This window comes from Vigna angularis, chromosome 7 (genome assembly GCF_016808095.1).
Source record: "Vigna angularis cultivar LongXiaoDou No.4 chromosome 7, ASM1680809v1, whole genome shotgun sequence".
In the NCBI taxonomy this organism is placed as follows: Eukaryota; Viridiplantae; Streptophyta; class Magnoliopsida; order Fabales; family Fabaceae; genus Vigna; species Vigna angularis.
In genome coordinates this window covers 35,246,297-35,318,385 of record NC_068976.1, presented here as the reverse complement: position 1 = coordinate 35,318,385, position 72,089 = coordinate 35,246,297, and the positions used below count along the sequence as shown (strand labels likewise).

The 72,089-nt window shown below is 36.4% G+C and overlaps 4 protein-coding genes and 1 long non-coding RNA gene across 10 annotated transcripts; 2 read left to right on the top strand and 3 right to left on the bottom strand.

The window, feature by feature from the left end:
• Positions 1–3,068: 3,068 nt before the first annotated feature.
• Positions 3,069–6,370, bottom strand: LOC108337250 (uncharacterized). 6 transcript variants are annotated; one of them, XR_008250469.1, is made up of 6 exons: positions 5,826–6,370; positions 5,200–5,375; positions 4,442–4,725; positions 3,784–3,870; positions 3,508–3,616; positions 3,069–3,309 (listed from the first exon to the last, which is right to left on the bottom strand). It is a non-coding gene; the product is annotated as an uncharacterized LOC108337250 (long non-coding RNA). The 6 variants fall into 6 exon arrangements; XR_008250470.1 differs by lacking the exon at positions 3,508–3,616 and having other exon boundaries at positions 5,826–6,369; XR_008250466.1 differs by lacking the exons at positions 3,508–3,616; positions 3,784–3,870 and having other exon boundaries at positions 4,442–4,467; positions 4,557–4,725; positions 5,826–6,366.
• An 18,070-nt stretch (positions 6,371–24,440) lies between these two features.
• On the top strand, positions 24,441–31,603 carry LOC128197905 (uncharacterized). The gene is made up of 2 exons (XM_052880755.1): positions 24,441–27,970; positions 28,159–31,603. The coding sequence occupies exons 1-2, from the start codon at positions 24,441–24,443 to the stop codon at positions 31,601–31,603; spliced, it is 6,975 nt and encodes a 2,324-aa protein (XP_052736715.1).
• An 11,483-nt stretch (positions 31,604–43,086) lies between these two features.
• On the top strand, positions 43,087–43,581 carry LOC108336710 (uncharacterized). The gene has a single exon (XM_017573175.1). It carries the CDS (start codon positions 43,087–43,089, stop codon positions 43,579–43,581), a length of 495 nt encoding a protein of 164 aa, XP_017428664.1.
• An 11,800-nt stretch (positions 43,582–55,381) lies between these two features.
• Positions 55,382–56,297, bottom strand: LOC108336711 (uncharacterized). The gene has a single exon (XM_017573176.2). It carries the CDS (start codon positions 56,203–56,205, stop codon positions 55,543–55,545), a length of 663 nt encoding a protein of 220 aa, XP_017428665.1. The 5' UTR covers positions 56,206–56,297; the 3' UTR covers positions 55,382–55,542.
• A 12,569-nt stretch (positions 56,298–68,866) lies between these two features.
• LOC128197904 (uncharacterized) lies at positions 68,867–69,689 on the bottom strand. Its single transcript, XM_052880754.1, has 4 exons — positions 69,411–69,689; positions 69,210–69,329; positions 69,074–69,128; positions 68,867–68,991 (listed from the first exon to the last, which is right to left on the bottom strand). The coding sequence occupies exons 1-4, from the start codon at positions 69,573–69,575 to the stop codon at positions 68,867–68,869; spliced, it is 465 nt and encodes a 154-aa protein (XP_052736714.1). The 5' UTR covers positions 69,576–69,689.
• Positions 69,690–72,089: the final 2,400 nt, after the last annotated feature.

Genomic DNA, 72,089 nt, shown 5'->3' with positions numbered 1-72,089 from the left:
CTATGTAATGAAAAGTTACTTAAGGGATTGAAAAAACAAAGGTCACTAAATTTTCAAAGTAAATGTCAAATTCTCTAACTTGTATTAAAAAATTGTCTTTGCGGCTTCATGTAGGTTAATTCGAAAGCTTCAATGCCAAATAAAATTGGGTTTGATTATATAACAAAGCATTTTTTAGTATTTTGGGTATTTTATGAATTAAGAAAAATCTCAAACACATTCAAGAATACAATAAAAGTTCTATTTGTATACATTATCCATTATTGATTTAGCTTATAGAATAAAAAAACTAATAACAGATACTTATTTTTGTCATACATAATGTCACAAATATATCTAAAGAATGTTTATTGAATTTAAGTTTAACTTGTCGATGACAGTAAACATTTAGAGGGTGTTAGGACTTCCATTGGTAACTAAAAGTGACATATTTGGCCATTTTTACTTGTGGTGCATCGAGAAACATCTTTCCCTTTGAATATTTTTTTCCATTATAGTTAGTTTCACATCTCATCATTACAATGTGCATTCGTGACTGTTTTTGGGGAACTCAATCATTATTTTGCATTAATGTTCTCCTTGGTTTTGTAGAATGTGACTTTATGATTTTTGGTTGTGTAGAATGTGAGTTATGTTTGATTAATATTAGATGTTTTATGTTTATATAATTTTAGATTTATTATATTTTTGATTAATTTATAATTTGATTAAATTATAAATTATTATTAGGTGTATTGTTAGTTTATATTTAGGTGCATTGTTAGTTTATATTGAGATTTATAATAATTTTAGATGTAAACATTAGTGAACCTTAGTTCCATTTAAGATTTAGTCATTAAACTTTAATCATTTGTATTAAATTTTGAATTGTTTGATCGAACAGTTTAGAAGAATTATTTTTCATAATTTGTTAATATGTGTACATTGTAAGTTTATGCATAAATTTGAAAACAAATTGGTTCAGACCATTTTGTGTTGTTTTCTTGATGCATACTTGATTGTGGTCATGAGTAACCATTTTCATTTCGTGTACTTTGAAAATTAATGTGAAATGCTACCGAAATTTTATCAAATTAATGATGATAGACTTCTCCGTGTAGATATTAGCGAGTTATGAAAAATATTTTTTTCGAATCAGTATGGTCTCGCATTGTGAGAATTAAAAATTTGAGAATGATGAAGTTTGTTACCAATGTAGCATGGATTGAAGTTGGATGAATGCACCTCATAATGAAGAGTATGAAAAAAGAGTTTATGAGTTCTTGCAATATGCTCAAGAACACGTCATTTTTGTGAACGAGACATATTATTATCCTTGTGTTTGTTGTTTAAATCAAATATGTTAGGATTTTGGTGAAATGCGTGATCACCTGCTCATCTTTAGTATGTAAGGAGATATACAAATTGGACTTGACATAGAGAAGTATTAGACAACCTTACAACGTCATGAACATCACAATATGTGGAAGAATGAATGAATGGTCATTTAGAGGACATGGTACTTGATTTTAATGAAGAAAATTTTGGAATAGCTCATTTATATGATACATTGAAGTCTGATTCAAAGAAACATCATGCATTAACTTTATATGATTGTTAACAATTTTAAAATTGTTCAATTTAAAAGAAAAAAATGAATGAACCGATAAAAGTTTCACAAAACTGTTGGATTACAAGAAAATTCTATGTCCAATGGATTTGGAGTATAAGAAAATACATGCATACTTTAATGATTGTGTATTGTACATAAACGAGTTTGTTGCATTGAAGAGGTGCCCAACATATAGGTTATCACATCTTAAAAAGAAAGTTACTGGAAATAATGTTGATGAAAAAAGTGGATGGTCCCCCACTACGATGTTGTGGTACCTTCTCATAATGAAAACATAGGAAAAACACTAGAGGGGGGAGGGGGCTAAATAGTGTTTTCAAAATTTTTTCCCAAAGTAGTTTATAATGATTTGTAGCAGATATATAATTTAAATAAAATGATTAGATGTTGGTTTTTATGAAGAGCGTATATGGAAAACATTTCAAAAATCAAAACAATAAAACACAAATTTTATACTAGTTTACTCAACCTGAGCTACGTCTAGTTCTCTCTTAAGAACTCTTAAGGGGTTCCACTAATCTTCAAGAAGATCATACAAGTTTTACCTCTCCAAGTTTACAACAAGTATTCCACCACTACTGGTTCACCTAGTCAACACGACTAATTTGAGTTTCACTACTCTTGGTGTGCAATATTCTAACTACTTCTAGTTCAACCCTAGACAACATGTCTAGACTGTTTAACTCAATTGAGCTAAACACCAAGTGTTTTAATTCTCTTCAGAATCTACAACACAATCAATGTTATGGACAAATACATATTGATAACTGTCGAAGAGAGGATAGAGACAATACAAATAAATATGAGATATTATTAAGGTTTTTGTTTTTCTCTCTTAGAAAATTTAGTTTCAGACAATCTATGAGCACAATAAGCTTGTTTGAGCATTCACGAGTTCACTATCTTATCTTCTTCTTCTTTTCTTTAAACTTCTTCAAGCATCCATCTATATGTAGATTTTTTTTGAGAGATGATCATTATACAAAGAACACTACAAAAAAAATCACAATTACATACGGTCAAAATCCGTATATAACATCCAAAATCCGTATATAAAATTATATTATATACGAATTATATACGGACAAAAATCCATATATAAAATAAGCATAGCTAAATTACATACGAAAAAATCCATATATAAATTACATACGGAAAAATCCGTATATAAAATCTGTATGTAACTTACATATAGAAAAATCCGTATATAATATCTGTATATATGAATCCGTATGTAATTATTTATTTTCAAAAAAAAAAATTTAAAAATTATTTATATATTATCATAAAATTTACACATTAAAAAAATGTTTGAATAACTAATTTAATATAAAATATCTTTTTATAGCATTAGTATCTTTATACTTGAAACCAAAGTGGAACTAAAAAGAATCCAGTGTCAAATATATAACTAATACAAATTTTAGATTTATAACGTGTAACTAAATTTTTCAACTAACTCGAAATCATAACCTATTATATTCTAACATTAAATTTCAACTTTACAGTATGTCAAGCCATTATGGACTACACTGTTAAAACCAGAATAAAATTATAAAAACTAATTCCAACAACTATTTATTTACAAAACAAGATTCCCAGTCATATCTAAGATATCCTTACGCTTAGAGCTCGCTCCTTGGCTTGTCTTATCTGACCATCCATGTTTTGAAGCAAATGAGACAGATCAACATTACCTGCAAAGCAATCAAAAGTAATCAAGGAAAATTTAGAACCAATACCAAACACTATGGACAAACACAACAATAATTTTTGAAAGTATTTAAGTGAAAATAGTTTTGAAAAATAGAAACAGAGTTTTAAAAACTATATAAAGGAGATAATATGACAGGTTTTGTAGCACATTCAATGAGACTAGTCAAAATCTGTCTTACAGATTCACTATCGACATCCATGTGAACTCCTCTGTAAATTTCTTTAAGCTCATTCTGCCTCTTAAACACCAAATTTTCATCTTACTAGCTTTGACAACATTTTAGAACCCTTTTAAGAAATGTTTATCCATCCCATGAAAGGTTAAAAAAAACTAAATAAGAATGAAGATATTCCTGCATAAATGGCCTTTCCAAGATAATAAATCATATTAAACATTTCATGGTTAATTAGGAAGGAAGCAAGATGAACATATAATTTAACCAATGAAATGCTACCTATTTAGATGGATTAATACTCTTAAATGATGGTAACAACAATGGTCGATGTTAATCATATCATTTCCATAACTCCTTAAAAAGGTGCTGCAAAGGATTTCATATTGAAATTAGAACACTAGTGTCAACATTGTGGATATTGTAATATTAAAATTTGTGGTAAGAATGCATTTCAACAAAAATAACTTTAAACATAAAGTGCATATTAAAAGGAAATTAATGGGGTACATTTTGCAATAATGATTCAACCAATAGACAATTGTAAGAAATTCCAACAAATGAGTAGGGAAGGCTTTAACATCCCCTTTTATCCACTTCTAACGTGAGCTCTTAGAATTTTAAATATCCAACGTGAGCTTAAACATTTATATATTTATGATTTCAAAAGACACTAAGATAATTAAACAAACTATAGGAAACTATAGCTCTTGCGAAATACCTCCCCATCCATCTTCAACAGTGATAACATGAGGTGAAAATGTAAATTTTAGAATAAGTGACTAAATTTCAAAGCAATAACTACATAGAAAATGGAGATTCAAAAATATGGAATCTAGAAAACATGAAATATGAGTTGTCTTGATGGCATCTCTTTAGTATGTAAGGAGACAAAATAAGCAAACTCAAGAGTTTAGAGAATTACATGGGAAATCCTTACCAGTAGTTGCTGCCTAACCTCAAGCCCTGCACAATATCAAAGAAGTGTTGAATCAATGGATACTCTGAGGTTGAATCCTTATAGCCCCTCTAACAATACAAGCAAAGATAAGAACCTGAAACAAGAAACTTTATGTGATGAAATTGAAATCCAGCATTGCAGCACTTTTAGACATCAAGACTTTTTCACTTTTTGGAAGCTACAAGTCACGTGTTTTTATTGACAAAACTTCCTCCTTCCTCCATTTGCTTTCCCACCTTATTTTCCCTTCACCCATTCAATAGCTGCAAAGAGTCCAAAAAAAACATAAGGTGTAAGTCCTTGTAAAAACCTTTTTCTCAATTAAAACATTGAATATATATATAAATATATATATATATATATAAATATATACAAATATATATATATATATATATATATATATATAAATATATACAAATATATATATATATATATATATATATATATTAGATATTATAAAGAATTGGTTATGACACGTCTATCCTGCTTACATCAACAAGAATATGTGGCTAGAATCTGCTTGATGTGAACCAAATAGATAATAAGAACAGAGCTTCAGAATGAGAAAAAAGTGAAAAATAATTGAAGGAAGGAAAGTTGCAATCTCATAACACGAGAATCTTGATGAGCATCTTCAGTAATCAAGAGAAAGTTCAACTTAGATTTTGATGAAAAGCAAGTTTCTAAAGGATAGAACAGATACATAGAGTTCATGATTCTGGAGATAAGAAGATTACAGAATCCTTGCGAATGCAATTCGATTCTCTACCAAAGTCCACTGATTCTCTGCCCCTGATGCATAGTAGTCATAAACCATCTTTGGCAATTTTTCCTTTGCAATTGCTTCATACTCAGTAACATTAGTTATCATCTCCATTTTCACAAGAATGACTTACGAAGTCCGCAAGATAAGCTGAAAGTGAGATCAAATTACATTAAATGAGATCAAATGCATTTCGACGCAAAGATGGTATGCAAGCATGAAATACGAATATTTCAAACTTAATCTTTTGGGTTCATCAATGGTATTTCAATTAATCGCCATCAAATAAAAGATTGATTTGAAAACACATGAAAGCAGGATCTTCTGAAATTTTCATATCAAAACTTTAGTTTCATGATTTGTTGTGTGTTCACTCTAGAGGAAACAAATCCCATTTTACGGGGACCATTTTACTTTATTTGATATTGACGAGCAATTCCACTAAAAGGATCACTTTATTTTACACTTTGATGAGCCAAGATCAGATTCAGAAGAAAACGATGACAAAAGAACAAACCGGTATCTTAAAGATCAAAACCTTCAAACTACTTAAACCTAAAACAGTACCTAAAACAATGAATTGCAAACATTAGCACAAACCTAACCGTTTGTAGGAGGTGAGAAAACCCAATGGTGGTTATGGAACAATAGCTCAGTCACGCAGCGACAACGGTTTGAGCTTTCACGAGTCCAACAACCTAACCCTAGCTTCTTCTCGAGCTCGTGAATCTCCTTACCTCATCACTCTCACAGAGCCCTCATCGTCGTGATTCACATCACCAAATCACACTTTGCGACTTGATTTGTGCTTGCTATAATCTTTTCCACCAATTACATCCTCATTTTGGCACCTTTTCACCGATTCAACTCTTGAATCTTCCTTTTCCACCAAACACGCGACCTAATTCACATTTATCACCGAAAAATCTTCCTATTTTTCACTCTACGTCGAATCCTTTCCGCTCCTGGAGTATTATCGCGAACCTAGGGTTTTGTAGGTGCGTTCCTCCTCTTTCGAGTTCTCTTATTAACTTCCTTCATCAAGAGTTTAAACTATATTCGATTCGATCCACTCGGTCTTCTTCGCGTCTTCCATCAAGAAGGTTCGAGAGAGCAGAGGAAAAGAAGTTATTAAAATGGGGAAAAGGGTTTCGTAAGAAATACCTCGTTATTAAATTTTTTTAATAAAATATTTTTCCGGTATGTAATTTCGGTAAAAAACATTCACTTTTAATTATATACAGATTAGATCTCATTACATATGGATTTAATATTTAGATAACTTTCCCATCACAACGTGCTTTATTTACATACGGATATTATATACGGATTATCGGTAGATACAAATCCGTATGTAACTTATTTTTTTGAATCCCTATGTAAAATCTGTATGTAATATTAATATTATATACAGATTAAAATCCGTATGTAAATATCAATAGATAATTCCAGCTTTTTTTGTAGTGGAAGTTAACTTCATGTAGAGCATGTAGCCTTTTTGTGAGAAGTCGGACTCAAGTCTACTTTGTAGAGGTACAGAGCTTAGCATAGCCTTTTAGAAAAATGTAGCTTGTACGATGTGTTAGAGCAAAAGTATTTAAGGGAAACATTCCCAAAATATTATTCATATCTCTCAATGTTTTTTTCTTGGGTGTAGTGATTCTGATCAAGTCTTTATGCTTTTGTGATCTGCACAAATATCAAGAATAAGATATACAAGTATTAAAGCACTTTATCGTACATGCATTAAATATTTTGAACATTGATAAGCTTTAGGTCACGTGTTCAAAACATTTTATCATTTGTCATTTCATTAATAAAAGCATCGTTTGGTAAAACATTCAACATATATGATCATCAAATGGTGTAAAACATTAGATGCTTTATCAAAAAAATTGTTTGAACTATGCAACATTTAGCGGTCTTTTGTTAGACGGTACATTTTATAAGACGCTTTATTTGAATTAAAATTGTTTTGAATAAAACATTTTTTAAGCTTTAGTTTTATCATGAGATAGACGTTTTTGTTCATAACACGCTAGCTTGTTAAGACACTGTTTGTTAAGACGTTTATATGTTGTTGGTAAAACATTGTTTGTTACCCATTTCATTTATAAGATGATTAATTAAGAGAGACGTTTCCTTTTATTAGAAATTGTTCATTCATCAAACAATATAGTTTAGAAAATGTTATTATGAACTTGTTTTTGTCTATAAAAGATGTTTTAAAATATTTTTCTCTTGTACGTTATTTCTTTAAAACAACATTTCATACAGACAATATTTCATCTAATGTTTTTGTTAAACTTCAAAACCTAAGTTGCTTAGACGATCTAGTCTCTAAACGATCTTGTCTCAGCACATAATACCTAAGTTCAAATGATTGTTTGTCATTAAGGAATATGTAAAGGACTTGACATGCAAATGGAAGAAAATGTGACAACATGATAAAAGGTGCAAGACCCCTGCTATTGATGAAGATGACGACATGACAAAAATAGAGGATGATCCTCTTTCAAACCTTGTCAACATATTGTCGAAGTTAAATAGAAAACCAATAAAGATACAATAAAATACTATCGAATATTTGGAATCAAATGTTATGTCCCATTTTATATTTCCCTTTTTGATACATTAGAGGTGGTTGGTGGAGACTATATTTTAAACATTTCTATCATCCAACTGTGCATGTAAGTAGTAATGCGTCTTCTATATTTACTATATTAAAATTATTGAACTTAGAGTATAATTCATTGTCTTAGGTATATGGGCACAATGAGTGTGGAGCTAAGTCAGTCAATGGAGTATGGATTTTTTTTAGCCCTAAAGCGTTCAAGGATCTTATAACCTAGGCTCAAGCTACATAGTATATGATATCATGGATTACCACCTCACTAAGACATGTTTACTTCACTCCATACATTAAAGCGTTAGTCATACTTATTGAGTTTGTTTTAAGTTAATGTAATTATTCAACTAACAATTTCTCATTCATTGTAGGTTTCATTAACAATTATGTGATTTGTTGATTAAATTAGACTTGCAAGCAAAATCTTGTAGGTTTAGATGCAAATACTGAAAAATAAATATGAATGCATGTGTTGATCAATTGGATCGAAAGAAGCAAAAGTGATTGATGTAAAATATGGAATGATGATGTTGTTGGGGTTTCCGATTCATCCTATCCACTCTCATGTATTCAAGAATTCATCTTTCTTCATTAATGTTAATGCCACTTTCTAATTTACCTTAAACCCGATGTCTCGGTGAAGAAAGCCTACTCCTAATCACTAATTTACAATGTCTTGTCTCCCTAGCAATTATTCATGCATTACATTCGCACAGAAGCTTAAAACAACCAATCTTCCTATCCCTATGTCTAGGCAATATTGCTCTTGGGAGAATTTCTTCAGTTCTAGATTTACTTATATGTGTCCATACAAATAACATCAATGATCATGCAATTGAATGAGTTAAACAAAGCATGCATAGAGTATAGAAGAAAAACCCTAACAATTAATGAAAGAAAGCATATAGAATATAGAACCAATTCAATACATGAGAGTTTCAAAGGATTACATCGGTTCTCCAACAACAATGAAGGTTTAGTTCACCATAGACATGGTGAAACTAGATGAAAAACAATGAAAGAATGAAAGATAGAACCCTAGAAGTTGAAGAATAGAGCTTGAGTATCCAAAATCCTCCTCCAAGGGGTGAAGAAAGTGTGATTTCGCCTCTTTCTGTCCAAAGATACTAACCCTAATTCGGCTAAAACCTTATATAGTTTCCTAAAAATTACAGAAAATAGGCCCAAGCCCAAATAAATGGCTCTCAGCGGCACTTTTGCCGCTCAGCGGTAAGTGCGGGTCTTCAGAATTAACGCTCAGCTGCAGTTTTGGCCCTTAGCGGTGATTGCGGCTCTTCTTTTGTGCACTTTCACTTCCTTTCCTGAGTCCAGCTCCTTACTACTTCAACTTCTTTCATCTAATTCATCTTAATTCCTGCGAAAACAAGGAAAACCAAGCATAAAACCCATCCAACTCTCTTATTTCCAAAACTTAAGCAGAAGCATGATTCCAAGCTAATTTCTAAGTCATAAAGGTTGTCTTTAAGGTCAAAATTAAGTATAAAAATAACAGTTTTTCAACTGTTATCAGTACTATATCCCTTTCACTCTTCTTATCGATTCCTGATGTTTTATTTGTTCTTACATGGTACAATAATCTTATCTTCATCAGCAAGCTAATCAAATCACATTTTTGTGTTGCCTTGTTTTACCCAACCCATTGTCCTTTCCAAAACATTCATTCGAAGCAGAAGATTGCTAGTGGTAGGGAGAGTGAAAAGGACGGTTGATAAATCATTATTTTGTACTATTCACTTAACTTTCCATACCAAATTATATTAGTGAATTGTGTTTAATTCTCCATTATTGTCTTATTTTCACTAATTGGGCTTAATTTGATCAGTAATTCATATTTTTAATTAATTTGGATGATTTGAATCTAATTATTCTAATTATTAATTCCAGGACAATTTTGGAATTATGGTTAGGACTTCAAGAGGGCTGCAACACCATTTAATTTCGTTTTGTAATTTTATTTGTTAGTTTTTGACCAGATTTGACTTTTGGGCCTATTTTTGGTCAATATTTTGTAAGAAGTCCATATAGAGGGCATTTTCGTCTTTTCCCCTTTTAAAACCCCAAATCAGATTTGGGAAATACTCTCCCTCCCTCATTTTCGTTTTTCTTCTTAGGGTTTCAAGGTCTTGGTGCGTTTTCTACCCCCCCCTCCCCCGCTTTTGGGGGTTTTAGGTTTTCTTTCAATTCACTATTTATGTATTGAATCCTCTTTTTAATTGCAATTACATTTTCGTTTTGTGTTCTTCTTTCATTCTTGTTTTTCAATTTCGTTTTCCCCCAATTTCATTGCTGCCCATTTATGTTTCCCACTTGCATTTACGTTTTCTAGTTTTAATTTAAGTTGCGTTTTAGTTTGAATTATGTTTTGGTGCTTGTTGTTGTTACGTTTTTGGTGCATTGCTGTTACGTTTTTGCTGCTATTATGGTCTCAATTGCAATTCTGTTTTACTGATTTGAATTCGCTTTAATGGTAGCTTAAGTGTGCTTGCTTGGTCATTAACGAAATTGCATCGTTTCCTTGAAATTTCTGAGTTGGAATTATGATTTTGCTGCTCTGATTTGGCTCAACATTCAATCTATTTTGTGCTTGTGATTGTGTATACGCTTACTTGCCTAATTGGTGTTTAATATTCACTTAGTTGATTGGACTTCATGGTGCAAAATTGATTGAACTTATGCATTGCATTCGCTTAGTTTGTAATTATGAAAGCATAGTTAGTCTTCGCTTAGTTGGTTAACTTGTGTTGGATTAGGAGTTATAGTAGTGTGGTGTTGGTTAATCTATGATTGGGAACATTGCATTTGAGTTAATGATCAACCGTTTTAATTCTGTGTTTAATTTCGTGCATTAATTAGTTCATTTCCTTAAACAAAACCGTCCACAAAACCCCCCACCAAGTGTTCGACTTAATTCCTGAACCATAGTTGGTCCTTGAGAGACGACCTAGGAGTCACTTCCTAGTATTATACTGCACTTAATTAAGCATTTAATTTGTATCGGGTGCAGCCTCGATCAATTGTATTATCTTAAAAATGTCTCACAACAAACCCATAAAGGAGTGTTGGCTTGTCTTGCGAATGATCACATACAAAATAAAAACAAAAAGGAAATTTGGTTATGGTATAGACGGTTAGAACATCTTTCTTTTGGTTATTTAAAAAAATTATTTCCATCATTATTTCATAAACTCAATATTTTTGATTTTCTTTGTGAAACTTATGTTAAGGCAAAAAGTCATCGTGGTGCGTTTCCTTCAACCAATAAAAAAATTGATTTTCCTTTTTCATTAATTCACACATATGTTTAGGGATCTGCCCCACAATCTAAACATAATGGAAAAAAATGGTTTATCATTTTTGTTGATGATTATACTAGGATAACCTGGTGTTTCTTCTTAAACATAAAAGTGATGTGTGTGATGTGGTTCGTTCCTTCTATCATATGATCATTACACAATTTAACACATTTATTAAGGTCATTCGATCAGACAATGGAAGACAATATTTTAAGACTGGATTAATAGAGTTCATGAATTATAAAGGCATCTTGCATCAAACTACATATTCTTGTTCACCACAACAAAATGGAGTGGCCGAGAGAAAAATAGACATATATTAGAAGTGACAAGATCACTTTTGATAGATGGTAATGTCCAGTCTCATTTATGGGGTGAGGCTGTAAGCTGTGTCGTTTATTTAATTAATCGAACCCTTTCTAGTGTGCTTAACTTTCGAAGGCCTTCCGATATGTTGTATGATAATTGTATCCTTCCTCCCATAGTTTATTTACCACCTCATGTTTTTGGATGTGTTATATATGATCACTTACACCCACATCAATGTACAAAGCTTGAAGAACAAGAGATCAAATGTGTTTTTGTTGGGTATGGATCAACTCAAAAAGGTTATTGTGCTTACCATCCACCATCAAAGAAATTTTATATCTCTATGGATGTGACATTTAATGAGCATGAATTTTTTATGTTGATTCTCCACTTCAGGGAGGCAATGAAAGTGAAGTGCATAATCATGATGTTAGTATGTTTAATATCTTAGATATAAAGTTATATTATTGTTGATAGAGGGAGCATAGTGTCAGCTAAATACAATCCCTGTGATGTTTGTTTTTTATGATGACAACACATTGTTAATAAAATCACATGTATGTGTACTGTGTTATGTGTTTATGCTTATTGTAAAATATGCACATATTGTGATTGTCACATTTGACATATTGTGTTGATTGATGCATACTACTGTGTTTGTAAAGTGATCATATCTGTGTATGCACAATATATATTTTGAAAATAGAAAAACCACATGCACAAAAGCATATCTGCATGACTTACTCAATTACAGTGTTGTGATAATCAATTAAGGTCATCAGACAACTTGAGTTTTAAACTGTGACAAAACAACCAGTTTTGAATCGATTACATTAGTTGGTAAATCGATTAAAACTTGTGAGTTTGCACATATCTTTTTTCAAATGTGTTGTGATGAATTTTGGAAAGAAAAGTTTTCAAAAATTTGCTAAGTGTTGAAACTTAATCGATTACATGGATTATGTATTCAATTAAGTCTGTTAAGATTTGAAAGCTAACTTATGTTTGTCTAACGGCTATAACGGTCATATTTTTAAATATGTTTGACTAAGCATTTAATGGAAATCGATTGTATTAATTGCGTATTCAATTAAGGAGCCAAGTTGGTTGGAATTCTGTTACACCTGTTTAATGTAACTGATTACATAAGTTGGCTAATCGATTTATTGCGTCAGGATTGACTTAAACTATATATTGACACATTGATTGTTTTCTGTAAGAAGAATTGATTCTAACATTTTCATATCTGATTGTTATTGAGTTTAGAAAGCTTACAGATTACTCAGAAGCTCCAAGAATCAAGAACGTGAAAGATTAAAGGATCTTGAAGAATTCTTGTGAAGTAGACTATTGTATTGAAGAGACTGATCATTCTACACAATTGAGGTGCTTGATGTTTGATCAGGAGAAGAAGATTAGCAAACTTTGTGTTATTGTTCCCTGTGTGTTAGGTTAGGAAGAAGAACGAGGAGTTCTTTGTACTTTGAGGGGTTCTCAAAGGGGTGACTACAGGAGAGGATTGTTCTTGTTGCAGGTTTTTGTATTGGCTATATTAGATTAGTGAAACCGGCATTGATACAATTGGTAAAGAGCAATCAATTTAATGGACTGTCTAATGAAAGTCCATATGAGCATTTGACTACATTCAACGAGATTTGCAACACTGTAAAGATCAATGGTGTGCCGGATGAAGCTATAAAGCTTAGTTTGTTTCCTTTCTCATTGGGAGGCAATGCTAAGCTATGGTTGAATTCTTTCCTAGAGGATAGCTTTACTGAATGGGAAGCTATGGTTTCAAAGTTTCTGAACAAGTACTTCCCACAGTCCAAAATCAAAAAAGGGAAGTAAGAAATTTCCTCTTTCAGGCAAGGTATGGAGGAGACGTTAGGTCAAGCGTGGGATAGATACAAAAGCTTGTTGAGAAAGACACCCACTCATGGTTTTGATGAAGCAACAATAGTCATTCTTTTCCTTGGAGGTCTTGGTTCACAAACCAAATTGATGTTAGATGCCTCAGCTGGAGGTAATATCAAGTGTAAAACTCTAGAGGAAGCATTTGAATTGATTGCCAACATGACTACTAATGACAACGAGACACATAGCGAAGGAGGAGCTCCACCTCAACAGAAGGGAGTCCTATAATTGCAATCTCAAGATGCCTTGCTTGCACAAAATAAAATTATCACTCAATAGTAGGAAGAAGTGACAAAGAAACTTTCTTTATTACCACAAGAAATATATAATGTTTCATTGGTTCAGTGGCAGCAGAAATAATGGCAGCAACAACCTACTCCATGTGAGAAGACAACGAAGCTTGAGGAAACCTTCCTGCAATTCATGAAAATGAGCTTATCTTATTGTAAGAATATAGAGGCTGCATTTAAAAGCATGAAGACGCACATTAGGCAATTGGTTAACAAGATGGAGTGTTGTGAGAGGAATGCAAAAATTAATCTTAGGGAAGAGTGTAAGACCATTGTTACTAGAAGTGGTATAGTGTTAGATGAGAGAAAAATAGAGAGAAAAGAGAAAGAAAATGTGAGTTAGAAAGAAGTAATTGAGCGGAAAGAGAGAATTGAGGGAGAAAAAAAGAAAGAAGAGTTAGATGAGAGAAAAAAAGATGTTGAAAAACCACTTCCTTATCCAAAGACTTATTCAAGGAAGGAGAAAGAAAGACAACTTGAGCGGTTCATGGAAATTTTTAAGAAGCTAGAGATTACCATACCTTTCTCTGAAGCATTGCAACAAATGCCTTCGTATGCAAAGTTTTTGAAGGAGCTCCTCACGAAGAAAAGAAAATACAGTGAAAAGGATACTATTGAAGTATAAAGTAATTGCAGTGCAATCATACAAAAATTATTACCTCCTAAGTTTAAAGATCCATGAAGCTTCACCATTCCGTGTACCATAGGAGAGTTGGAAGTTGGAAGAGCATTGATTGATTTAGGAGCTAGCATTAATTTAATGACGCTCGCTATGTTCAAAAGAAATGAAGGTTTGGAATTCAAATCTACTAGAATGGCACTCCAATGTGCTGGTGAAGGTAGACAAATTTGTATTCCTAGTGGATTTTGTCATAATGGAGATGGAGGAGAATGGAGATGTGCCTCTCATCCTGGGGAGATCATTTATGAAGACTGCTAGAGTTTTAATTGATGTGGAGAATGTCAAGCTTAAACTGAGAGTGCAAGATGAAGAAGTGAATTTTGATGTATTCAAAGCCACGACACACCCTAAAGATGATAAAACATGTTTCTAATTTGATATGTTTGATGAAGTTTGTATGGGGCAAGAGAAGATGGTACGTTGTTATTCTCCGTTAGAAAAAACTCTTATTGATGCATGTTAAGATTTGAATGAAGAGGAAGAGAAATTAATTGATGAGTGTATGATGAATTTGGAGACGTTAAAGGAAATCCCAGTGGAGGAGGCTAATTTTGAAATGATTGATACCAAAGAAGAAGTCAAAGAAAAGAAGTTGGAATTAAAGATGTTACCATCACATTTGAAGTATGTTTTCTTAGAAGAAGATGGAACAAAAACAGTCACCATTAGTAAAATTTTGCTTCCTGAAGAAGAAGAAAAGTTGGTAGAAATATTGAAAGTCAATAAATAAGCTATTGGATGGTCAATCTCAGATCTCAGAGGTATAAGTCCAACTTATTGCATGCATAAAATATTTATGGAGGATGACTATAAACCAAGTGCTCAACCACAAAGAAGGTTAAATCTTGTGATGAAGGAGGTGGTTATCAAAGAAGTATTGAAGTTGCTGGAAGCTGGCATTATATATCCAATCTCTGACAGTGAATAGGTGAGTCCAGTACAGGTAGTGCCAAAGAAAGGTGGGATGACAATAATTTATAATGAGAAGAATGAGCTTATTCCTACTAGACAGTTATTGGGTGGCGGATGTGCATTGATTATATGAAGTTAAATAAGACCACTAAGAAGGATCATTTTCCCCTTCCTTTTATGGATCAGATGCTGGAAAGATTGGCAGGTCAGGCTTTTTACTGCTTTCTAGATGGATATTCTAGATATAATCAAATTGTGGTGGATCCAAAAGATCAAGAGAAGACGACATTCACATGTCTATTTGGTGTATTTGCTTACAAAAAGATGCCATTTGGGTTATATAATGCTCCAGCTACGTTTCAAAGGTGTATGCAGGCAATTTTTGAGGATCTCATAGAAAAGTGTACTGAAGTTTTCATGGATGATTTTTCGGTGTTTGGAGATTCTTTCCAAAGGTGTTTGGCGAATCTTGTGCTTAATTGGGAGAAATGTCATTTTATGGTAACAAAAGGAATTGTGTTGGGTCACAAGCTTTTTGCTATGGGGATTGAAGTGGATAAAGCCAAAGTAAAGGTCTGATAGGCTGTCGTTGAAGCTATCAAATTAATACTACTTTTCAAGGAAACTTCAGTATTGCCAAGTAGTATCCAAGAAAGTAGATAGGGTTAACGTAACCCTGAGTCGTCTCCCAACGAACACAGAATTGCTTTCGAATATCTGACTCTTATGAATGTTATGCAATGCTTATGAATAAAAGTAATGGTTGAAGAGTGTTTAAAGAATAAATAAGAAACTTAAAAACAGTTACGATGAAATAGGCTAATTCCACTGCTTTTCCAAGATAGATTCATCATTAGTTATTCACAGATAATTGTTCAATTGATTATTGTTTAAGTTTCAAATTAATTAAAGTACATTCTTAATTAATTTGAGGGCGATCATGCATTTAACCAAAGTAAATTCTCAATCAAATGCAAAACCTTTCTAGATTATTCACAATAAATTCAACCAAAGTACATTCTCAATCAAATTCTATTGTGTTTAATCATGTCTATTCTTAAATCTCCTAACCAAGTTAAAAGCTAATCAATCAAAGTAAATTCTCAATTGATTATAGTTGAAATTATTACTACTGTCAACACTCAATTTCGTCCGGGTTGATTAATAAAATTTATTTTCAATAATAATAATAAAATAAAAATAATAATAATAATAAAAATAAAAATAAAAATAATAATAACAGCGTTCGTCCTCCAGAAAGAGCGTTCGGTCATACTGTTTTTTGAGGACGTTCGTCCTCGGTCTGGAGCGCTCGTCTTATCACTGTTGCGACGCTCGTCCAAACTGTAGAGCGTTCGTTCATATAATCTGAGCGTTCGTTAGTTTTTTGTTTTGAGCGAGCGTTCGGCATTTCGAGTGTCGCGACGCTCGTCCAAATAGTAGAGCGTTCGTTCATAATTTGAGCGTTCGTTCGTTTTTGTTTTGAGCGAGCGTTCGGAAGTATTTGGACGCTCGTCCAAATAGTAAAGCGTGTTTTGAGCGTTCGGTATTTTGTCTTAACGAGCGTTCGGCATGGGTGGCGTCCCCATCCTCTGCCGCTCGTTCTCACTCGTAAGGAGCGTCTTAATCGTTCGTCCTGATGGTTCCAACTTTCAAACATTCGTCCTCTGGCGTTCGGTTTCGTCGTTCGATCTATGCGATCGCTCGTCCTATCACTGTTGTAACGCTCGTCCAAATAGTAAACGTCCGTCCTCGGTTTGGGGCGCTCGTCCTATCACTGTTGTACCGTTCGTCCAAATAGTAAACGTTCGTCCTCGGTTTGGAGCGCTCGTCCAAATAGTAAAGCATTCTTTAAGCGTTCGGTCATAGTGAGGACGTTCGTCCTCGGTTTGGAGCGCTCGTCCTATCTTTGTTGTACCGCTCGTCCAACTTTCAAACGTTCGTCCAATTAGTTTTGAAGGTCGTTCGGTTTTCACCAATGAGAACGGGCGCTCATTTTCCCTATTTGCCGAACGTCCGAATGGTGGTTTAACTTGCGAGCGTTCGGTATCCTCAGTCTTTCCTTGTGAACGTTCGGTCTCATTTTGGGAACTGAGTTTTGAGCGTTCGGTCTGTATGGTTTTCTCTGTGAGCGTTCGGTTTGAACGTTCGGTTTCGAGTTTGGGCGTTCGGTTATTTTGTTTATCCTTCAAGAGCGTTAGTCTGGAGGCGCTCGTTAGCGGATCTCATTTTGACGAGCGCCCAAGAGTAGTGCTGACGAGCATCCAAGAGTAGTGCTGACGAGCGTCCAAAAGTAGTGCGGCTTACAGTATGGGTTTCTCTGACGCTTTCACTTTCTGGGTTGTCTGCCACGGGTGGCCATCTGGAGCTGCAAAGTGTTCTTTTACGCCATTCAAGAGAATGGAACATTCTTGGGAAGACATTCGAGGGAACATTCTGGGGGAACACGAGGAAACCCATTATCTTGGGCTTTTCTTCTTTGGAAGGAGAACCTGGGACCACTACCACCAGAACCATTTGGGGACTCCACGGATTGAAGGGGGAAAGACATCAAAGAAAACGAACATCCTTATTCACTCACCAGGCAGAACAGGGACTCCAACCTTTTTTTTTCCTCCCTCGCAAGCCGCCATCTCAAACACCCGAAAACTCCCCTCCACCGTAGCGACATCAACCCCAACCTTGGATTCCTCTTACGAGTAACCACCTCATCTTCACCTATTTCCAATAACCAATAGATACGGCCAACGACCATCACCATACCCAACATCAGCCAACGTCCATCATCTTAACACCAAAAATCACAAAAGCAAAAAAAGGGGGAGGAGAGTTCACAGAGGAGAAAAGAGAGGACTTGGCCAACGAAAAAAAAGAGGGCTGAAAGAAAAAAAAAAAGACAAAGAGAAAAGACATTGATTCAACTGGATCCTGGTATCCTGGTGGCTATCCGAGGACATCACTCGTCAGAGGAGAAAAGGGGTTGCGAAAAAGAAGAGACAGAGGAAGAGGATTCATCCCGGGAGGAACAAGAAACTTCTCGCCAAGAATAGAGAAGAAGGAGAACTCAGAAGGAGAAACGTCTTAAAGCTGCGGAGGTGAGTTTTCTTTATCTAAACTCTTGGTCGTGTCTGATGGGAATGCATGCTTCTGCTTACGTATTTAGATATGAATGTGAGATTGGGTGTGAATAAATGATGTTATGCGTATGAAAGATGTTTGATCATTACATAGCAGTTTGTGACTTCACACGTTAATCAAAATACCCAGTGTATAGTGTCTGCCCTCATCCCCGTTTCCATTCAATCGTCCTCTCTGGATTTCTCTTTTCCCGAACGTTCGCTTCCAACACCTTGCCCCCCGGCCAAACGACCTATCTCATTCACGCCCTGCTCATCATCTCCAACGCCTTCATCCTTGTGTCACCGATAACACCGCATAACCCCACTCGTATACGCGGCCAACATCCAGCAGCCTTCATCACCTTCATCTTCATCTTTACACCTCATGACCGCGGCCAGGGGCACTGACTCCAGCCCTCTGAAACCATCCGGACCATTTTTCCTCCATATCCTCAACCCAAGCTAAATCCTCTTTTCTGTTCCAAACCCATTGTTTTCCAGTCTTAGAAAGAACCGAACCCCTCTGCTCCTCACATACACAAATTGTTTCCTCTTTCACTGGACAGAGAAACATCTTCTTCATCATTTTCCATTCTCCCCCACCTTGTACCTGAAAAACAGAAAAGAACTCACTTGGTTCCTAACCCCAACCATGCTTCCCATCACATAACTTCATTCCAGCACTCAAAATAGAAAAATGGATATCAGAGGGGTATGGGAATAATCGTCGGTTGCAAGCTCTAGGTTCAAAAAAAGGGGGAGTAACTGTCGGAATTCGGTTGGTGGCAGTGTTGTGTGAAAAAATGTAGGGGAAGGGGATTTCCCCATTGCCGGCGAAGACGAGAAAGAGGGACGAGAGAGAGGCGCAGCGGTTGGAGACAGTTCCGGTGGCGCTTGGGGTAGCCGCCGACGCCAAGACCGGAAGAGGTGGCGGCGCGGTGGCTGGTTTCGGTGGCGCAGTGGCTGGTTTCGGAGGAAGCGGTGTTCGGCGATGAACGGAAGCGTTTTTTCTCTCACGCGCGAAGAGAAGAAGAAGGAGGGGAACGTGGTGTTGGGGCCGGCGGTGGCTCCGGTGGCGTCTGTCGTCGTTGACGACGCCGCGAACCGCGGCTAGCGGTGGCCGGTTTGTGGGGAGGCTGGGTCATGGCCGTGGGTGGCAGAGATGGGCGTCTCTGTTTTCTTTCCTTCAGAAGAAATGACCCTAGGTCTCAGGGCTGCCTACCAATGAGATGAAGTTGGAGGAACCCTAATGGGTTTCTGATTAGGGTTAAGAGGCCTTGGGCCTGGGGCGGTTTGCTTCCCATTTCTTCCTGCCACACGCGCACTCCATCCACACCCCCCTCTGTTTGGATAGAAGCCCATTCCGTTCCTACAAGCCAAAGGAGCCCCAATTTTGTTCTGCAGCCCCACTTTCTCATTTGGGCACCCCCACTATTTGTTTTGTTTTTATCATTTCTATTGTTGTTATTGCTTTTATTGTTTATATTTGGTTTTATTTATTTATTCTAAATATCTATTTGTTTTAAAAAATAAAATATTTATATATAATTACAAAAAAAATACGTTTTAAAGGTTAAGCACACGTGTGATCGCTCGCATCGTCCTTGTGCTGAAACTTTTTCCTCTTTCTTAAATAAAATTACAAAAAAAATACGTTTTAAAGGTTAAGCACACGTGTGATCACTCGCATCGTCCTTGTGCTGAAACCTTTTCCTCTTTCTTAAATAAAATTACAAAAAAATACGTTTTAAAGGTTAAGCACACGTGTGATCGCTCGCATCGTCCTTGTGCTAAAAACCTTTTTTCTCTCTTAAATATAAAAATTACAAAAATACGTTTTAAAGGTTAAGCACACGTGTGATCGCTCGCATCGTCCTTGTGCTGAGACCTTTTCCTCTTTCTTAAATAAAATTACAAAAAAATACGTTTTAAAGGTTAAGCACACGTGTGATCGCTCGCATCGTCCTTGTGCTGAAACCTTTTCCTCTTTCTTAAATAAAATTACAAAAATACGTTTTAAAGGTTAAGCACACGTGTGATCGCTCGCATCGTCCTTGTGCTAAAAACCTTTTTTCTCTCTTAAATATAAAAATTACAAAAATACGTTTTAAAGGTTAAGCACACGTGTGATCGCTCGCATCGTCCTTGTGCTGAAACCTTTTCCTCTTTCTTAAATAAAATTACAAAAATACGTTTTAAAGGTTAAGCACACGTGTGATCGCTCGCATCGTCCTTGTGCTAAAAACCTTTTTTCTCTCTTAAATATAAAAATTACAAAAATACGTTTTAAAGGTTAAGCACACGTGTGATCGCTCGCATCGTCCTTGTGCTAAGAACCTTTTATCTTTCTTAAATAAAAATACCAAAAACATATAAAATCTTCAAAAACCAAAAACATCAACAATTTCAAACAGCAAACAATATTTCCTGCCAGAACTACGTGATCCTTGATTCTCCATCAAAAGTGGAGATACGTAGGAGCAAGGCCAGTCCTTGTCAGGCTCACTTTCCCAAAAATCCAAATCATTTTCCAAACAAATTCTGAAACAAATTTTCAAACAAATTTCTCAACAGTTTCTAAAAGAACTACGTAACCCTGATTTCTCATTTTTAATGAGAATACGTAGGAGCAAGGTCAATCCTTGTCGGGCCCAAAAAACTAAAAAATATATTTTGTTTATTTAGAATTTTATTTTAGGGACTAGTTAAACATTTTGAAAACCACATCATATCCGTGCATTTAGTTAAAGGTACTGCCTTCGGGCAGGCGTTGTAGGGTGCTAATACCTTCCCTACACGTAACCGACTCCCGAACCCAAAATCTGGTTTTCGTGGACCGTGTCTTATTATTTTATGGTTTTTCCGTAGTTTTCCAGAATAAACTATGGTGGCGACTCCAAATCTCTTTTCCAAATCCGTTTCTTTTTGGATCGTCGTCCCGTCGCGATTCCGGTTGCGACAGATGGCGACTCCACTGGGGATTTTTAGAGAGTCAAGCCATTTAACTATATGCGCGAATTCAATGTGGTTTTTCTTTGTGTTTTTCTTCCTTTTTTTTTTCTTTATCTATCTTTGATATTTGAATAATCGCATGTGATTAAATTTGCTTGTTGTATGTTGAACCCTAGGGTAGAAATCATCTTTATATCTGCCTGGGAATTTTTCTGGTTGTTTTGCAGGTGAGGGTTTGGGTATGCATTGCATTCTCCCTTCACACACGCACATTATGCATGTCATGAGTGGGACCCTATACCCGGGTCTGAGTGTAACTTAGAAATAGAGGGGTTGTGTAGCGGTGCCACTTGGGACATACTTCCTGTTTGGCTATCGTGAGAACCCCAGCCAGAGTCTGTTCTCTTCATTTGTGTCTCCACACCTAGTTGATTACTCTGACTGTTGTGGAGAAACAGTGAAAAGAGCCATAGCTCTGGTGGCCTGATTTAAGCATTAGGAAGCTATCCTTGTGAGTGCATATACCTGACCTTGAACTTCAAAGCGTTGGACCTCTATTAGGGCACAAAGGGAGAAATGTATATACCTGTAACTCTCACACTGTTTGTTCTTTTTCAAAAAAGAATAAATATAATAATGACTTTGCATTCTCATACCATGCATGCGTTTTTGTTCATCATATTGTTTTTACTTCACTGTATTTTCATGCATCATATTCATACATCATTGGGTGACGTGCTGGTTTTAGGGGAAATCACAGGTATTCACTTGAGGTCTCACTGGATGGAAGTTGATACGAGTTCTGGTGCCACACCACAGACTGATTCTATCATTTTAAGGAAGAAACCCCGCCTGAGGATTCATGGGGGAAATCTGACAGGGCTGATAAGTTTAGGCAAACGACTAAAGGCCATAAAAAGAGGAGCTTTCAAGAAGAGGTATGGAGACTTGTTGGGCCTAATGGAAGTTGAGGTACAGTTGCCTGCTATCACAGCCCTAGCACAGTATTACGACTCTCCACTAAGATGCTTCACCTTCCAAGATTTTCAGCTGGCGCCAACTGTAGAGGAGTTCGAGCGCATCCTAGGATTGCCACTAGAGGGTACCACTCCGTACCAGCATTCAGAGCATCACACCGCTATCCCTACCATTGCCGCTATAATGAAAGTACCTCTCGAGGAACTTGAAGACAGGATGGTAACAAGGAATCAGGTACGTGGACTGACACAAGGATATTTGGAACAGTACCTACACCATCTGGCTGATAAGGAAGACTGGGAGACTTTTATGGATGTGCTAGCTCTCACCATATACGACGTGGTTTTATTCCCCAAAATAGAAGACTTTGTGGATTATACCGCAATAGATGTCTTCGTGGAGAGAAAGACGAGATTGGAGAATCCTGTGACTGCAGTCCTTGCGGATGTCTATGGGACCATGAGTTTTTGCCATGAGAGAAAAGGGAAGAGAATTCTTTGTTGTTTGCCGGCGCTGTATGCATGGATGACTACGCGTGTATGTAAAGGGTCGGTTGATGTCAGGTGTTCGTCAGAAGATCTGTCACACCAGGGGCTTAAAGACAAAGGGGGAAATGAGTGGGCCCAATTCTTTGCCGGTTTGAATGGAGGAAAAGTAAAGTGGCGTCTTCCTTGGCTTGCGGTTAAGCCCTCTATCTATCATTGTGGCAACTTTCCCAATGTACCCCTCATAGGTACCCGATATTGCATCAATTATAACCCTGTTTTGGTTCAAAGGCAATTCGGACATCCCATGAAGGGGGCACCCTCACCGGACTACCTCACAACGCTGTTCATCTATTATGAGGATGGACACTTCATTGAGACGCTGAGGAAAATTAGAAGTGCTTGGAAAAGCGTTGTGCGAGCGGAAAAGGATCTAAGGCTGGGAGTGGTGGACAGCAAAGTTAGTTATCATACATGGATCCTGGAGAGGGTGAAGGAAGTCAAATTGCCTTTCAAGCCAATCGGTGATCAGCTGGTTAATGAAGAGCCCTCCCGAGACCTAGAGAGTGAAGAGATGAAAGAATTGAAGGAAGAAGTGGAAAAATTGAGGGAGAGGAATGCTAGGTTGGGAAAGGAATTACGAACTGCGCGCGATGATCTTATTGATATGCGGAATGACAAAGAAGAAAAAGCACAGGCCTATGAAGAAATTGTCAGAAATCAAAAGGCCGAGAGAGATTACACATTCCGATTGAAACAAGATCTTGCAGCCGCAAGCAAAGAGCTGGCCATGAGAGTGAAAGAGAAAAATACGGCGTTAGAAGAGGGAAAACAGTGGAAGTACCTCTACGAAGAAGCCAAAAGAGATAAACGAGAGGCCTTGAAAAGATTAAGGGAAGCGCAGATTCAGGTAGAAAGAGTGGGGCACGAGATGAAGGAAATGGCCATGACTTTTGAGGCAGATGTGAACAAGGAACGCTGGAAGCTAGCAGAAGCAGAAGAAGAGCATCGAACTCTGATAAAACAAATGGAGGAGTATATTAAGGAACAGGAGGAACGATGGAGGTCGACAGAATTTGAAGGAAGGCATCGGGCGTTGGTGAAGCGAATGGAAGATCACATCGCAGAGCAAGAAGAGGCTGTGAAGCACTGGAAGGGGAGTTTTTCTCAATTGGTTATGTTGGCAAACGGAGCAATTGAAGACATCCCCAAGATGGTGTTGGCCGCTGAAGCTAGTACCCACTTTTGTAACCCGCCGGAAGAAATCAAACTTTTTATTAATCATTGTAAATGGTTGGTAGGCGAGATGAAATCCTTCATCGTTCGAGCTTAGGAGTGATGTATAAATGAGACTATTGTATTTTGTGCCTTTAGGCAATGTATTGAACTGAATTTTTCTTTAAATGAAAGGTGCAGAATGTTCGTTTGGTACCAACTTGTGTTAATTTCCATCATTGATGTTATCGTGATCCTGTGATTTCCACCCTTCAATAGCATGCATCATATTTTTTTCTTTAGCATATCTCATTCTCATCTAATTTAATTCGATTAAAATAATAAAGCAGTACGAGTGAAGGACAACGGCTAAATTTCCACGACATCCCTATAGAACCCGGGCTAATTCAAGAATTATGGAAGATTGGGAGGAAGCCCACGAAGTTATCAAAGCCGATATCAGTCAGCTGAAGGACCAGATGGGTCAGATCCTTACTGCTCTAGAATCTCTTAAGACTGCGGGAGAGTCCTCGTCAGCACGAATCGAAGGGAATATCCCCCCTTATCCCCCAAAGTTTAACGCTTTGAGCCCGTCGATTTCGTTCCCGATGTATGGCCTACCCCCAGGATACACTCCCCCTATGGGAGATTACTCGGAAGCAGAAGATGCGTCTTTCTCTTTCCCCCAAATCATCAGTGGACCGCCCATCGGTACTCAGGGCCCTGTCCTAGTTTCGGCACCCATGACAGGTGTAACTACGAATGAGTCGACCGCAGTGGAAGGAACGCGGGTAACTGTAGTGCCACACGTAATGGTCAAGGAGGATCCTTCAGCCGGGGGCGCGCCACATACCACAATAGTTAGGGGATTCGATGGCTTCGTCGGAACTAAAAATAAGTTGGAACTTCTGGAAGAAAGACTTAGAGCTATAGAAGGAGTGGAAAGCTTTGGGTTCGGAGACGTTGCAAGACTGAGCTTGGTTCCCGGGGTGATGATACCGCACAAATTTAAAACGCCGGAGTTCGAGAAATACAAAGGTAACACATGCCCGAAAAGCCATCTGACCATGTACTGTAGAAAGATGGCTGCGTACGCTTACGATGATAAGCTACTCATCCATTTTTTTCAAGACAGTTTGGCCGGGGTAGCGTTGAACTGGTACACCCATCTTGAGCCGTCTCGAATCCGTTGCTGGGCAGACCTGGCAGACGCCTTTATAAAGCAGTATATATACAACACGCACATCGCACCGGATCGACTGCAGCTGCAAAGTATGTCAAAGAAGGGCAACGAAACTTTCAAGGAATATGCCCAACGGTGGAGAGAGTTAGCTGCACAAGTTGAGCCACCTTTGTATGACAGGGAGGTGGTGGCAATGTTTGTGAACACTCTCCAGCCGCCGTTTTACGAGAACATGGTCGCGAATGTATCTGCTAATTTCGCTGATATCATTATAATAGGCGAACGGATAGAAATTGGGGTTAAGAGCGGGAAAATTGCATACAGTTCGCCCGCCACTGCGAATTACAAAAAACCCAATTTCAATGCGGGAAAGAAGAAGGAAGGGGATGTGCATGCGGCATCGGCAATGCCTGCGTGGGGAGGTCAAGCTCCCACTCATAGCTTCCGACCATATGCGGGGGAACCCCCTTATGCAGCCAATGCGGCGTTTGCTCATCAAGCCAGGCCTCAACAACAACAAGGGTATTATCAACCGCCATTGCCCTCAACTGATACTTGGAGGGCTGGGGCAATTGCAGGTCCAAATCAGAATGCGGGCCAAAACGCTTACCCGAGAAGGAACCAATTTGTTAATTTCACCCCCATCCCTACAACTTATACAAAATTGTTACCCCATCTCATCAAAAGGGGTTTGGTTGCCATTTGCCCGATGAAGCCCGTGCAACCTCCGTACCCTAGGGGTTATGATGCAGAAGCCAAATGTAGTTACCATGGGGGAGGTGTTGGTCACTCAACTGAGAGGTGTCTGGCTTTTAAACACAAAGTACAGACTCTAATCGACTCGGGGTGGTTAAAGTTTGAAGAAGATAAACCTAGCGTCGAGACTAATCCGCTTGCTGGGCATGGGAGTGCCTCGACGAATGCCGTCGAGAATGAAAAACATGAGCTGATAAGATACGCGGGTGAAATCCAAAGTTCTAGGAAACTTATCTTTAAGGCGTTGATAAAAGTGGGCCTTTTAAAAGGCGATTGTGGCGAGGATGTAACATGTGCGCTTCATCCAGACGATGGACACTCTATTGAGGAATGTGGTGAATTTGAAGATATTTTACAGGACTTGCTGGATAGAAGTTTAATGCAAGTACGCTGCAAGGATAAGGAGGGTGAAGTGTTCACACAAATCGGCGGGGAATCCGACGTGACTTTGCCTGAGCCATTGGTGATCCATTTCACTAGAACCACCCCTGTGCCAGTGACTGAAAAAAGGCCGTCTGTCATCATTCGGGCGCCGTCTCCCTTTCCTTACAAAAGTGAGAAGGCTGTCCCTTGGACGTATGAAGCACATGTGTTAGACGAGGGAAAAGGCGCAGATTCGGCCGTTGAGAACATAACAGGCATAGGTGGGATGACGAGAAGTGGTCGAATCTTCGCGTCACCAACGGTGACAAAAGAGGGGACCAATAATAATGAAAGAACAATGACCGCGAAAGCTAGGGAGGTCTTAAAAGGAAAGGGCGCGCAGGTAGAGGAGACCCCTAACGAGGGAGAAAAGAAAGAAATATCCGAAGAAGAGGCCTGCGAATTTTTAAAATTCATTCAACAGAGTGAGTATAAAGTAGTGGAGCAGTTGAATCGCATGCCTGCTCGGATTTCCTTGTTAGAATTGCTTATGCATTCTACCTCTCACAGAAAGTTGTTGATGAAAGTACTCAGTGAGGCTCATGTCGAGCATGGTATTTCGTTGAACAAGTTTGAGGGCATCGTTGGCAACATCATCGCTAATAACTACCTCACTTTTACTGATGAGGAGATACCCACTGAAGGGAGAGGTCATAACAAGGCTCTTCATGTCTCAGTGAAATGTTTAGATCACGTTATAGCGCGTGTCTTGGTGGACAATGGTTCCTCTCTCAATGTCATGCCAAAATCGACATTGGAGAAGCTACCATGTGATGGAATACATATGAAGCCAAGCTCTATGATTGTGAGGGCATTTGATGGCAGTAAAAGGGCAGTGATGGGGGAAATTGAATTGCCTGTTCAAGTCGGTCCTTGTGTCTTTCAAGTGACCTTTCAAGTTATGGATATCCTCCCGGCTTATAGTTGTTTGTTGGGTCGCCCGTGGATCCATTTCGCAGGAGTCGTGCCTTCCACACTACACCAAAAGCTGAAATACGTTATGGGAGATAAGCTGGTGATAATATCAGGAGAGGAGGACCTCCTTGTGAGCGGACCATCGTCCACGCGATATGTTGAGGTGGCCGAGGAAGCTCTTGAAACAGCCTTCCAGTCATTGGAGATCGTAGGAAATGCCTATGTGGAACCATTCCTAGTGAGCCCACATTTGACACGTGCTTCTATCATGATGATCAAGGTCTTGCTGAAAGAGGGGTATATACCTGGTAGAGGTTTAGGCAAGCATGGGCAGGGTCGAACTTTCCCCCTAAAGGTCGTTGAGAATAGAAACCGATACGGCCTAGGGTACAAGCCCAACAAAGAGGACAAACGCAGGCTGATAGAAGAAAGGAGAGAGCGCGGTCTGGCTCGTGTAGAAAGGCGTGAACCTCAGGTGGAAAAGATTGGTATTCGTGACATCAAGGAGAGCTTTCGTAGTGCTGGATGGATCAACGCGGGCCATATAGCCGCCGTTGAGGATGAAGATAGCTCTGAATGCTCAAGTTTCGTGCAGGCTTGCTCCCCAGCTGCACCACTCAACAATTGGGAAACTCTGAGTCTACCCGTGATGCTTAATCTGAATAAAGTGTAATAGTTTTAATTAATCCTATAGCTTCACCCGAGGCTTTAGGATTCAGGACTTACGGGTTGATGTTTAGTTTTTTATGCCCAGCGTGATAATCAAATTGTGTTTGTTTGTGTTTTATCATCATTTTGCATTCGTCATTGGTTTTCCCTTTTATTTATTCTCTTTTTCATAAATTTAAATAATGCAGATATGACAATGAAATTTTCGAAAATAACAATGTCGATATTCCTGATTTTGAGCACCCTGTCGATAATACGGAAGATGATTACGAAGATGATCCGGAACCCTCTCCAGAGCTCTTGAGATTAGTGGAACAAGAGTCTAAAGAGATAAAACCCCATCAGGAGGATGTTGAAGAGCTCAACTTGGGAGAGGAAGGAGAGATAAAGGAAGTAAAAATCGGTACTGGCATGAAAAAGGAAGTGAGGGAAGGGCTGCGAGCCCTACTAAGGGAGTTTAAGGATGTGTTCGCTTGGTCTTACAATGACATGCCAGGGTTGGATACCGATATTGTGCAACATAAGCTCCCACTTAAGCAGGAATGCCTCCCGGTCAAGCAAAGACTAAGAAGAATGAAACCAGAAATGTCATTGAAAATTAAGGAAGAGGTACAGAAGCAATTCGACGCAGGATTTCTGGCTGTGGCGAAATACCCACAATGGGTGGCGAATATTGTACCAGTGCCTAAGAAAGATGGGAAAGTTCGAATGTGCGTCGACTATCGTGATTTGAATCGTGCAAGTCCGAAGGATAATTTCCCGTTACCACACATCGACACTTTAGTTGACAATACAGCCAAGTACTCGCTGTTTTCATTCATGGATGGTTTCTCGGGGTATAATCAGATTAAGATGGCGCCTGAGGACATGGAAAAGACGACCTTCATCACTTTGTGGGGGACCTTTTGTTATAAGGTGATGTCTTTCGGGCTCAAGAACGCCGGGGCAACATATCAAAGGGCGATGGTGGCACTTTTCCATGATATGATGCACAAGGAGATCGAAGTTTATGTGGATGACATGATCGCAAAGTCTGAATCGGAAGAAGAACACGTCCTCAACTTGAGAAAGTTATTCGAGAGATTGAGAAAGTACAAACTGAGGTTAAACCCGGCCAAATGTACGTTTGGAGTAAAGTCTGGAAAATTGTTGGGCTTTATCGTCAGCCAAAGAGGGATAGAAGTTGATCCTGACAAAGTAAGAGCAATAACGGAAATGCCGGCACCCAGGACAGAAAAGGAGGTTCGAGGGTTTTTGGGTAGATTGAATTACATTGCTAGATTCATCTCCCAATTAACTGCTACTTGTGAACCATTGTTCAAGTTGTTACGGAAGAATCAAGCTGTGGTGTGGAATGAGGATTGTCATGCCGCTTTTGAGAGAGTCAAACAATACTTACGGAACCCTCCCGTACTACGCCCACCAGAGCCAGGAAAACCACTCATTTTGTACTTAACTGTATTGGAAAGGTCAATGGGTTGCGTATTGGGTCAACATGATGAAGTTGGAAAAAGAGAGCATGCAATATATTACTTGAGCAAGAAATTCACAGAATGTGAACAAAGATATTCATCGTTAGAGCGAACTTGTTGTGCATTGGCATGGGCTGCTCATCGCCTAAGGCAATACATGTTGAGTCACTCTACATGGTTGATATCCAAGATGGATCCTATCAAGTTTATTTTTGAAAAGCCTGCTCTCACTGGAAGGATAGCTCGGTGGCAGATGCTATTGTCAGAGTACGACATCGTATATGTTACTCAGAAATCCATCAAGGGTAGTGCTCTAGCAGAATATCTGGCTCATCAACCCATTAGTGATTATCAACCAATGCAACCTGAATTTCCCGATGAAGACATCATGGCTCTACTAGAAGAGAACAAAGAAGATCGAGACGAAAAAGCATGGACAGTATTATTCGACGGAGCCTCGAATGTGATGGGACATGGAATAGGGGCAGTGCTTGTTTCTCCACGGAAGCAGTATATACCAATGACAGCAAGGTTGTGCTTTAATTGTACGAATAACATTGCAGAATATGAGGCTTGTGCTATGGGTATTCGGGCGGCAATCGAATCTAAGGCAAGAGTTCTAGATGTATACGGAGATTCAGCTTTGGTCATCCACCAGTTGAAGGGAGAATGGGAGACTAGGGATACAAAATTAATTCCCTACCAGGTTTACATCAGGGGATTAATGAAGTATTTCGATTCCATCACGCTTAACCATATACCTCGAGAAGAAAATCAATTGGCAGACGCCTTGGCTACCTTGTCGTCAATGTTTGAAGTTGACCAAGATGCAAACTTACCAATGATTAAAATGAAAAGTCATGCAGAGCCAGCATATTGTCATTTCATCGAAGAGGAATTAGATGGTAAGCCTTGGTATTTTGATATCAAGCATTATCTTAAGACACGAGAATACCCTGAGAAGGTGTCTGAAAACGATAAGAGGTCGCTAAGGAGATTGGCTGGCAATTTTATCTTGAGTGGGGATATTTTATACAAGAGAAATCACGACATGGTCCTCCTCAGATGCGTGGATGCAAAGGAGGCTGAGCTGATATTGAGAGAAGTGCACGAGGGTACTTTTGGCACCCACATGAACGGGCACTCGATGGCCAGGAAGATATTGAGAGCTGGTTATTTTTGGCTGACCATGGAAAGCGATTGTTGCACACATGTGAGAAAGTGTGAGAAATGTCAGAAGTATGCAGATAATATCAATGTGCCACCCACTACTCTGAACGTGTTGTCTGCACCATGGCCATTTTCGATGTGGGGGATAGATGTCATCGGAGCTATAGAGCCGAAGGCGTCGAATGGACATCGTTTCATACTAGTCGCGATCGATTACTTCACCAAATGGGTGGAGGCTGCTTCTTATGCAAACGTGACTAGAAAGGTGGTGACTAGATTCATAAAAAAGGAGTTGATCTGTAGATACGGGCTCCCTAACAGAATTATCACTGATAATGCCACTAACCTGAACAACCAGATGATGACAGAGTTATGTGAGGAATTCAAGATTCATCATCACAATTCTTCTCCTTACCGTCCAAAGATGAATGGGGCGGTAGAGGCTGCCAATAAGAATATTAAGAAAATTGTACAAAAGATGGTGGTCACCTATAAAGATTGGCACGAAATGCTTCCTTTCGCTCTACATGGATATCGCACATCGGTACGAACATCAACTGGGGCAACACCTTTCTCGCTTGTGTATGGGATGGAAGCAGTACTTCCGTTTGAGGTGGAAATTCCATCCTTACGAGTGTTAATGGAAACCCAACTAGAGGAAGCTGAGTGGGTTCAAGCTCGATTTGATCAGCTCAATTTCATCGAAGAAAAAAGGTTAACGGCAGTGTGTCATGGACAATTGTACCAAAGGAGAATAAAAAACGCATTTGACAAGAGGGTGCATCCAAGAGAATTCCACGAAGGCGAGCTGGTGTTGAAGAAGATCTCGCCTGTACAAAAGGATCATAGAGGCAAGTGGACCCCGAATTATGAAGGGCCATTCGTAGTGAAGAAAGCATTCTCTGGCGGGGCACTAATTCTCACGAGGATGGATGGAGAGGAGTTACCATTACCGGTTAATTCGGATGCGGTTAAAAAGTTTTACGCATGATGATTCCGTGACGGGGGAGTGCTGTTAAGGGATATTGACATGATCTTTACGGTTCATTGTACTCTGTGTTATTTCATTCAATAAATACTGCACGGTTTCATTCATATTTTTGTTCGCACGCTTATTGAAATATTGCATGTCGCGCTGAGCTTTTAGGTAAATAAGGGAAAATAAAGGCAATGATAATTAAGCACACATGAGTAAAGGCATCGCGGGTATTTTCGGTTGGCACAAGCTCGTTCATGAGGGATGTCGTGGAAAACTAAAAAAAAAGAGAGAATAAAAATGCAGATGTTGAATTCGTTGTCAATTAAGGTGTCTAGGACATAGTACGTTCAAAAAAAAAAAAAAAAAAAAAAAAAAAAAACAAAAAAAACTTGAAATGGCAAAGACGTGGGGTCTTCTCCTGATTCAGGGTTTCCGGGGCGACTTGTATTCATTTCTCGTTAAAGCATCCGCTTTCACATCGCATTGAGCCCATAACATTTTTCATTTCCCTTCAAAATAAAGGATTGTCGTGAATATAACACTGGGGGCAGGTTGGCCTGGCCAAAACTTTCCTCACTTGCGCTAGTGGGGTGATCCTCAAATCCCTTGAGACAAACAAAAGAACTTTCAAAAAGGACTCATGCTGAGGTCACCCAATCGTAGAATTAACCTTTTGAAAATAAAGCAATCAGAGTTCAAAATGATGTGTGGCCATCTTTTCTTTATCTAAAAAAAAAAAATAATATATATATCCATTGCCACCCTGTTTGAGCCAAAAATAAACTTTTTTTCAAAATTATCCCCAAGCAAGGGTTGTCATCACGTAGGAGTCAACCCATGATGCAAATGAAGAGCACTCAATGATCGAACAAGGAAATTTCATCAAGAAGAGTGAACAAAGAAAAAGCAAAAAGAACAAAAAAAATCCCAAAGTAAAAAAAAATGAAAAAAATGGAGTTCAAGAAAAAAAAAAAACAAAACAAAGTGCTCAAAAGGTCAAATAGTTGACACAGTGCTAGATGACAACCCTTGTTTCAAAAAATGCAACCGACAAACATTCATTTGGGCCTTTATACCCCTTCCTTTCAATACCTTCTAGCCCTAGCCACATTACAAGCCTAATAAAGTCCACACGGATTGAATAATGTTTGCTCAAATTTTCATAAAGCTTAATTTTGCGATAATGTGTGATGACTTGCAATTTTGTCCAAAAATTGAAAATGAAAAAAGTAATGTCTCAGGAAGAAGGGATCTCTTTGCCAGCTGGCTAGCAGCATACGAAAGAAAATCGAACCAATTGGGGCAATCCTTCCTACCCAAACCTTTTCGCCTACACGGCAAAGTTGGGGCAGTCTTGGGGGCCTTACACATTTCCACGCTAACCATACCTCCCTAGGTAAGGAGAACACAAATGTTAGCTCCACATACAATCATTCAGCTATCTACTTCTCGTCCATATTTTTCCTCACCTTCCCGGGTTCAAGCCCAATTGGATTGCAGGAAGCGATAAAGAGAATTTGAACTCATGGTCACACCTTCCTCTTTCTCATTAGAGGGCTCACAGTCTCTTGCCATTTTCGCTATGGTTACGTTTTGAACGTACATCAAGTTTGATGACGATGTTTGACAACGAGTTCCAAACATGGGCAGTCTAATTAAGAGGGGGGTGCTAAAAAAAAAAGAAGAAAAGAAAAAGAGAGGAACAGGAAAAGAAGGATGCGTGTGTTCATGCATTCATGCACCCTCATGACATTACATCATGCATTTCGTAATAAGCAAGGTATTTTTCGAAAATCCTTAACGCACAAGAGAATTTCTCAAAAGGATAGTACAACGATTTCAGTCCAAAATTTTCAAAATGACCCTCTGCTTGGCAATGGTCAGTCCAAATTTTAATTTTTCAAATGACCCTCTGCGTGGCAATGGTCAAGTCCAGATTTTAGTGACCCTCTGCATGGCAATGGTCAGTCCAATTTTTCAAAATGACCCTCTGCATGGCAATGGTCAATCCAAATTTTTCAAACAACCCTCTGCATGGCAATGGTCGGTCCACATTTCAAATTTTTCAAAATGACCCTCTGCATGGCAATGGTCAATCCAAATCTTTCAAAATGACCCTCTGCTGGGCAATGGTCAGTCCAAATTTTCAAAATGACCCTCTGCTTGGCAATGGTCAGTCCAAATTTTAATTTTTCAAATGACCCTCTGCGTGGCAATGGTCAAGTCCAGATTTTAATGACCCTCTGCATGGCAATGGTCAGTCCAATCTTTAAAAATGACCCTCTGCATGGCAATGGTCAATCCAAAATTTCCAAATGACCCTCTGCATGGCAATGGTCACTCCAATTTTTTTACTTTTTCGAACGACCCTCTGCATGGCAATGGTCGATCCACAATTTCAAATTTTCAAAATGACCCTCTGCTTGGCAATGGTCAGTTCAAATTTTTACTTTTTCAAACGACCCTTTGCATGGCAATGGTCGATCCACATTTCAAACTTTCCAAATGACCCTCTGCTTGGCAATGGTCAGTCCAAATTTTTACTTTTTCAAACGACCCTTTGCATGGCAATGGTCGATCCACATTTCAAACTTTCCAAATGACCCTCTGCTTGGCAATGGTCAGTCCAAATTTTTACTTTTTCAAACGACCCTCTGCATGGCAATGGTCGATCCACATTTCAAACTTTCCAAATGACCCTCTGCTTGGCAATGGTCAGTCCAAATTTTTACTTTTTCAAACGACCCTCTTCATGGCAATGGTCGGTCCAAATTTCAAATGACCCTCTGCGTGGCAATGGTCATTTATTTTATTTCCTGCTTGTTTTTCTTCTTTATCTTGAAACCCGAACGAAATTAGTGTTTTTATCTTTACTTATCTTTTACTTTGATAATATGAAAACTTTGTTTGTCATATGATCTAGTAAAATCTAAGTAAAGAGGGGCAGCTGTCAACACTCAATTTCGTCCGGGTTGATTAATAAAATTTATTTTCAATAATAATAATAAAATAAAAATAATAATAATAATAAAAATAAAAATAAAAATAATAATAACAGCGTTCGTCCTCCAGAAAGAGCGTTCGGTCATACTGTTTTTTGAGGACGTTCGTCCTCGGTCTGGAGCGCTCGTCTTATCACTGTTGCGACGCTCGTCCAAATGGTAGCGCGTTCGTTCATATAATCTGAGCGTTCGTTAGTTTTTTGTTTTGAGCGAGCGTTCGGCATTTCGAGTGTCGCGACGCTCGTCCAAATAGTAGAGCGTTCGTTCATAATTTGAGCGTTCGTTCGTTTTTGTTTTGAGCGAGCGTTCGGAAGTATTTGGACGCTCGTCCAAATAGTAAAGCGTGTTTTGAGCGTTCGGTATTTTGTCTTAACGAGCGTTCGGCATGGGTGGCGTCCCCATCCTCTGCCGCTCGTTCTCACTCGTAAGGAGCGTCTTAATCGTTCGTCCTGATGGTTCCAACTTTCAAACATTCGTCCTCTGGCGTTCGGTTTCGTCGTTCGATCTATGCGATCGCTCGTCCTATCACTGTTGTAACGCTCGTCCAAATAGTAAACGTCCGTCCTCGGTTTGGGGCGCTCGTCCTATCACTGTTGTACCGTTCGTCCAAATAGTAAACGTTCGTCCTCGGTTTGGAGCGCTCGTCCAAATAGTAAAGCATTCTTTAAGCGTTCGGTCATAGTGAGGACGTTCGTCCTCGGTTTGGAGCGCTCGTCCTATCACTGTTGTACCGCTCGTCCAAATAGTAAAGCATTCTTTAAGCGTTCGGTCATACTGAGGACGTTCGTCCTCGGTTTGGAGCGCTCGTCCTATCTTTGTTGTACCGCTCGTCCAACTTTCAAACGTTCGTCCAATTAGTTTTGAAGGTCGTTCGGTTTTCACCAATGAGAACGGGCGCTCATTTTCCCTATTTGCCGAACGTCCGAATGGTGGTTTAACTTGCGAGCGTTCGGTATCCTCAGTCTTTCCTTGTGAACGTTCGGTCTCATTTTGGGAACTGAGTTTTGAGCGTTCGGTCTGTATGGTTTTCTCTGTGAGCGTTCGGTTTGAACGTTCGGTTTCGAGTTTGGGCGTTCGGTTATTTCGTTTATCCTTCAAGAGCGTTAGTCTGGAGGCGCTCGTTAGCGGATCTCATTTTGACGAGCGCCCAAGAGTAGTGCTGACGAGCATCCAAGAGTAGTGCTGACGAGCGTCCAAAAGTAGTGCGGCTTACAGTATGGGTTTCTCTGACGCTTTCACTTTCTGGGTTGTCTGCCACGGGTGGCCATCTGGAGCTGCAAAGTGTTCTTTTACGCCATTCAAGAGAATGGAACATTCTTGGGAAGACATTCGAGGGAACATTCTGGGGGAACACGAGGAAACCCATTATCTTGGGCTTTTCTTCTTTGGAAGGAGAACCTGGGACCACTACCACCAGAACCATTTGGGGACTCCACGGATTGAAGGGGGAAAGACATCAAAGAAAACGAACATCCTTATTCACTCACCAGGCAGAACAGGGACTCCAACCTTTTTTTTTCCTCCCTCGCAAGCCGCCATCTCAAACACCCGAAAACTCCCCTCCACCGTAGCGACATCAACCCCAACCTTGGATTCCTCTTACGAGTAACCACCTCATCTTCACCTATTTCCAATAACCAATAGATACGGCCAACGACCATCACCATACCCAACATCAGCCAACGTCCATCATCTTAACACCAAAAATCACAAAAGCAAAAAAAGGGGGAGGAGAGTTCACAGAGGAGAAAAGAGAGGACTTGGCCAACGAAAAAAAAGAGGGCTGAAAGAAAAAAAAAAGACAAAGAGAAAAGACATTGATTCAACTGGATCCTGGTATCCTGGTGGCTATCCGAGGACATCACTCGTCAGAGGAGAAAAGGGGTTGCGAAAAAGAAGAGACAGAGGAAGAGGATTCATCCCGGGAGGAACAAGAAACTTCTCGCCAAGAATAGAGAAGAAGGAGAACTCAGAAGGAGAAACGTCTTAAAGCTGCGGAGGTGAGTTTTCTTTATCTAAACTCTTGGTCGTGTCTGATGGGAATGCATGCTTCTGCTTACGTATTTAGATATGAATGTGAGATTGGGTGTGAATAAATGATGTTATGCGTATGAAAGATGTTTGATCATTACATAGCAGTTTGTGACTTCACACGTTAATCAAAATACCCAGTGTATAGTGTCTGCCCTCATCCCCGTTTCCATTCAATCGTCCTCTCTGGATTTCTCTTTTCCCGAACGTTCGCTTCCAACACCTTGCCCCCCGGCCAAACGGCCTATCTCATTCACGCCCTGCTCATCATCTCCAACGCCTTCATCCTTGTGTCACCGATAACACCGCATAACCCCACTCGTATACGCGGCCAACATCCAGCAGCCTTCATCACCTTCATCTTCATCTTTACACCTCATGACCGCGGCCAGGGGCACTGACTCCAGCCCTCTGAAACCATCCGGACCATTTTTCCTCCATATCCTCAACCCAAGCTAAATCCTCTTTTCTGTTCCAAACCCATTGTTTTCCAGTCTTAGAAAGAACCGAACCCCTCTGCTCCTCACATACACAAATTGTTTCCTCTTTCACTGGACAGAGAAACATCTTCTTCATCATTTTCCATTCTCCCCCACCTTGTACCTGAAAAACAGAAAAGAACTCACTTGGTTCCTAACCCCAACCATGCTTCCCATCACATAACTTCATTCCAGCACTCAAAATAGAAAAATGGATATCAGAGGGGTATGGGAATAATCGTCGGTTGCAAGCTCTAGGTTCAAAAAAAGGGGGAGTAACTGTCGGAATTCGGTTGGTGGCAGTGTTGTGTGAAAAAATGTAGGGGAAGGGGATTTCCCCATTGCCGGCGAAGACGAGAAAGAGGGACGAGAGAGAGGCGCCGCGGTTGGAGACAGTTCCGGTGGCGCTTGGGGTAGCCGCCGACGCCAAGACCGGAAGAGGTGGCGGCGCGGTGGCTGGTTTCGGTGGCGCAGTGGCTGGTTTCGGAGGAAGCGGTGTTCGGCGATGAACGGAAGCGTTTTTTCTCTCACGCGCGAAGAGAAGAAGAAGGAGGGGAACGTGGTGTTGGGGCCGGCGGTGGCTCCGGTGGCGTCTGTCGTCGTTGACGACGCCGCGAACCGCGGCTAGCGGTGGCCGGTTTGTGGGGAGGCTGGGTCATGGCCGTGGGTGGCAGAGATGGGCGTCTCTGTTTTCTTTCCTTCAGAAGAAATGACCCTAGGTCTCAGGGCTGCCTACCAATGAGATGAAGTTGGAGGAACCCTAATGGGTTTCTGATTAGGGTTAAGAGGCCTTGGGCCTGGGGCGGTTTGCTTCCCATTTCTTCCTGCCACACGCGCACTCCATCCACACCCCCCTCTGTTTGGATAGAAGCCCATTCCGTTCCTACAAGCCAAAGGAGCCCCAATTTTGTTCTGCAGCCCCACTTTCTCATTTGGGCACCCCCACTATTTGTTTTGTTTTTATCATTTCTATTGTTGTTATTGCTTTTATTGTTTATATTTGGTTTTATTTATTTATTCTAAATATCTATTTGTTTTAAAAAATAAAATATTTATATATAATTACAAAAAAAATACGTTTTAAAGGTTAAGCACACGTGTGATCGCTCGCATCGTCCTTGTGCTGAAACTTTTTCCTCTTTCTTAAATAAAATTACAAAAAAAATACGTTTTAAAGGTTAAGCACACGTGTGATCACTCGCATCGTCCTTGTGCTGAAACCTTTTCCTCTTTCTTAAATAAAATTACAAAAAAATACGTTTTAAAGGTTAAGCACACGTGTGATCGCTCGCATCGTCCTTGTGCTAAAAACCTTTTTTCTCTCTTAAATATAAAAATTACAAAAATACGTTTTAAAGGTTAAGCACACGTGTGATCGCTCGCATCGTCCTTGTGCTGAGACCTTTTCCTCTTTCTTAAATAAAATTACAAAAAAATACGTTTTAAAGGTTAAGCACACGTGTGATCGCTCGCATCGTCCTTGTGCTGAAACCTTTTCCTCTTTCTTAAATAAAATTACAAAAATACGTTTTAAAGGTTAAGCACACGTGTGATCGCTCGCATCGTCCTTGTGCTAAAAACCTTTTTTCTCTCTTAAATATAAAAATTACAAAAATACGTTTTAAAGGTTAAGCACACGTGTGATCGCTCGCATCGTCCTTGTGCTGAAACCTTTTCCTCTTTCTTAAATAAAATTACAAAAATACGTTTTAAAGGTTAAGCACACGTGTGATCGCTCGCATCGTCCTTGTGCTAAAAACCTTTTTTCTCTCTTAAATATAAAAATTACAAAAATACGTTTTAAAGGTTAAGCACACGTGTGATCGCTCGCATCGTCCTTGTGCTAAGAACCTTTTATCTTTCTTAAATAAAAATACCAAAAACATATAAAATCTTCAAAAACCAAAAACATCAACAATTTCAAACAGCAAACAATATTTCCTGCCAGAACTACGTGATCCTTGATTCTCCATCAAAAGTGGAGATACGTAGGAGCAAGGCCAGTCCTTGTCAGGCTCACTTTCCCAAAAATCCAAATCATTTTCCAAACAAATTCTGAAACAAATTTTCAAACAAATTTCTCAACAGTTTCTAAAAGAACTACGTAACCCTGATTTCTCATTTTTAATGAGAATACGTAGGAGCAAGGTCAATCCTTGTCGGGCCCAAAAAACTAAAAAATATATTTTGTTTATTTAGAATTTTATTTTAGGGACTAGTTAAACATTTTGAAAACCACATCATATTCGTGCATTTAGTTAAAGGTACTGCCTTCGGGCAGGCGTTGTAGGGTGCTAATACCTTCCCTACACGTAACCGACTCCCGAACCCAAAATCTGGTTTTCGTGGACCGTGTCTTATTATTTTATGGTTTTTCCGTAGTTTTCCAGAATAAACTATGGTGGCGACTCCAAATCTCTTTTCCAAATCCGTTTCTTTTTGGATCGTCGTCCCGTCGCGATTCCGGTTGCGACAACTACCAACCAAAGTACATTCTCAATTGATAGTAAAAACCATTTAATCATATGAAAGTTCCTAAATTAAATCAAAGTAAATTCTCAATTAAACCTAGAAACCCTAGAACTCATATAATCAATATGCATGTAGATTCAAACACATTATGATGCAACAATCTTTACTTTTAACAAGATAGAGATATGAAAGACATAGAGAGAGAACAACTTAAATCAATAATCAAAATAAACAATTGCATTAACTTAACGTAACCTCAGAATCCATTAGGGAATTACAGCAGAATAACCCTAGATGCTTAGCACTCCATGAACGGAGTTGAATACAAGATGAAAGAAAAGTGAGAGGAGTATGAGAGAATGAATGAATTAATTGAAGTCCCTGGGTCTCTTTATATAGGGCTTGATTGGGCTTGGACTCTGAGTATTCAGTTGACAAAATATTTTACTTATATCTTCCAAATAACTAAAAGATTTAGATAATTATAACATTATTTGGAAGATAATTTCTATTGATATTCCCAAATTAAATTAATTCAACAACTGATTTTTATCTTTTAGCTTTTCTTGACTTTCCAAAATTGCACAAATACCCTAAAATTTCCTCTATCTGCACTTTAGCCCCTTTAGAATTTCTGAAATTGCAAGAAAGCCCCTTAGTTGACCACCCTTAACTAGATTCCAAACAGCTTTGACCAGTTTTGACCAGAGAGGCGTGCCCAATGAGGGCTTCATACGTGGCTGCCCTCTTTCTCCCAAATTAGGGTTCAGATTTGGGAAAAGAGGTTGCCCATGCGCCTGCGCCGTGAAGGGATTTTTGCTAGTGTGCGAGAATGATGGTGGCTACACAACGGCGACGCTGGTTGATGGAGAAGACGACCATGCGAGGAAGTTCTCTTGATGGTGGTGTTTCGCGAATGGAGGAGGCGCTCGGTTGCGTCAATGGCTGCCTCTGGTTCTTTGTGTTTACTTTGCAGGTAGTGGAAGAAGAGATGCTCTATGTCGCGATGAAGGAAACGAAGATGGAGAAGCTTGATCTCACCGTTTGTTGATGGCGCGATGGGCATGGGGTTTCGGCGGCGGCGCGATATCGTGATGTTAATGGTGGTGCGCGACGGAGGAGATAAACTGTGGCCAGATTGGGTTTTCTGGGTTTTTGGATTTGTAGGTCTGAGATGATGATTGACCGTGGAAGAAGGTCGTGCGACGACTACAAGATTGTTGCGGCCATGGCAGCGGCGGTGCTGTAGTGGCAAAGCGCGAGTGGCGGAAAGGATGGTGACGACGTGAAGAACTCGCGAAAAAGAAAGGTGTAGTGCCGCGGTTTCATGGATGGTGTGCCAGCGGATGGAGAAGATGAACGGTGGTGATGGTTGATGGTGGCTGTCCGGCGAGAAACTCGTGCAAGGATGGTGATGAGCATGGTGCGCGACGACGACGGTTGTGCGTGACGGCTCGATGGCGCTGAGGTTGGCGGTGGAGCAGCGCGGCGGCAGTTGACGACTAGGGTTAGGAATTAGGGTTTCTCTGTTAGAGAAGATGATGATGTGGCGACATGTGGTTGGCTAGATCTGTGTGGGGAGGATTTGGACACGTGGCATGATCTAGTGGAGTCTGGTTTAGGAGGGGTATGGGTAGGGAAATTTAGGAGCTGTATTTAGAATAGGGTTACTGTTTGGCTTAGTATTGGGCCTGGTTAAGAGAAGAGGGATGTATGTAGAGAAATTGGGAGGTGCAAGGGTAAAAGTTGTCTGTTTGGCCCATCTGTACATTATTTTCGAAATAAAACCTGATTTTGGGCCTTGAATTGCCATTTGGACCAATAGAACTTATAATTTCAGCTGCAAAAATAAACATAAGAACATTCAAGAATATTTTATGCGCTAAAACTCACTTTTTACGTCTCTTTAATTCCCAAATCCAACAATTCCAATAATCACAAATTCACTTAAAATCAATCATTTAAGCACAATTATCCCGTCAAAAATTTGAATTTTAAAGCATAAATGTGGACATAAATATGCACTCATCAAGGTCATTGAGAAACTTCCACCACCAACAAATGTGAAGGAAATTAGAAGTTTTTTAGGCCATGCTGGGTTTTATAGAAGATTTATTAAAGACTTCTCAAAGATTGCTAAACTATTGAGTAATTTGTTGGTTAAAGATGTACCTTTTGTGATGAATGAAGAATATTTAAAAGCCTTTGACATCTTGAAAAGCAAATTGGTTTCAGCCTAGTGATTGTAGCTCCAGATTGGAATCAAAATTTTGAATTAATGTGTGATGCCAGTGATTATGCAATAGGTGTTGTGCTGGGTCAGAGAAAAGAGAAAGTATTTCACACTATCTATTATGCAAGCAAGGTTTTGGATGAAGCTTAGTTGAATTATGCCACCACAGAAAAAGAATTTCTTGCTATTGTGTATGCTTTGAAGAAATTTAGACCTTATCTGATTGGGTCTAAAATGATCATCTACACAGATCATGCAGCTATAAAGTATTTGCTAACCAAGCCAGATTCTAAGCCGCGATTGATTAGATAGATGCTTTTACTACAAGAGTTTGATGTGGATATCCGTGACAAGAAGGGAAGTGAAAATGTAATCGTTGATCACTTATCTAGGTTGGTTAACAGTGAAGTTACAAACAAGGAAGATTAAATATGGGAATCTTTCTCAGATGAAACACTCATGTATATCCAACAAAGGCCATGGTTTGCTGATATGACTAATTTCAAAGCTGCAGGAGTAATCCCAGAAGATCTCAATTGGCAACAAAGAAAAAAAAATTTACATGATGCCAAGCAGTTTATTTGGGATGATCCTTACTTGTTCAAGATTGGAGTTGATAACCTTCTGAAGCGGTGTGTAACAAATGAAGAAGCAGAAGGAATTCTCTGGCACTATCATGATTCACCTTATGGGAGACATTTTAATGTAGAGAGAACAACAACAAAAGTTCTCCAGTCAGGATTTTATTGGCCTACCCTGTTTAAAGATGCTCATAATCATGCCAAAAATTGTGATAAATGTCAAAGGACTGGGGCTATTTCAAGACGTCATGAAATGCCATTATAAGGCATTTTAGAGGTTGAAGTCTTTGATTGCTGGGGTATTGATTTTGTGGGACCCTTTCCACCATCTTTCAACAATGAATACATACTGGTGGCGGTGGATTATGTTAGTAAATGGGTGGAAGCCCTGGCTTGTCCCAAGAATGATGCTAGTATTGTGATTAAATTTCTGAAGAGGCAAGTTTTCACACGTTTTGGAACTCCAAGAGTACTTATTAGTGATGAAGGATCTCATTTTTGCAACTTTCAGCTTGCAAAAGTACTCAAACATTATGGTGTGACACATAAGGTGGTTGCACCTTATCATCCACAGACAAATGGGCAAGCTGAGGTGTCTAACAAGGAGATAAAAAGGATCTTGGAGAAAACAATTGCTTCGTCAAGAAAGGATTGGTCACAGAAACTGGATAATGCTCTCTAGGCATATAGGACGGCAATGAAGACATCTATGGGTTTACCACCTTTCCAGTTAGTCTATGGGAAAGCATGCCATCTGCCAGTGGAGATGGAGCATAAAGCTTTGTGGGCTCTAAAATTTTTGAATTTTGATTCCTATGATGCTCATAATAAACGCAGAAGGCAGATATTGGAGCTTGAAGAGATGCGGTTGCATGCATATGATTCATCCAGGAATTATAGAGAAAAGGTAAAATTCTATCATGACAAGAAGCTGATAAAAAAGGTTTTTAATCCAAGGCAGCAGGTGTTATTGTTCAATTTATGTTTGAAGTTGTTTCTTGGGAAGTTGAAGTCAAAATGGTCAGGACCATTTGTAGTAAAGGGTGCCCATCCCCATGGAGCAATTGAATTGGTTGATCCAGCTGCTAGTGATCCACAAAGAAGTTGGGTAGTGAATGGTCAACGTCTCAAGCATTATTTGGGAGGAGAAATGGAACGTCTGTCCACCGTGATGAAGTTGGTAGATCCATGAGCTTATTGGGTCAAGCTAGTGACATTAAAGAAGCGCTTATTGGGAGACACCCCAGTTTTCTAAACTCATTTTTTATCTTTATTTTGCTTCTGTTTTTAGAATAGGTGTTGATGTACTCAGTTTGAAACTTATATCTGATGTGATGGTTTGACATTGATTTGCATGTGACGAGTATTTCTTGATGATGCTTTGATATTGATTGATGTTGAGATGTTTCACATGATGTTTGATATTCAGGTCGTTGTTCACAAACAGTGTGAACAAATGCATGATGTTATGATTGTGATTATGATGCTAAGCAAGATGTGTATTTGGTGTATGTGGAACATTGAATTAACTTGTGTGAGGTTTTAAACTCTAAAGTATTTGTTTGAATGATTGTTATTCTTTTGAAAGCATGAATGATTTTGCCCAGGTTTCTATGATTGAACTACTTGCTTGCTTGTGTCACATGATCAAGGCCATTTTTTATTACCCTTTTTCTAGCCAATGCATGATTTTTACCCAAATAAAAAAGAGCATGAAGTGTTCTACCCTTTTTGAACCTCAAGCCTTAAACAGATCCTTTGTGAAAATCTTTACCTTGAGTTAAGTTGAGAATCATTGTGTGGTATTGCTAAAGGTTCAAGTTTGGGGTTGATTGGGAGAATTGAAAAGGAAAGTAATGAAAAACATTGAGCTAAGTTTTGAGCAAGTATGAAGTATGAGAAAAGAAAATAAAATGCAAGTTAAGAAAAGCTCAATGCAAAAAGGGGAAAGTTGGGAATGAGTGATATTGGTTTGTCTAAAGAGAGATTGTACTTGAATGATAAATTTATGAATGACTCTCTTAACTCAAGGATTTTGTGATCTTGAAAAACCAATTTTTCTTCTTAGCCCAACCACGTTACAAGCCATGGAAAGTCCTTGTGATGATACTTGTCTGTGAGTAGGATTAATTGTGTGAAATGAAAGACAATTTTGTTCTATGTGACATTGGGATAGTATAGTGAAAGAGTGACCTTTATATACACTTGTGTGATTGAGTGAAACACTTTGTCTGGTGAGGAAGAGTTCCATGAATACATGATTACATCTATGTTTAGTTAATTGATCATTCATGAGAATAACATCTATTGGATATTATGTGATTATGTGAACAACATGATGAGTGATCAAGGCATATGCATATCTTGACTGAATTCTGTTTGATAAGCTGATTTGAGTAATTACTTGTCTTGGAAGAAAGAGTTTTTGAATGTGTTGAACCATTGTATTGATTGATGAAAGACTGAGTTATATCTTGTTTACTTGAGGACAAGAAAAATTTTAAGTTTGGGGTTGTGATAACGGTTGAAAAACCGTTATTTTTATACTTAATTTTGATATTAAAAACACCCTTTATGACTTAGAAGTTAACTTGAAATCATGCTTTTGATTAAGTTGTGAGAATAAAAGAGTTGAATGGGTTTTGTGCTTGTTTTTCCTTGTTTTGACAGGAATTAAGATGAATTGGATGAAGAAGTTGAAGTAGCAAGGAGCTGGAGTCAGGAAAGGCTGGAAAAGTGGCACATAGAAGAATCGTAGATAGCGCTGAGCGTCAGTTTGGGGCGTTGAGCACCAACCTAGAGGTGAAAGCACTGTTTCACGCTTGGGCGCCACCGTTGAGCGCCAGTCTGGTAGTGCAACCATTGTTTCACGCCTGGGCGCCACCGCTGAGCGTCATTCTGGTAGTTCAACCATTATTTCACGCTTGGGCGCCACCGCTGAGCGCCAGTTGGTTTTGAAAGCATTGTTTCACGCTTGGGCGCCACAACTTAGGGTCATTTGAGTGTCGCAGCTACCGTTGAGCGCCCTTTTGGGGCGTTGAGCGCTGACGACGTGGGCTTGGGCCATTTTGCTGATATTTTTCTGAACTATTTAAGGTTTTGGACGACTTAGGGTTCATATCTTTTGACAGAAAGAGGCGAAAACACACTCCTTTAACCCCTCGGAGGTGGATTTTGGATGCGAAAGCTCCGATCTTCAACTTTTAGGGTTTTATCTTTCATTCTTTTCATTATTTTCATCTAGTTTCACCATGTGTATGGTGAGCTAAACCTCCACTGTTGTTGGGGAAACAATATAATCCTTTGAAACTCTCATGTATTGAATTGATTCTTATTATAAATGCTTTACTTCATTAATTGTTAGGGTTTTTCCTCTACACTCTATGCATGCTTTGTTTAACCCATTCAATTGCATGATCATTGATTTTGTCACTATGGACACATATGAGAAAATCTAGAACTGGAGAAATTCTCCCAAATGCAATATTACCTAGACATAGAGATAGGAGGGTTGGTTGCCTTTAAGCTTCTATGCGAATGTAATGCATAATTAATTGCTAGGGATACAAGACATTGTGAACTAGTAATTAAGAATAGGTTTTCTTCACCGAGACATCGGGTTTAAGGTAAATTAGAAAGTGACATTAACATTAATGAAGAAGATGAATTCATAAATACATGAGAGTGGATAGGATAAGTCGAAAATCCCAAGCACATAATCATTCCATATTTTATATCAATCACCTTTGCATCTTTCAAGTCAATTGATCAACACTTGCATTCATATTTATTTTTCATAATATAAACATAATGATTTTGTTTACAAGTCCTTATTAATTAAGAAACCATATGAATGTCTAGGTCGTGAGTCTCTTAGGAAACGATACTTGGTCTTACCATTTATTATTACTTGATACGATTTGGTACACTTTCCGGAGTGTTAACAACAGCAAACCAAGATTGGTCTCTTCTACAATTTGATGTGAAAAATGCTTTCCTACATGGAGAAATTTTAGAAGAAATTTATATGGATTCTCCACCAAGCATGAAAGATTCAATTGGAATGGAGGTTTATAAATCAAAGAAGACTCTATATGGATTAAAACAATCCCCAAGAGCATGGTTTGGAAGGTTTACCAAGTCTATGAAGGCTTTTGGCTATAGAGCAAGTAACTCTGATCACACCTTATTTTTGAAGAGAGGGAAAAGAAAAATTATAGCTTCGATTATGTATGTAGAGGACATGATTGTTACAGGAAATGACCAAGATGAGATTTATAGTTTACAAAAATACCTTGCATCTGAGTGTAAGATGAAACAACTTGAAAACCTCAAATAATTTTTGGGTATTGAAGTAGCTAGATCAAAACAGGATATTTTCCTATGCCAAAGAAAATATACTATTGACTTACTATCAGAAACTGGGTTGCTTGGGAGTAAACTAGTTGATACACCAATTGAACAAAATTATAAACTCTTTCAATGCTCAAATTCAAAGAGCATAGAACGTAGTCCAACCTTCGGTCCTTCTGAAGCCGAGAAGGAGACTCCCAAGCATCCGAGATGTGAAAAGAAAAAAGGGACCTTTCTCTAAGCCATTTGAAGTAAACAGGGATAAGGACAAGAGGTTCGCTACCGAGCTCGATGCTTTGAATAGGACCCACGGGGCGGTAATCTCAGATGCAGCAAAGAAAGAGGAAAGGCAGTGAAGGCTATTCCTGTCAAAGACCGTCTTTTTCCAAACACCGTATTCTTGCAAAAACCGGAGAATCCAATCCGCATAAATCTGGTCAGAATAGCCCTTCCTCTACCGTACCTCTGATCAGTTCTTCAGAAAGCATTCCATAAATAAAAGGGTGAGAACAGTAGCCTCAGTACCAATGAGCCGGTTGAGATCAGGAAAGAAGACCGACCAGATATTCAGCAAAGGCTGGTAGGAAAATTAATTTATTTGTCACATATGCGTTCAAATATTACCTATGCAGTGAATGTTGTTAGTCAATTAATGCATGACCCACGAAAGCTTTATATGGATGTTGTTGAGAGGATTTTGAGACATTTGAAGTCCGCTCCTGGAAAAGGAATTTTGTTCTCAAATCATGGAATCTTAAAGGTAGAAGGGTACATTGATGCAAATTGGACAGGTTCAAAAAATGATAGAAGATCTACCTCTGGATACTTTACTTTTGTAGGAGGGAATCTTGTAACTTGGAGGAAGAAAAAATAGCATGTAGTAGCAAGATCTAGTGCTGAAGTAGAATTCAGAGGCATGACACTAGGTATATGTGAACTTTTGTGGATTAAAATGGGTTATCAGATTTGGGCTTTAAACCAAATGAAACTGAGTTTGTACTGTGACAATACGTCGACTATAACAATTGTTCATAATCTTGTGCAAAATGATAGAACAAAGCATGTGGTGATTGATAGACATTTGATCAAAGAGAAGCTTAAAGCTGAAATAATTTCTTTTCCTTTTGTAAGATCAAAATTGCAGTTGGCTGATGTTCTCACCAAAGGAGTGTCAAGAAGATTGTTGAATGAGTCTCTATTCAAGTTGGGAATGTGTGATATCCATGCACCAACTTGAGTGGGGGTGTTTAAATATGTCAAATATTCTATTAGTAAATACTAGGTAATGGAATATTGTGTTGGCTATAATTTAGGCATTATTATATTTTGTGGGGTTGTAATTCCTGTAATAGATGAAGAATTATAGGACCCATAAACACACACACCCCAACACACATAGACACACCCCCCCCCCCCCCCCCCCCAAACACACACACACACACACACATACACACACAAACACAGACACACACAGACACAGACACACAGACATACACACACACACAAACACACACACACACAGACAGACACACACAAACACAGACACACACACACAGACACACACACAGACACACACACACACACACACACAAACACACACACACACACACAGACACACACGCACAGACACAGACACACACATACACACACACATACAAACACACACACACACACAGACGCACACAGACACACACCCACACACACACACACACAAAGACACACACACACAGAGACACATACAGACACACACAAACACACACATAGACACACACAGACACACACGCACAGACATAGACACACAGACACACACACACACACACACAAACACACACAGACACACACACAGACACACACACAGACACACACACACACACACACTCACACAGACACACACACGTACATGTGAATTATTCTTTAAATCTTTTTTTAATCTAATCCCTAATCTAAGCACATCTTTATTTATGATTGAAGGAAAAATTAGTTGGTATTTTTAACTCATAACAATGATTATTATTAAATAAAATTAATTATTGTGATTACTTATTTTATTTATAGTCTATCAAAAAGTGTAAGTTGTACATTTTATCGATGATTATGTTGAACAAATACTAAATGTTTCATAAAAGTTTGTTCTCTAATTATATCTATTCACATGAAAATGTTTTTATTTTTCATGAGATGTTAGTAACGAAACATATATGTTTGGTATCATTGTTTTTACTTATCTCGTATTCTTTTCTTTGTTGTATAACTGGACTTGCAATTTCGTGAATTGAGGTGTTCATGTACAAGGTGAGTCATGATGTTTTCCATAAAACTCTAATATAAAAAGGTTAACTTTATATTTACTTTCAAGGTCTTCATAGTGTCTTGCACGCTATGTACGAAGTAGGTCTTTGTTTTAGTGTAATTATTTTGTAGTTTTTTTAGATAATATTAGATGCTAAAGTTTGTCAATCTTTAATAGAATGAATTCTTGTCACTTTTCACTATTTTCTATTCACTAATAATTCATTTATGGATGAAGGAAAAAACACTTTATTTTTAACCAATACTCAATATTGTATGTAAAAGAAAACTAATTACCGTTATTTTCTTATTTATTGTGATCAAAGTCTCACTATCTTAGCAAACTGTTTTAGATGATTTTTTTTTCATTGAAAACTTTAAATTAGTTAGTAATTCTATTAAAATACTACATTGTCATGTCAAATTTAAAATATTTAACAATTTTATTATTCTAAGTAAATTTTAAAAATTGTTTTAAAAAAATTATATGTTATGATTATTAAGTTTATTAAAAAAAGTATGTGGTTGTTCGATGTTCAATCAATTAGCACATAATCCCCTACATAAATAGGTGAGAATAAAACAATTTTTAACATAAGTGTTTGGTATTATTTTCTCTCTCTTATTTTCCATCATTTCATATTCACCATCAAGATTTCTGAAATATATATATATATATATATATATATATATATATATATATATATATATATATATATATATATATATATATATATATATATATTTCAACACTTTTGCAATGTCTTGAGAGATTCTCATGAAGGGGCAAGTCATTTTCAATACAAGTTATTTCGATATCAAATACTTTTATGGTCTCCCTCTCATACATTTGTTAAGTTGTCACTTTAAAAACTCTTATACTAGTTGATTTTTTCATGATTTTCATGTCATCTTCTTGAATAAAAAGTTATAGAATGAGAAATGGTAAGAGATATTATTTGAATCTATTATCATTATGAAATAAAGATATTATCATGAGTACTATTTTCACATGATGTCTTCTAGAATCAATTGTTATATTTGTCTTTATAGTATGTCCACTCAATTTACACAAAAATCTCACCTTAATACAATTTTCTAAGAATAAAATAATTGTCGACATAATTGTTTGGTTATTATTTTCTCTCTCTTGTCTTTAGTCATTTCATATTCACTTTCAAGATTTCTAAAGTATATATATCCTACACACTCTTTGCAATGTCCTTTGAGAGATTCTCATGAAAAGTCAAGTCATCTTTATCGTGAGTTGTTTCAATATCAAACACTTTATGGAGTCTCTCTCATACCTTTAGTAAGGTGTCATTTTAAAAACTCTTCTATTAGTTATTTTTTCTTGAGATTTTCATGTCATCTTCTTGAATAAAAAGTTATAGGAAGATAAATGATAAGAGATGTATTGAGTGCATTATCATTATCAAATAAAGGTTTTCTCATGAGTACAAAAACAATATTTTCACATGACATCTTATAGCATCAATTGTTATATTTACTTGTATAATACGTCAATTCAATTTACACAACACATAAGTCTCATCTTAATACAATTTTATAAGAATAAAATTATTGTTGACATAAGCGTTTGATATTATTTTTTGGGTTAAATATGTTTTTAGTCCTTATACTATCGCGCGATTTTGGTTTTAGTCCCTCTTTCAAACTAAGGTACATTTTAGTCCTCCTCCTTAAGGAAACTTTGATTTTAGTCCTTCAAAATTAACACCGTTAAAAACCAGCTGTCGTGGCTAACGGTAGACTGACACGATTTTTTTTTGCACTGAGTCCGTGATTCTCACCTTTTCTCCATCTCTCTTCCTCGTCTCTTCCTTCCATCTTCCACCCAACCTCCCCACCCTCTCCAAAAAGGTCATTGACGCTGTGCAACTTGGGTGGTCTGCGGTGGAACAAACAAATTAGGCTGTTGAGGTTGCTGGGGTGGAGTAGGAGCACCATAACCTCTTCCGTATCTAGGATCAAATGGTTGTTGATAGCTATCAGGATATTAAATTCCAGAAACACCATCCTGCACTTGAATGGGTACTGATGATGAAACACATGGAATAATTTCATTGAATGCCCCCATTTCTTTTAATGCCTTTATGTTTAAGAATGCCCCATTTCTCTTTTTAATGCCTTTTAATGCCTCATCAAAGCCTGGTGGAAAGGAGCGTTTGAATCACTCTCTTCCCACCAACAAAATAGAAAACCAATAGTTTCATAGAATTCACTCATTATGGTGGTTTATTTACAGAAGTTGAGATGATAAGACGGTAAGTGATTATTTACATGAAAGTAGATATTTATTTTAAATTAAAACCTTATTATTTCAATCTCATTTGTAATTCTTTTAATTGATATGATTTATTGTTTTGGATTCCAGTGAATATATTTCATTATAGGGCTGACTACGTTCCAAGCAAAAATATCTCCTTCATGAGAGTGCGACTTATCTGAAAGTGCAGGATTAAGTTGTTATTATATTGATACTCTCACATGTAAGTTTATATGATGACTTGGTATAAGTAAAATATTGGACACCTTCAATAAATCAAATTAGTTGCAGAATATGATTGATCGGAATTCTGATTAAATATTATTTGTCAAGAATAAGATTTTAAAGATACTCACAATTCCACCTGATTCTTGTGAATTTAGTTTATTGTGGATAAGAACTTTAAAGAAAATGTTTGATGAAAAAAACAGAGGACAAAGTTAAGCTTTAACCATTTGCAAAGAAAACTATTTATCTGAAAGTATCAGTTACAAGTAACCCATATAAAAGGAAGTTTCAATAATATTCGGATTCGGTAACTCGTGAATTGGGATATGCGAAGACCTAAATCGACAAGAGACTTCATAGAAACTCAGAATTGGGATATGATTATTCGTTCTAAAGTAAACCAGGGACATACTAATGGACAATACGGTTATGGTGCTCCTGCTCCACCCAACCTCAACAGCCTAATTTGTTTGTTCCACCGCAGACCATCCAAGTTGCACATCGTCAATGACCTTTTTGGAAAGGGTGGAGAGGGTGGGTAGAAGATGGAAGGAAGAGACGAGGGAGAGAGAGGGAGAAAAGATGAGAAACACTGACTCAGCGCAAAAAAAGAAAATCATGTCAGTCTACCGTTAGCCACGTCAGCTGGTTTTTAACGGTGTTAAATTTAGAGGACTAAAATCAAAGTTTCCTTAAGGAAGAGGACTAAAATGTACCTTAGTTTGAAAGAGGGACTAAAACCAAAATCGCGTGATAGTATAGGAACTAAAAACATATTTAACCCTTATTTTTTCTCTCTTATTTTCCATAATCTCATATTCACCTTAAAGTAATTAAAGTATATGATGAAGATTTTCATGAAGGGACACGTCATCTTCAATGCAAAATGGACAAACTTTCCTAATTAATTATTGTGATTACTTATTTTAATTATAGTCAATAAAAAAATTTAAGTTGTAAATTTTATGTAATTCATCATAATAAACTTTGATGATTAGGTTGAATAAACATTAAAAAAATGTTTCATAAAATTTTGTACTATAATGATTAGTTTTTTCAGAAAAAATATGGTTTTTTTAATATCTATTCAATCAACATGAAAATCTTTTCAGTTTTTAGAGGATGTATGGAGACATCGTTTGGTACTATTTTTTTTTTATTTAGTGTTATTTTCTTTATTGTATAACTGGACTTGTAAAACTATTTCGGGAATTGAGGTGTTAATTTACCAGGTGATCCATGATGTTGTCCATAAAAAGATTAACTTTATATTCACTTTCAAGGTCTTCAAAATGTTTTGCACGATGTATTAAGTGGTTTTGTTTTAGTATAATTATTTTGTAGTTATTTTTAGATAATATTATATTCAAATATTAGTTAGGAAAGTTTGTCCATCTTGAATACAATGAATTCTTGTCACTCTTCACTATTTTTTGTTCACTAATAATTATGAAGGAAAAATCACTTTATTTTTAACCAATAATCAAGATTGTAGGTAAAAGAAAACTAATTACCTTAGTTGTCTTTATTTATTGTGATCAAAGTCCCATCTCCTCATCTCTTAGTAAACCATAAATGTTTTAGATGATTTATTTTTTAATTAAAACTTTAAATTAGTTGGTAATTCAATTAGAATACTACATCCTCATGTCAAATTTAAATCTTTTAACAATTTTGCTGAGTAAATTTTAAAAAAGGTTTCAAAAAATTATGTTATTATTAAGTTTCTTAAAAAAAATTACTTGATTGTTCAATATTCAATCAATTAGTACATAATCTTCCATATAAAAGAATAAAATAATTGTTGACATAAGTGTTTTGTACTATTTTTTCTATTTTATTTTCTGTCATTTCATATCCACCTTTAAGATTTATGAAGTATATATATTTTAGGTACTTTTGCATTATTCTTTGAGAGATTCTCGTGAAGAGAAAAGTCATCACTGCAAGTTGTTTCAATATAAAAACACTTTATTGGAGTCTCTCTCACTTTTTTTAAGGTGTCACTTCAAAGACTCTTATACTAGTTGTTATAGAAACAGAAATGGTAAGAGATGATTTGAGTGTATTATCATTATGAAATAAAAGTATTATCATAAGTATGAGGGTAATATTTTCACATGATGTTTTTTAGTATCAATTGTTATATTTATCTTTATAGTATGTCCATTCAATTTACATAGAAATCTCATCTTAATACAATTTTCTAAGAATAAAATAATTGTTGGTATAAGTGTTTAGTACTATTTTCTATCTTTTATCTTCAATAATTTCATATTCACTTTTAAGATTTCTAATATATATATATATATATATATATATATATATATATATATATATATATATATATATATATATATATATCTATATCTATATCTTACGCACTCTTTGTAATATTCTTTGAGAGATTTTCGTGAAAAACCAAGTCAACTTCAAAGTAAGTTGTTTCAATATCAAACACTTTTATGGAGTCTCTCTCATACTTTTGTTATGGTGTCGTTTTAAAAACTCTTCTATTAGTTATTTTTTCGATGTCATCTTCTTAAATAAAAAGTTATAGGAAAAGAAATGGTAAGAGATATCTTAGGGTACTATCATTACGAAATAAAAATCTTTTCATGAGTAAAAAATAATATTTTTACATGATATCTTATGACATCAATTGTTATATTTATCTTTATAATATATCCATTTAATTTGCACAACACACAAGTCTCATCTTAATAGAATTTTATAAGAATAAAATAATAGAATTTTATAAGAATAAAACGATTGTTGATATAAGTATTTGGTACTATATTTCCTTTCTTATTTTTCATCCTCTCATATTCACCTTTTAGATTTATATATATATAAATATATATTCTACGTACCATTACAATGTTGTACAATGTTATTCGGGAGATTTTCATGAAGAAACAAATCATCTTTAATACAAACGATTTCAATATCAAATACTTTTATGAAATTTCTCTCCTACCTTTTTTAAGCTGTTTTTATTTGAAAACTTTTTTGCTAGTTATTTTTTTTCAAGATTTTGATGTCCTCTTAAATAAAAATTTCCTCATTTTCATTATAAAATAAATGTTATATAAGGACAAGATTTTCCTATAATGTCTTCCTGCGTCCATTATTATATTATATTTTATAATATGTTCATTCAATTTGGACATAATTTTCACACTAATACAATTTTATTTATAAGAATAAAATTACTATTCACATAAGTATTTGATAGTATTTTTTTCTTATCTCACACCATTTATTTGTCATACAATTGGACCTATAAAATTTTAGTATAAAAAAGTTAACTTCAAATTCACCTTCAAAGTAGTTTAAGAATCTGACATTTGTAAAGTCTTTTGAGAAATTCTTATTATCTCCAATGTAAATTGCTTCAATATCAAACACTGTAATAAAAATTCTCTTGTTCTTTTCTTTTAGACTTAACTTTAAAACCTCTTCCGTTGGTATTTTCTAAATATTTTTAAATCATTTTTTTAAAAGAAAAAGTGATAGAAAGAAGAATGATAAATAATGATGTGATGTCATTGTGAAATAAAGTTCTTGGAAGGAATTCAATGATAAAGAATTTTATAAGATGTTTCCAAGCATGTGGTTGTTCTCCATGTGAATAGATTTTACAAGACACAACTTAATATTGATGCAAGAAAATTTGTTAATCTTGAATAAATTTATTTAATAAAATTCAATATATTATCTGCACGATCACAAGATATATTATTTTTGATAATTTTTGTCCATTTAAATATTCAGATTGGGCGACTTCATCAAAGGTGAAAGTGAAGCAGAAACAAAGGATCGCCAGAACTTAAACCTAAACCAAAATCTCTTCCAATTTCAAAGATCACAAAAACACCATCGAATTAGCAAGTGTGAATTGTAATTGGATCTAAAGGTGTTGCGGAAAGATGAAACTGTAACTCGAACACGATAGCATGAACACCATAGCATGAAAAACGGTTCAAGATCTCAATTGGTTTTGGGCGAAGAATCCAACCTGTGTAGGGCTTGTTCAGCCACGTGCAATTGGGGTTTCAATTCGAGAGCCTGCTGGTAGGCCTTAACGGCGTCATCGTTCATCTTCTTCCGCTCCAAGCAATCTCCGAGAGAGAAGAAAGCCTTCGCGTTGTTGGGGTTGAGTTTGACGGACTCGGAGAGATCGGCGAGGGCCGAGTCGACCCGGGCGCGCTGCGTCGAGGCGAGTCTGAGTTCGGCGCGTTTCAGAAGCGCGTCGGCACGCTCGGAGGGGGAGAGGGAGGTGGCGGCGAGGGGGGAGAGGGCGTCGTCGAGGGAATCGAGGGCGGCGGAGCGGAGGCCGAGGAAATCGAGGGCGAGGGCTTTGAGGAGGTGGGGGGCGGCGTCGCGGGGGTCGAGGGCGATGGCACGTTGGGCCTGGGCCTGGGCTTCTTTGGCGAGGGCCTTGGATTTGGAGGCGCGGGCTCGGGCGAGGAGTTGGGCCCCTTGGACGAAGTGGCGCTTGGCTTGGATGTCGGCGCGGTTGCGGAGACGGAGGTCAGACCAGAGCTTCTTGGGGACGTTGTGCATGAAGAGGTAGAAGAGGAACATGACGAGGAGCATTCCGACCTGCAAAACGATGTCGTTGGAGGCCCAGTTCTCTTTGGATTTATCCATTGAGCTGCAGAGAAGAAGCTCTTCTTCTGTACCTGCCTCTGCTGGCTTTCATTTATACTTGAACAACAAAATTCTTTGTCAAAAGACTGAAAAACCTCCATAGCCATTTAAAAGATTATCTGAAGAAATAATAATTAGTCAAAATTACTAATAAAAAATTAAGGTGCAAATGAAGGAAGATGGAGGAGTTAGACATGAATTACTTCGTTTATATATATATATATATATATATATATATATAGCTGTGAGATAATAGTATTTGAAATATATTTCTATTTTGATAAATAGATGTAAATTCATAAGTTGAATATTGATTGAGTGGATATTTTGTAGGATGTTTGGATCCACGTGTATACCATGGAAGAAAAGAAAATATGGCTCACAAAGATTAAGCACTCTTCATTTTTCGATTTAGAAGTTTGAGTAAAAAAATGTAAGATAAAAAGTGTGGGGGACGCCGAGGCGTGTTTCCTTTTGTGTGTGAAAAAAAAAATCAGATTTTTGTTTTAATACTGTTTTTATGCAGTATTTTAAAGATATATTCATTTTAATATATTAAAAACTTCTTTATATATTTTACAATATCAAAATTAAAATTAATGTATTTCAATGTGTTAGGAAGGCTTAAAACTCACCGAAATCCATTATAAATATGTTTTAGTAGTAATTAATATTTTTCCTTTTATTACTTTGACTTTCTTAATGATTTAAAATGTTTTAGGAGAATATGTTTTTTATTTCATATTTCTTATCTTTTAAGTGTTAGAAGATGTATCTGATTTATATTCCAAGAGAGAAAAAGAGGACAATTTTTCTAAAAATTTTATTAAAAGATTATAATGTTCTTAATGAAGTGGGAAGAAAGAAAATTAGTTTTAATATCTTTAAAATAATTCTCACGAAATCCATTTATAATTTAATAATTATTAAATTATAAATGATTTATACTAAAATCTTTATATAAATTATATGAATTAATATTAAATTTAAAATTCGATTTGAAGATTTAATATTAAATTTTAAATACACATTATATATTAAATTTATCATGTCATTATTCTTCATTGAATTTTATTAGAAGATTCGATCACTTGCAAGTTATCTAATAACAAAATTTCTTCTATATATCACAAATTATATAACTTAACTTTAGTTAATGCTATACTATATTTCTTTAATTTTCTTTTAAAGATACATAAAGTCATTTCATTACACAAAACAATAATGTATATTATAGCACTCAATCTGAATGTGAAAATAAACAAAAGTATCTTAAAATCATAAATATCAAAGTAAAATAAACATTATGACCATAATGTTTATATACACCAAACTACATTATTAACAATGACTTATCCATTAAGCTCATTCTTTCAACATGACCAGTACAATGAATGTCTGGGGTGATAAACCTTTAGTTAACCAATTTGCTATCATTAAGCTTGTATCAATATTCTTAATCGACATCTTTAATTAATGTATTCCACTTTAATTAATAAATATTTCAAATTTGTGTTTTGTTTCAATAGAGTATTTATCATTCTTAGAAAAGAAAATGATTAGAGAATCATTACAATAAATCCTTACTGTTTAGTTATACTACCAACGATATCAAACCCTAAAGTAAAGTTTCACAACCAAAATAATAGAATTATGACCTCAAAGCATGCAACAAATTCAATCTCCATAATAGGAGTGAGAATCACAACTTTGTTTTCACTTTTTCACATTCTCCTCTAGCCAAAAGAAAGATGTACCCAAATGGGGATTTCCTTAAATCCACACATCTAGTAAAATCTGAATATGAATAGTCAATTACTTCAAGATGATATGACCTTCTATATGTGAGCATGTAATCATTTGTGCATTGTGAATACCTAAGAACTTTCTTTGTAATTTATAGTACTTTTATGAGAAAGCTAATGTTAGTAACCTTTTTGAATCTACAAAGCACTTTTCCATTTTGAATTTCTCTAATACTTTACTAATTTATGTTTTTGAGACAATCTCAACTGTCCTAGTGATTTGTCACCTGGTACTTCTATTCCTATGACATATGATGCATCCCCCATATCTTCCATTTCAAAATTATTAGAGAGAAAATTCTTTACAACATGTATCATATGGACATTATTAGTAACAAGTAAAATTTCATCAACATATAAGATTAAAATTATAATCTTGCCCCAACTAACCTTTATGTAGATACACCGATCAAAAACATTTTCTACAAAACCATATGACCTGATGATATCATTAAACTTGAGATACCATTGTCTAAAAGTCCGATTTAGTCCATATATTGACTTCTTTAATTTACACATCACGTTTTCCTTTTCTTTGGAAAGAGACCTTCAAATTTGTCTATATAAATTTCTTCTTCTAAGTCATCATTTAAAAATGTAGTTTTTACATCCATTTGGTGAAACTTTAAATCATAATGAGCTACTAAAGCCAAAACAATTCTCATAAAGAACTTCTTAAGAAATAAGTGAGAATGTCTCTTTATAATGAATGTCATTTTTTTAGTGAAATCTTTAGAAACTAATCTAACTTTATTCTTTTTGATATTGTCTTGTGAGACTTGGTCTTAAAGGCCCGTTTACAATTAACTCTCTTTAAACCTTTAGGAAATTAAACTCTATCTCATACTTTATTGTCACCCCTTTTTCAACTCTTCTTTCAAAACATTCAATCACTTTTATGAATTGTCACTTTTCATAAATTGTTTAAATGAAATTGGATACTCAATACTTAATTCACATTCATTTTCACTATCTTTCTACCTCATCAACTGGAAAAATCATTTATAAAGGTAAAAAATCCACAAATATCAATATGTATTAATTTTAAAAGTTCATTGCTTTTAGTAGCAAAAAGTTTAGAAATTTGTTTGGTTTGCTTTCCTTTAATGCAATCCAAACATATATTTCAGTCACCAAAATTCAATTTAAGTAAAATTTTATTTTTTTATTAACCTCGTTATTCTTTATTTGGATATGTAACATACTCTTTAATGCTAAAAATAAGCACAATTATTTTCATGCACATGCTTACTACTAATAACATATTTAACATGAAATAAGGATTTCATTATCTTTACATTAAGATTGAAACAATATATGTAAGATCCTTGAAAATATTTGTTAGATACTAGAAAAAAAAAATAAAAATTAGTGAATAGTAAATTGTGAATAGTAAAAAGTGAATAGTAAAAAAAAAAATTATTTTTGGAAAGGATAAGTGTTACACGTAGCTTTGAGATCAGAATTCACCAATTTGCAAATAAAAAAATTATTTTTGTAATAGTAAAATGAATAAAAAAATGAATAGTAAAAATGAATAGTAAAAATGAATAGTAAATTTTTTTACTATAAATAGCCAAGGGGGGAGGCTGAAAATTTACACCAAAATTCTAGAGAAATTGTGAGAGAAGAGAGTTGGAGTAAATTCTAGTTGAAGAGGGGAAATTCTGGAGGTTTCCGGAGAACGGTTTGAGAAGAGGAAACTAAGTCTGGAATAGAGGTAAGGGGAGCTAACTTTGAGTATTTCCCTTTGTATTATCTTGAGTCTTGAATATGCTATATTTTGCTTTTGTCTGATCTTAAATCTTGAATATGGAGTATTTTGTTTCTGTATGATCTTGAATTTAAATGAGAGTATGCTTTTGTGTTGATATCCAAGTGTGATAGTTGTAAAATGTGATGTTGATTATGTTATGCCATTTGTATGTTATTAGTTGTTTATTTTTGTATTTTGGAAGGATTAGAAATTGTCTAACCGGCTTTGCCAGATTCAATTTCTTGTTTCCCCAAACATTTTATTGCTTTCCTTATTTATTTTTATTGTATTTTGGAAGGATTAGAAGTTGTCTAACCGGCTCTGCCAGATTCAACTTCTTGTTTCCCCAAACTATTTATTGCTTTACTTATTTATTTTATTGCATTTTTGGAAGGATTAGAAGTTGTCTAACCGGCTCTGCCAGATTCAACTTCTTGTTTCCCCAGACATGTTAATGTTCGTGTTATTTAATTATATTGTATTTTTGGATGGATTAGAAGTTGTCTAACCGGCTCTGCCAGATTCAACTTCTTGTTTCCCCAGACATGTTAATGTTCGTGTTATTTAATTATATTGTATTTTTGGATGGATTAGAAGTTGTCTAACCGGCTCTGCCAGATTCAACTTCTTGTTTCCCCAGAAATTTTATTGTCTTATCTATTTTTTTATTGATCTTTGTGGAAGGATGAGAAGTTGTCTAACCGGCTCTGCCAGATTCAACTTCTTGTTTCCCCTGAATTTTTATATTAATATTATTTTGATGGTAAGGGCAACTAATTATTTTTGTATGAATTTATAAATATACGAATGTTGAACTGGTGTTCTCTTGCGAAACTGTTTTATGACTTTTATTATATTGGGTGTTATAACTGAAACTGTTAAATTGTACATGTTGAGATGCGATGAATTTATTGAATGAGTTTGTTGGCTGAAATTGATCTTGTTGGAAGGTCTAGAGTAAGGGTTCTGTAATTGCTTATATATGAGTATTAAATAGATATACAGATACTGTTTGAGGTTGTTGTGAGAGGAAGTAAAAATATTAAAATTAGGCATTTTAGATTTAGAGCATAAGACAACAAGGTAGATAAATTAAATAAATAAATTGATTAATTATTGAGGGCCTCCCTTTGTTGGTAGGATAGAGGAACCTTAAAAACCTGAGTTGGCACATCCCTGATCATAGAGCAGCCCTGGCCTGGTCCAGTCAGTTGTGACTAGTCATATGTGCTGGCGTCGAAGGTGAGTATGATGCGTTCAGACATCTGGGTCTTCTCCGGTGACCAATTGGAGTAAAGAAAAATCTCTACTAGGATGAAAATAAAATAAAACAAGTTGATTGTAGATGCATAATATTATCATGGTAAAAATTTCATATATATTTTATTTATTATTACATTGAGCCCAGACTTTAATATGTAGTTCCTACGATATGTTGATATATTTTGGTTGATCCATGATCTTTGTTTGGTGAAAATATGTTGAGTTATACTCGTTATGGGCAAAAATGAGTTTATAATATGAAGCATAATATATGGTAATATGTTTAATTTATTGATACCAAAACGGGTTATTATGAATTCTTGATTAAAGAATGAACATGATTGAGTTAGGTGGATAAGAGAGTATGAATTGTTGGTTTTATGAAATGTTGGAGTGGATATGAGAAATCATTACTTATGAAATGATGTTTACTACCGGGAGTAGTATGTTCGAGTTATACCATGAGAGTTTGGTATGAGCAAAGTAACACCTGAGGTTTATGAAAGCAGGCAGAAAGTGGTCTGACCATAAGGCTTTGACATAAACATATGATTCGTAAGTTATATAGAAGCAGGCAGAGAGGGGTCTGACCATAAGGCTTCAGAAAGTAAGACATAGTATATAAGTGAGGCTTAAGGAAGCAGGCAGAGAGCGGTCTGACCATAAGGCTTCATGAGTAAGCATGGTACACTTGTAAGATTTATGGAAATGGGAAAGATGACTTTGATAATGATGAATTAATGACATCGGAATAATGATATTTTATCAATTGCAGAAATACATGATTATAATATTTTTATTACAAGTTTAATGATTTTATGATAAGGTTGGCTTACCCTTATTTGTTTGTACTATGATCATATAACTCATGTTATATGTGATTAGATAATGTTGCAGATGCGGTTGAACAAGCTTAGAGATGAGAGAGATGCGGGGAAAAACTTTCAGGGATTTTTGTAAAAAGAATAAATTTGTATTGGGAAGATTATGTTGTGTAAAACTTATAAGTTGAAATTTCAATGGTGAAGACTATATTGTTTAAAGTTTGTAAGTTTGGTATTGTACTTTGGATTAAATGAAATAAAGTTTGATTGTTTATAAGAGATATCAAATTAATTTAGTCTCTACTATCAGTAATACCCTTTAAAATAGTAGGGTGTTACATTTTGGTATCAGAGCAATGGTTTTCGAAAATATTTTGGGACTCTGGGGAGTGAAATTATTATTCTTAGTAAAATATCAATTGAGTTGATTCTTATTTTATTGGAAACTAGACTCAAAGAGCTTCAATTTGACTACTCATACGCATATTTTGGACTTCGGGAAGGGGTCTAACCGAGCTGGGGAAAACGTGACAGTTTTGCTGTCCAGGGGCTAGCGTCCAACCTTAATTTTAGGTGTATTTTTTTTACAAGTTGCAACTTTTTGGAGTGAGTAGGTTGTGTTCTGCACTAGGAGAACATTTTGGGACCCTTTGGAGACTTTCCTACCATGTTTTAGGGCTGGAAAATGGTTTAGAATGATCCATTGGTTGTTTATTATTGTTAAGTGCCAAGTGCATGGGTCCTTAGTTGTCTAAGGCATCTTCTTTTAATTCCAAATCAGATTTGGAGTTTTGGAGGAGAGTAGAGAGGTCCTTGGTGGGAGGTGAACGAAATCCTAAGTGTCCTAAGTGTGGAGGCTGACTTGGTCTAGCAAGGAGGAGAGGAGTTGCTCTCTTTGAAGAAGAGTTTAAGGTGTTTGAGCCTTCAAGAGGTAAGGGGAGCTAACTCAACTTGATTTCTAGAATTTTGTAGTTAGAAATATGGTTTCAATTGCTTGACTTTGATGAAGGGGAGCTAATCCTTTATTGTTATGATCATGAATATGAATATGTTAAAAAAAAAAAAAAAATTTGGTAATGGTAGTTATATATTGACTTGTGTAAAATTTGGTTTTCATGATTATAATTTCTTATTTTCGAGTTACTGTGGTGATAAATTTCTATTAATTGTTTTTACCGTTGGATTTAGCTAAAATTTTAATATGTGAATCCTAAGACATATTACTAAACTTTGACTGTTCGGATTTGAAAATAGAAGTCTGTACTTGGAGAAATAAATCCTGTAAGTTTGAGTAAATTAGTTACCCTTGTAGTTCTGTTACTAAGTTGTCTCAGTAAAATATAGAATTCTGACCTATTTGACCGTTAGATCAACCTCAACATTTGATATAGAATCCCTAAGACATATTAATACATTGTGACCGATTGGATTTGTAATTAAAGGTCTATGCTTAGAGAAAGAAATTTCGAAAGTTTGAAATATTTGATGAACACTATAATTCTGTTCTTACGTTATATTGGTAAAAATTTCATGTATATTCCATTTACCGTTAGATTGAGCCCAAACTTTAGTATGGAGTTCATAAGACATAATAGGTGATCTTGACCGTTCAGATTTGGAATTAGATGTCTGTGCTTAGAAGAATTCATTCCGTATTTGGAGTTTAACCGAGAACCACTTAAATTTCTGTCTCTGAGTTACCTCGGTAAAACCTTCATATCTACTTAGTAAACCGTTAGATTAACTTGAAACTTTAGTATGAAGCGCGTAACAGATAGGGACATACTTCGACCGTTCGGAGTTTAGATCGGAGGTACCGATTTAGAGATATTAATTTCGTAACTTCTCAGGGATCTCAATATTGCTTAATTTATGTTTTTGGATCATTTATACAAAATTGATGATTTCTGCCTCATTAACCGTTGGATTGGACTGAAAATCTTACCATATAATCTAAACATGTTGTTGATTAGTTTGATTGGTTCAGATTGTCGATAAATAATATGTTGAAAAAGGTAATTTGGTTAATTTGTGCTACTTTGATAAGTAGGCAGGATGAGATGATGAAGGAAGAGATAAAGAGAATGATATAAATCGGGCTACTTTGATAAGTAGGCAGATTAACTATACTGTGCTACTTTGTAAGTAGACAGTATTGTCTTGTTGCGCTACTTTGGTAAGTAGGCAGAAGATCTTGTTTCATGCTACTTTGGTAAGTAGGCAAATTAATTATACCGTACTGCTTTGGTAAGTAGACAATAATGTCTTGCGGTGCTACTTTGATAAGTAGAGAGAATAACTTGGTTTGTACTACTTTGGTAAGTAAGTCAGATGAGGTGAAGTTGTAACCCTTTGATAAGTGGAATTTTAAATTTCAGAAGTTTATGAACTGTGTGAAATTTTATTTTAGAAGACTTGTGTTGTAATAAATCACTTAATATTTTGTTGGTGTTGAAAATTGTTAAAGAAAAGTTGTATATGTATTTTTGTGGAAAAATAAATTGTAACGTCTAAATTGGGGTATTACACTATTGGGTATCAGAGCAATGGTTTTCGAAAATCCATATCTCTTTTGTAAGTAATCTTTTGTTAAATAGTCTTTGTTTAAATAAATAATTTTCGAGGACGAAAATAAATGTTGTTGGGGAGATTGTAAGATCCTTGAAAATATTTGTTAGATACTAGAAAAAAAAAATAAAAATTAGTGAATAGTAAATTGTGAATAGTAAAAAGTGAATAGTAAAAAAAAAATTATTTTTGGAAAGGATAAGTGTTACACGTAGCTTTGAGATCAGAATTCACCAATTTGCAAATAAAAAAATTATTTTTGTAATAGTAAAATGAATAAAAAAATGAATAGTAAAAATGAATAGTAAATTTTTTTACTATAAATAGCCAAGGGGGGAGGCTGGAAATTTACACCAAAATTCTAGAGAAATTGTGAGAGAAGAGAGTTGGAGTAAATTCTAGTTGAAGAGGGGAAATTCTGGAGGTTTCCGGAGAACGGTTTGAGAAGAGGAAACTAAGTCTGGAATAGAGGTAAGGGGAGCTAACTTTGAGTATTTCCCTTTGTATTATCTTGAGTCTTGAATATGCTATATTTTGCTTTTGTCTGATCTTAAATCTTGAATATGGAGTATTTTGTTTCTGTATGATCTTGAATTTAAATGAGAGTATGCTTTTGTGTTGATATCCAAGTGTGATAGTTGTAAAATGTGATGTTGATTATGTTATGCCATTTGTATGTTATTAGTTGTTTATTTTTGTATTTTGGAAGGATTAGAAATTGTCTAACCGGCTCTGCCAGATTCAATTTCTTGTTTCCCCAAACATTTTATTGCTTTCCTTATTTATTTTTATTGTATTTTGGAAGGATTAGAAGTTGTCTAACCGGCTCTGCCAGATTCAACTTCTTGTTTCCCCAAACTATTTATTGCTTTACTTATTTATTTTATTGCATTTTTGGAAGGATTAGAAGTTGTCTAACCGGCTCTGCCAGATTCAACTTCTTGTTTCCCCAGACATGTTAATGTTCGTGTTATTTAATTATATTGTATTTTTAGATGGATTAGAAGTTGTCTAACCGGCTCTGCCAGATTCAACTTCTTGTTTCCCCAGACATGTTAATGTTCGTGTTATTTAATTATATTGTATTTTTGGATGGATTAGAAGTTGTCTAACCGGCTCTGCCAGATTCAACTTCTTGTTTCCCCAGAAATTTTATTGTCTTATCTATTTTTTTATTGATCTTTGTGGAAGGATGAGAAGTTGTCTAACCGGCTCTGCCAGATTCAACTTCTTGTTTCCCCTGAATTTTTATATTAATATTATTTTGATGGTAAGGGCAACTAATTATTTTTGTATGAATTTATAAATATACGAATGTTGAACTGGTGTTCTCTTGCGAAACTGTTTTATGACTTTTATTATATTGGGTGTTATAACTGAAACTGTTAAATTGTACATGTTGAGATGCGATGAATTTATTGAATGAGTTTGTTGGCTGAAATTGATCTTGTTGGAAGGTCTAGAGTAAGGGTTCTGTAATTGCTTATATATGAGTATTAAATAGATATACAGATACTGTTTGAGGTTGTTGTGAGAGGAAGTAAAAATATTAAAATTAGGCATTTTAGATTTAGAGCATAAGACAACAAGGTAGATAAATTAAATAAATAAATTGATTAATTATTGAGGGCCTCCCTTTGTTGGTAGGATAGAGGAACCTTAAAAACCTGAGTTGGCACATCCCTGATCATAGAGCAGCCCTGGCCTGGTCCAGTCAGTTGTGACTAGTCATATGTGCTGGCGTCGAAGGTGAGTATGATGCGTTCAGACATCTGGGTCTTCTCCGGTGACCAATTGGAGTAAAGAAAAATCTCTACTAGGATGAAAATAAAATAAAACAAGTTGATTGTAGATGCATAATATTATCATGGTAAAAATTTCATATATATTTTATTTATTATTACATTGAGCCCAGACTTTAATATGTAGTTCCTACGATATGTTGATATATTTTGGTTGATCCATGATCTTTGTTTGGTGAAAATATGTTGAGTTATACTCGTTATGGGCAAAAATGAGTTTATAATATGAAGCATAATATATGGTAATATGTTTAATTTATTGATACCAAAACGGGTTATTATGAATTCTTGATTAAAGAATGAACATGATTGAGTTAGGTGGATAAGAGAGTATGAATTGTTGGTTTTATGAAATGTTGGAGTGGATATGAGAAATCATTACTTATGAAATGATGTTTACTACCGGGAGTAGTATGTTCGAGTTATACCATGAGAGTTTGGTATGAGCAAAGTAACACCTGAGGTTTATGAAAGCAGGCAGAAAGTGGTCTGACCATAAGGCTTTGACATAAACATATGATTCGTAAGTTATATAGAAGCAGGCAGAGAGGGGTCTGACCATAAGGCTTCAGAAAGTAAGACATAGTATATAAGTGAGGCTTAAGGAAGCAGGCAGAGAGCGGTCTGACCATAAGGCTTCATGAGTAAGCATGGTACACTTGTAAGATTTATGGAAATGGGAAAGATGACTTTGATAATGATGAATTAATGACATCGGAATAATGATATTTTATCAATTGCAGAAATACATGATTATAATATTTTTATTACAAGTTTAATGATTTTATGATAAGGTTGGCTTACCCTTATTTGTTTGTACTATGATCATATAACTCATGTTATATGTGATTAGATAATGTTGCAGATGCGGTTGAACAAGCTTAGAGATGAGAGAGATGCGGGGAAAAACTTTCAGGGATTTTTGTAAAAAGAATAAATTTGTATTGGGAAGATTATGTTGTGTAAAACTTATAAGTTGAAATTTCAATGGTGAAGACTATATTGTTTAAAGTTTGTAAGTTTGGTATTGTACTTTGGATTAAATGAAATAAAGTTTGATTGTTTATAAGAGATATCAAATTAATTTAGTCTCTACTATCAGTAATACCCTTTAAAATAGTAGGGTGTTACAATATACACTAGTGCAAAAACAACGTATTACGTCGGCTATTTTTGGCTTTTAACAATGAATTAGAGACCGACGTCATAGCGGGTGACGTAACTTTTACGTTGAATATCACGAGGCGACGTTAATAGGACAATTTCACGTCGATTATATCGAGATCTGACATAAACCTAACGTTGGCATTGTGCAACGACGTCAGGTTACGTCAGTTAGTAAAGAGATTGACGTTCAATATTTGAATAAATATTTATATTTATAGTAAGATTTGTCGTTTTATGTATGAGGGAAGTGACGTAAACTTAATGTCAATGTGGAGGATAATAGACATAATGTTCACGTCGAAGTTCAAAGAAGACGTCAATTTTTGAGTAATATTTGAATAAATATTTATATTTGACGTCAAGTATAAGGGGATGGACGTAAGGTTAACGTCGAAGTTGTCTATATGGGACGTTACTGTCGATGTTTGAACGTCAAATGGTGTATACTTCGACATTACCTTCAGTGTTTTTTTTTTTGGATTTGATTCGGTTTAGCTCATTCAACCAAACCTGAAATACAGAAACCAGTTTTCCAATTCATATATATTCACAAAATTAATTAATTTAAACCATGCTATCATGAATTCATCAATTCCAATTAAATAGTAAAACTAAAAGACGCTAATGTCATCATCAAAACTTTAAAGAACCCAGTTTTCCATTCATCTATTCACAATAATCTATTAACAGTTTAAAAGCTACACAAGTAAGCAAATGCTACTATCATGAAAGGAAAAACCTGAAGCTATAGCTATTTTAAATGTTTATTCAAATATCGTGCCCAATCCTCTCTTATCGTCGTTATTACTGAAGTGGACAATGAAGAGGTAGTGTTGAACCGCTGCATAATCAAGGAAACTTTACTATTATATTCATTTTAATGTAAAAAGTTTATTGATATTTGTAAGATTTTCAAATGTAAATTTTTACCTTAGTCCATTCTCCTCTGATTTATGCTCGGATGATTGCCTTCATCCATGACATGATGTAGTAGTCACATGCCCAGGAATCATTCTGCTTATTACACTAAACATGTGAAAGAACTTAGTCAAATGTAATGGTTTAAATTTGACTACGAAAATTAAAGGTTAAAGATCAACGAATTCCAACCTTAGGATATATAATTTCAAGTTGTTGTCATTTGGTCCTAGTCATAACTCTAAACAAATTTGAAACATTTGAAACATTAGAAACATAAGTTAATATGTTAATATCATAATGAATTGATAAGAATGAATGTAATACTTACGTTTGTATCAAGGACTTCAACTCCGCTTTAATCTTCCTATGAAGAGAACAAAACCATACAACTTGTGCTTTTTTTGGAATGATCACCATGAGTTGCCAATGGTCCCTGTCATGTACCAACAACTAGTGAGTTAGTTTATTGATTAAAATTTGATAAAAGTTGACAATATTGGGAAACAAATAACGCATCAATGTATGGTGTGATATATATCTCTCTATTAGACTCAGTCATCCATGTTTAAATATATGATTTTCTGAAATGTAATGTGTTTCCAGATGGTTGAATGGTCTGAGGTTCAAGAAAGCCATAAACTGGCGCTCGACCTGATTCAACTGCGATGGTGTCCATGTACCTGTAAGAATAAAGTTAAGTATATTTATTAAAATGTAATAATACTAATATACAAATTGGAAAATAACAAATAAAAAACTTACATGCACCATAGTTGTATGCAATGAAATGTTGAGCATTTTTTTCTCCACCAATGATCTCATAAGCATCATCGAAATTAATATACAATGGAACATGGCACTCGATGCCAAATGTTCTAAACTCCTACAACATCTCTACCGGTCCTTTTCTCAACTTATTTAATTTGGAGGTCAATATGGATATAACATCATGGTCTTCTGCTTCCTCACGAGTCTCGTTCACAGGTTGAGCACTTGGTTGTTTCTCAGGACGGTAAACCTGCAACTCACATTTACAAAAGTTAGGAATCGTTTAATTATAACTTGAAGATTTAAGATAATAAAAAGAAGAATATAATACCGTTGGTGGGCCAAAATATGGCATGATCATAGCCTTAGGCCAAGCAATAAATGTGCCTAAGGCCTCCCCCACGAATTGGATTTCAGATGTAGGCAATGGCACTCGAGCTTGGGGGTCTCTTGGATCATTAATCATTACCCGCGCGTGAGTGGGCAAGAGCACCATGAATGGTCTGGCCTCCTGCAATCTGTCGTCCCACGGCAACTACGCGCGGAGGATCCTCATCAACCAAAAACTCATACTAAATATTGTTATCAGTACGATCTGCAGTAGAGCATGAGCCTTTAGTGCTCACACGAGGTGCAGTAGGATCATCTGTAGGGGCGTCTTCCTGTTGTGATTGTTGTTGTTGCTCTTATTGTTGCTCTTGTTGTTGTTGTTGTTGTTGTTGTTGTTGGGTGATCATCGCAAGTTTTTCTTCGAGCATTCTGAAGCGTTCACCCATGCTTTCCTCTAATTCGACTTGCACCTGTTGCCTGATGCTACTAACCATTTTTTGAGTCGCGGCTTTTGTGCTTCTTGGTTTAGGGCCAAAGTAGTCCCTCAATCTAATAGCTCCTCCAACACAACGCACATGACCTGGACGGTCTAGCCGACCTGTGGCTGCTACTAGGAGGTCCTCCCTACCTTGTGCCACAAATGTGCCTTGACTCTGTTGGTCAACCAAGTCATCCTGCATATCATAATGAAGCTAGACACATTAAAAAGTTTGTTACATAATTTTTTATGAACTATGGTAATCAGTTAAAAGTTTCCACTTACAATTCTCTGGGATATCTCCTGAGCAGACTGGGATGTAAACTGGCCATTGGACTTTGTCCGTGCAGCCTTCCACAATTCATGCATGGCTAGTAGAGGTGCTAGATCAGGTGACTCAAGACCTAACTCCTTAGCGTGACAGTACGTGTGGTGTATCATTAAGCTTCTGCCTCTGCTGAGCGGCTATCCTTTTCACCTATGAAAAAATGAAAATCATTAAGCATAAATCACAAATTAACATCTTGTGTGACTAGAGCAAAATATTAAAAAACATACCTGCCACTCAGGAGTAAGTCTAGATTCTTTAAACTACACCCACTCCTCCTCAGTTATTTTATATTTTGTACAAGGAGTGTCGTTCTGTTTAGAGTCAAAGACGTATTCACGTGTCATTCTCGTCTTGAAGTCCCTCCACCGGACTGCAATGTGGGATAAAATCTTCTTCCTTATCCTCTCATCATTAGGGATATTCCAATTTTCTTGTTAAAAACAAAATTAATGTTAAAGCATGATCAACAAAAATAAGTCAATGATGGAAGTAAAACATCTTAAACATACCAAAATATCCTGCCATAGTAGATTTTTGTCAACCTGTGGGACATCATCCCAACAGGTAGCGACAATAGGGACATGTGCTTTTGCCATCACGCCCAAGTAACTTTTGAACGATGTTGCATGTGCCCCAATAGGCACAAATGTTCGGGCATCAAACTCCACCGTCACAAGTTTCTCATTAACTTGACGGGATGTGACATCAGGCATCCGAGTCACAGATCTGCCCCCTCCTCCCGTCGCACCTGATCTAGAGCTCGTCATACCTATTTACAAAGTGTTAGTACATTATATTTAGAACAAACAAAATAAATAAATTGTACAAGTAATTAAAACAATGCTAAGACACCTATTTATCCCATATGCCTTCGTTGTGATCACATCGAGTTACATGTATTTCATCGGGTACATCATCGACCTTCAAGCTTTATATAAATGGATGTCTACAGGTTATCTAAGGCTCTGAAACTGTATTTATAGAAAAAAAGAATAACTGCTAGCTGAAATATACAACGTCCTTCTTTTGTTACGGTTGACCTCATATTAATTAAATCAATATTTAGTATTGGACGTCGACTGCTTTCTTACTGACGTTATATGATTACGACAATCACGTCCAACCCCAACTTGCTCGACGTTCTATATTGTTTTAAACGTCGACCCCATAAAGTTTGGGACGTTATGTTTGGTTTATAAGAGAAAAGAAATAAAGAATAAAAAAGGGATTTACACTTTGGTTTCATGCTGCCATATAAAACGTCGAATATTTGTCATGGTTGACGTCAAATGTGGGTAGGAGTAATATTGTTGGAAGCAAACCACTATTTCCTTATTTTTTTATTTTAAATTGAACGTCAGATGTTTCTTAAGTTGACGTTATGTGATTCTAAGGTCATTGTTTTACGTCGATGTTGGCCTTATTTGACGTTAATACATTTTAGATTACGTCGATATGTTTCTTGTTTGACGTTAATACATTTTAAACGGCGAACTATTTTAGTAATTGACGTGGAGCAAATCAATTTATTTACGAAAATACCACCGGTCATTTTTAACGTTAGATATTTATTGCTACGACATTGAACGCGTGACGTTATACGCTGTTTTTTCACTAGTGATAAGTCATCTATTAAAGTATCAAATACATAACAATACATAATTTTAAATAAAAAACAAAACATTGTGTCCAATCTTAAAATAGAATCCTACATTATCCAACTTTCTAATAAAAAATAAATTGGCTAAAATATTTTTTATTCAATATTTGTTACTTTTATTCAATTTAGTCCCCTTTATTTATTTATCTTTTGTTTCAATTAAATCTTATTTTATGTTATACAGATTTAATTTAATCACTTTCGTCTCGTA

What these genes read in the sequence shown, in the direction of transcription:
- LOC108336710 (XM_017573175.1), top strand. Translation starts at nt 43,087, where the DNA reads ATGAAGACATCTATGGGTTTACCACCTTTCCAGTTAGTCTATGGGAAA.
- LOC108336711 (XM_017573176.2), bottom strand. Translation starts at nt 56,205, where the DNA reads ATGGATAAATCCAAAGAGAACTGGGCCTCCAACGACATCGTTTTGCAG.
- LOC128197904 (XM_052880754.1), bottom strand. Translation starts at nt 69,575, where the DNA reads ATGGTGCTCTTGCCCACTCACGCGCGGGTAATGATTAATGATCCAAGA. An exon ending in ATAAGTTGAGAAAAGGACCG is followed by an intron (nt 69,129 to 69,209) that starts GTAGAGATGTTG and finishes GATGCTTATGAG; the next exon opens with ATCATTGGTGGAGAAAAAAA. An exon ending in TGCATACAACTATGGTGCAT is followed by an intron (nt 68,992 to 69,073) that starts GTAAGTTTTTTA and finishes TTATTCTTACAG; the next exon opens with GTACATGGACACCATCGCAG.
- LOC128197905 (XM_052880755.1), top strand. Translation starts at nt 24,441, where the DNA reads ATGGAAGATTGGGAGGAAGCCCACGAAGTTATCAAAGCCGATATCAGT. An exon ending in ATGCTTAATCTGAATAAAGT is followed by an intron (nt 27,971 to 28,158) that starts GTAATAGTTTTA and finishes TAAATAATGCAG; the next exon opens with ATATGACAATGAAATTTTCG.